This window comes from Acomys russatus, unplaced genomic scaffold (assembly GCF_903995435.1).
Source record: "Acomys russatus unplaced genomic scaffold, mAcoRus1.1, whole genome shotgun sequence".
Taxonomy (NCBI): Eukaryota; Metazoa; Chordata; class Mammalia; order Rodentia; family Muridae; genus Acomys; species Acomys russatus.
Window position 1 is genome coordinate 14,866 of NW_026131555.1, and position 71,761 is coordinate 86,626.

Consider the following 71,761-nt stretch of genomic DNA (forward strand, 5'->3'; position numbering starts at 1 on the left):
CTGTTTTATGTCATTAAATAAAAAAGGAATTCACACAAGCTATCAAAATGTTGCCACAAAAGGAAAGCTTTTCTGTAAGAAATTTCGACTGACATAACTATCAACTATCACCAGATGCACACAAACATGAGAACTATAACAAAGGATCACTGTGTCCTGTTCATAATATTCTAGAGACTGAAAGCCTAAAGCCTACAATGCACTGCCCCGTGTCCACAGGACATTTGGAGGAAGTAAGCTTGCATATGACATTTTCTTCATTCTTTTATCTCTAGGTCTGTTCTTGACAGTTTTTATTTGGAATCCTACCATGTAGCTCAGACTATTCTGAACATGCTCCTCCTGCCTCAGCCGCCCAAGTGCTGGGACAAAAATAACCCAAGCACTGAGTTATCTCAGCCTTTTTTTTTTTTTCCTTCTTCTTCTGGTTGGTTGGTTGGTTGGTTTGATTTTTGAGATAGAGGCTCACATTGTGACCTTGGCTGGCCTGGAATTCACTAGGTTGCCCAGGCTGGCCTCTAGCTCACAGCAGCCCTTCTGCATTAACCTCCTAAATACTATAGGATTACAAGTGTTCACGGTCCTGGCTCCAGGACTTAACTTCAGTAAAAGCAAACAACTGATTGAAGGAAACAGCAAAGAAATACACTACTTAAAAACCCAAGGTGTTGGATATCATGATGAAAGGTAAACCCAAGTGTCCTACAAGACACCATGTGGGTTTTCATTTCAAATGGGCACACCAGAAGACTGAATTAGTGACGGCAGAGTACAGAGGCTGTCTATGAGAAGAAACAGAAACTCACTTTTCTATAAACCAGAGTCTTACATTTTTAAGTGTGTGTGTTTTGTCTGCATGTATGTTTGTGCAACACATACTGCTTGGTGTAAGTGGAGGCAAAAAGATGATGGTGGATCCCTTTGGACTGGAGTTACAGGAAGCTGTGAGCCCCCTCCCAAGTGCTGGGACTTTAACCCTGGGTCTTCTGGAAGAGCAGACGAGGCATCTCTCCAGCCGTAATAACTCCCTGTTCTCTGTTCACTTTTACATCAGAGATTCTAATGGAGTCAAGAAGACTCGATTAGGCTCCGTGGCAAAATTTACCTTTGGTACAGCCAGCTATCATTCAGAAACCAAAAGGCATTGAAGGACCAAAGGGACTCATCAGATTCTAGGGCACATTCCCTCTTTTCCAGACATGGCAGAGGCCTCTGGCGTATACACAAACCCTGTTACCAACATGCCAGGGGCCTGACAGACACCTTCCACTTGTCTCAAGGAAACTAGTTTTAACATCATCTCCTTTTCTCTTTTAAAAAAATAATAAAAAGATTATTTTACATCTCTGAGTGTCATGCCTGCATGTATGTATATATTCATTTGCCTGTGTTTATCTGTATGCATGTGCTTGTGGAGAGCAGAAGAGGGCCCTGAACTCCTTGGGGAACTGGAGTTAAAGGTGCTCTGGAGCCACCCAACATGGGTGCCGGGAATCAAACCGAGTCCCCCGGAAGAGGAACCATCTCTCTAGCCCCTCCTGCTACTTCCTTTCTCTTCTGAAAGATCTGACTTTCTCATCAGTCCCCAAACTCTCCTCATTCAGCCCTGGGCCTGGGCACAGCCACTCCATGGCACAGTAAGAGCCACCAACCCTAGTCTAGGGCCATCCGAAGATGAAAACATGTTAGAACTAGGAGATACATCTAGTAACTCATGCTTTTCAAGCACAAATCATCTCAGCATAAAAGTATGCACAAGAGACTCAGGAAGCAAGGCCATGTCTACAGTACTGTATCAGCACATAAGGTAGCAGCAGGGAGGGTCAAAATCTGAAATAACAAAGCATACATCGTGCGTAAACCAAATAGAACAACAGAGTTTATACATACAAGTGAAATCACTTTACCACTTAGGAAATACACCAGGGGCCCTCAGACACAGGTGAGGTTCTCATCTGACCAGGTATAACATAAACCCTTATGCCACACTGACACCACGTACCCAACACCACGTCCAACTGACACCACTAACCCAACACCACGTCCAACTGACACCACATATCCAACACCACGTCCAACAAATGGACGCTTAGCCACACACAGTCTCAAGCTTCAGCTGGGATTTTCTGTCCAGCTCCGCTCAAGCTCGGCATGAACTGGGACCCGGAAGACAGTGTGATGAGTGTATAAATGTATGAATCAGAGAGATGCCAGTTAAGTTCACTTTTATACAATATGAGGGGTTCCCATTGCAATAAAAATGGTGACTCTAAAGAAGGGGAATATTCTGTTTCTTATAGGTTGTAGTGAGTGTAAGTTCAAAAACCAAAAACAAAAACAAAACCCAACCCAATGAAATCCGCCTTGACATCCATTCACACAAGACCACGGGACCACAGGGCCCGCCAGCAAGTCTCTTCCCCTTATGATAGCAAGTGATGCAACAGATCTCGGCTCTTCTCAGTGTCTGCCATGCACATGGGAAACATATGCAGCAAAATAAAAAGCAAAGGAATTCATTTCTAAGCACCATCAAAATAACTATAAAAGAAAGCCAAACATTTTCTACTAAATTACAAACTTATCCCTAATAACCACCCTAAACGAAGCCACTTGTACAAAAGGTCAATCCAGATACAACACATATGGTCTTTGCTAAGCAATCTATAAAACTGGGTTGAGTACCAGAGTTCGAGAAAAAAGAAAACACAAAAACATGTGGCAACATTAAACACAGGCCTTGAAAACGTCAAAAGAAATAGGACGAGGATTCGGCAGTACTTCTCAGAAAGCTGAGGACTCGGATAAGCATGATATGCTTTGGTTTCATAACCAAAACTGAATAGATTGCCTCCCATTCTCACAGTGGCACAGACATGGCGAGCTAAAACAATACATAAACTGTGTGCTTATTTACAACAAAACTAAGTCAGTAAATGGGCATCCCAGAAAGACAGTCTTGCCCGAGGACAAAACTAAAAAGACGAGCTGCATGCCACAAAGATGTCAACGCTTCACTTGAGGTCTCCATCTCCTTCTCCATCCCTTGGATAGACTTCTTGATACGAAGCAACATGGTGGTCAGCCACTGATCCAAGCGGGATATGAGTCAAACTCCTTCACCTGTGTAAGGAACAAAGAACAGGAATTATACCAAAAAATACTGAAAACACAAGGCGATAGTGACCTAAGCTTTTGAAGATGTTACTATAATAACCCACTGTGATTAGAAATTATTCATTCTAATTTATAACTTCTCTTACTAAGATAGTTTTTCTTTTCCTTTATCCCATAATCTTGTACATTTAATTTTTCTATGTAGGTGAACATATGTATGACAAAACTCAGAAAAACCATTATAAATGAAAAAGTGAATTCTATGTGACAGAGGACAAGTGGGTATGGTAAAGAATTAGTAAGGCATAAGAAAATCACTATTTAGTATGGGGAAAGATACACTCAAATAGGGAATGGGGAGCAGAATCCCCTCGACTGATTTCAGCACATGCAAATGACGTCAGTGGCATTGGGGAAAGCAGTTTTGAGAATAAAAATTAAGACATTCCCTTTCGGCTGTCACTCTAGGGCTGTAGCTGAACTCACTCCAGGCTACTCAGGAAGTCTGCTTGACTCTAAACACAAGATTTTGAAGATTAAAAAATAAAAATAAAAATAAGGTAAGAGAGTAACCTGTGTCATGAACACACCAATGGCCTAGTTTTTGACACTTCAATTGTAATCATGAACCCTGCTTTACGCTTTGGGGTCAGACTGTTTTCAGAACACCAAAACTGCATGCCACAACTCTTGCCAATTCTCTTCTCACAGGAAATCAAGAATCAGGGCTCAGTACAGCTAGGGTTTCTGCACGGTGACTGCTTAATGGAACTAACTTAAAAAAAAAAAACCCAGGCTGATTTATTTTATGTGTATGAATGCATGTGCACAATGTGTATGCCTGGTGCTCTTGGAGGTCAGGAGAGGGCGCTGATCCCCTGAAACTCGAGTTACAGATGGTCCTGAGCTGTGGAGCGCTGGGAACCCAACTGTGGTCCTCTGCAAATGTTCGAAACCACAGAGCCATCTTTCCAAAGCTTAATGGAACTAATCTGTGGGACACGCAAGACATTGTCTTTGAAAAATACAAGCAAGTTGAACCACATTCAAATAAATGTTCAGAATTTATCAATGCAAAGAAAAAGAAATTTTTATACTGTCAACCTTTAAAAATGCAACATGTCTTAAAGGTGTAACTTACTGCTTCAGTGTAAGCTTCACTGTTCTGTTCTTCATGAGCTTCTAGAAGTTTCTAGTAGCATTAAAAATAAAATCAAGAAAACACTTTAGACTAGAAAGTCCTGTTCCTGAAGGAATACTTGAAACACAAATCACCATAGTATCTCATGAACTGATGGTGCTTGTATCTCATAAAACAAGATATACCCAAATACAAGAATTACCCAAGAAAGGCTTGCTCTGTATCACTATTCAGAGGCTGCCTTCCTCAGAACAGTGTTAAAGACACTAACCCTCTTGGCATACGGGTATCTATAATGAAAAAGTAGCCAAGTCCAAGGTACACATGAGATGGCTAGACTTCACTGTCAAGTGGACAGATTTGGAATCACTATTCAATCACAGGCTTAACTGAAGAAGGAAGAACTAAGGAAGGCCCACCACCACCTCTCGGGTCCTGGACTGAATGAGAGGAAGGAACAAGTGGGCACCAGGACTCCTTTCTCTCGCCGTAGACACACATGACCAGTTGCCTCATGCCCCTGGACAGAATGACTGTCCAACGAAACTGTAGCCAAAGCATGCTTCCTCTATTAGGTTGTCTATGGTTGGACAATTTTGTTGCAGCAATTAATCCAGTAACCAAGACACCCTCAGAATATTTACTGATTAAAAATTCACCATCACTAGCCTCATGTGGGTGCTGTCACCCAAAAGAAAAGGCTTTTGTCATCAAAGTTGTTTCAGTACTTACTTTCAATAATTTGCATTCTCTGGAGTCAGTAAATGCTGGAAACATTTCCTCATATTTTTCAAGAGCAAGCTGAGGGAGAGAAAACAACCAGTCACTGAGAAACATAATGAACCAGGAAAGTTGTCCATGTTCTATTTGTTCAAAAAATTTATTTCCATTCCACTTAACTGTTGAAGAAATATAATGTTAAACTCCATATCATAACATAGGAAACCTATTTATTTTGAATATTCAATTTCAATTGAGAATAAAATTTCTAAAATATTATATTTTAGGTTGTGCTGAAGAGAAGAAATGGAATAAAATCTAATTTACCGCCAGGATCTATGCATATCTGGTTAACGGAGAAGACCTCCATTCATACCCCCAAATGTTAAACGCCCATGGGGTAGGATGAACTCTGGAGCAGTGTTTCTTTCTGGCTCTTTGATCTCCAGATGGCCAGTGCCCAGTCTGCGCAGGTTCCATCTTACTTTCTGTCATCATCTTGCTCTGCATCCTTCTTGACTTTCATCCTATTCTAACTCCGCTGCCGAGGCTTGTTGTTTGTGCTTTTTTTTTTTAAGACTGAGAAGCTGGGTATGGTGGTCCACACCTGTATAATCCCCCAACTCGGGAGGCAGAGGCAGGTAGAGCTCTGTGAGTTTGAGGTTATCCTAGTCTACACAGCAAGTATCAGGACAACCAGGGCCACATAGTGACGCTCTGTCTCAAAAGTGTCACAGAAAGAACAGAATGCACTGCTTGCGCTGTGTCTCTTCGTTCCCTACTCTATCTGAAGCAACCAGTGAAGGAAATTTGAACAGGACAGCACTGCAGATGTCGAAAGACTCAAACTCACACATCATGGAAGAACTATTACTTTAGTTTGTATGTGTTGGGGGCAAATAAGTGTGTGTTCATGTGGCTGTGTGCTCAAGTAAGGTTACAGAGTGTGAATAAGGCGGCCAGAGGTCAATATCAATATCTCTCTCAATCATCTTCTACCTCATTTGCGTGCGTGTGTTGCGTGTGTGGTGTGTATGTGTTTACAGACAGGCTTCTCTGTGTAGCCTTGGCTGCTGTAGTTTGCTTTGTAGACTAGGCTGGCTTGAACTCACAGCGATCTGCCTGCCTCTGCCTCCTCCTGAGTGGTGGGATTACAGGCCTGTGCTACCATGCCTGGCTCTGAACCTTGTTTTTTAGATGGGGGCCTCTCCCTGACCTGAAAGCCCATCACTTGGCTAGACTGGCTGGCCAGTGAGCTCCAGGGATTGTTTATCTCTGCTTTGCTCCTCAATGCTGGAGTTAGAGATGTGGGCCACTGCAAGTGGCTTTACAATGGTGCTGGGCATCTGAACTCAGGTCTAACGGTCTGTGAGATGCTTTATCAACTGAGCCACGTCCACAACTCTTAACACCCCATGAAAAGACATCAGTGATGACAAAGCATCTCTTCTCAGTGGTAAAGTCATCGGAAAGGAGCATGTTCTCACCTTGGCATTCAGCTCATCCACTATAAAGTGACAGAGCGCGCCTTGAAGAATTAATCCTTCGCACTGTACTTCAGCAAGGGGTTATCCTAGTGTTTTGTTCCTACCTAGGCAGAGAAGACAGCGAGTGTACTACCGTAGGCAAAGTAAATCTACTCCCTGTTTTAACCCTTGACTTTTTCAGCACCTCCTGCTGATGGACTTAATACCAAGTAGTGTAAGGGGTTTGACTAGAGAAGAAATAGTTATTAGACAGCGTAAACTGTTGGAAATGGAGCCTGAATGCCTGAAGAGGACAGAGAGGAGCCTCCCCAGTTCCTCCGACAAAGTACAGCTAGATTTGCTGTTTTAAGGAAAACCAGTGTCTGTGCAGAGAGGGCCGCAGGAGAGCCAGTCAGGCAGGGCTTTCAGATCCCAGGAAAATCACCCAGGATGAGGGAGGGGCTACTGGGTTTGATTCTCTTTTTTTGGTTTTTCGAGACAGGGTTTCTCTGTGCAGCCTTGGCTGTCCTGGACTCACTTTGTAGACGAGGCTGGCCTCAAACTCACAGAGATCTGTCTGCCTCTGCCTTTCAAGTTATTCTTTTTATTTTATCTCCCAACATGAAAATAAAGCCAGCATCAGAAGTTCCATGAGGAGCCAATTAAAAGAGAAGAGCAAAAGTCACAAGAGGCCTAACAGGGGTGGGCCTTCCATACCATAATGGTAATGCTGGCCCTCTTCTCACCAGCAAGCATGTCCTTCCCAAGTATTAACAAAGGCCAAAGGGGAACCTGAGCCTCTTGACCAATGCCCCTCGCTTTCCAGTTATTAAAGAGGGGCCATTTAACAGATGCAGCCCTGGAGTACAGTGTAAAAGTCACCAATCAGGGCACGGTCGGGAGCTGAGCACAGAAGCAGCAGGCAGCTTCCGATGACAGAAATAACAGACCCATCTAAGATTGCTTAAAGGAGCTCTCTCAGAAAAAAAAAATTCCTCAACAGCTTACAAAAATGCTTGACACAAAAAAAAAAAAAAAAAAAAAAAAAAAAAAAAAAAAAAAAAAAAAAAAAAAAAGAAAAACCAGGGACAGTGATAAAATGTAGTGATGGAACTTTAGTGGCAGTGTTTATGACTCTGGGTTCAAGCCCCAGAATCACACACACAAAAAAAATCAATAATGAACCACTTGGAGCTAGAGAGATGGCTCAGCACTTAGGAGCCCCAGAGCACCCAAAGTCAGCTGCCAGCACTAACATCAGGCAGCTCACAACCATGGGGAACTCCAGTAAACCCCTCTAATCTAGGAATCTGGGACTTTCCCATGGCCTCCCTGACACCTGCACACAATACACATACACACAGGTATACACATAATAAAAATAAATCTTAAAAAAGAAAAAAAGAAATTCACAAAACAAAGATGTGAAAGAAAAAACAAAATGAAGGAATGGTTTGGGGGTCCTGGGGAGATTGCTCAGCCGGCAAAGCACTGGCTGTGCAGGCTCAAGGGCCTGAGTCAGGACTGGGACTAGACTCCACAGACACACACAGAACCATGCATAGACACACGTCACATACACAAAAGAAAGAAAAACACAAATGGAGGACTACTCTGTGTGTATTGAGTGAGCTTAAGGGCAGGGAGGATAGGACACAAGGAAGCAGTGAACTGGATGGCAGAAGAACAGGAGTTTCTCAGATGGAGCAACAGAGAAGCAACAGGGGCTATCCTTCATGCCGTCTGCTGGAAGTGCAGGGCGAAAAAAGTGCTGGAAAGTACTTGAAGATATGACAAACTAACACTCAGCCAATCTGGGGAAAAAACAAACCACAGATTCAGTAAAGCAAAAATAAAACAGTAGATCCAAGCAGCATTGGAGTTAAACTTCATACATCTGAAGACAAGGAATTATCAACCCATGGTCTTACCTTCAGGAAAAATGTTTCCAGAATGGAGGGGGGGAAAATCAAAATATTACCAGATAGACAGAAATTAAGATAATTTGTTAGGAGCCGGGCGTGGAGGTGCACGCCTTTAATCCCAGCACTTGGAAGGCAGAGGTGGGCAGATCTCTGTAAGTTTGAGGCCAGCCTGGTCTACAAAGTGAGTCCGAGATAGCTAGGGCTACACGGAGAATCCTGCCTCAGAAAAAAACAAAAACAAAAAACAAACAAACAAACAAAAACAACCCCAAAAACAAAACAAAAAGGACAAATTGTTAGCAACAGAGCTGCCTTAAAAAATGGCACAAGTAGGCAGTGTACATAGAACAGGGTTGGGAAGGAAGACACAGTCAGGACAAACCTCACAGAGTGTCCTTCTTCCTGCCTCTGAACTATGTTTGATGGCGGCTAATGACAAATCCCAGCAAACAGTCAATTCAATTACAAATCAGGGAGCATCAAATGAGGCAAGATTTTATATTTCAATAGGGCTCATAAGATCATGACTCTAATAGTCTGTGACATGTAAACGTCATGACACCCAGAGGGCACCTGATTAAGAAAATGCCATTGGAAGAAACATATCTTAAAAACATAACAGCTAAGCAAGTAATCCACATGAGGTCAGGGACGAGAAAATGAAAACAAAAACTAGTCACAGTTAGAAAACAAAATATAAAATGGTAGAATTAAGCTCTAATATCCCAATAATTACATTAAACATGTAAGCTATAAGCACAACAATGAAAGGACAGATTTGGGCTGGGAAAATAATTCATGCCTTGTAACCATGAGGTCTGGAGTTCAATTCTCAGGCCTTGAGGGGGGAAAAAGGACAGATTGCAGAGCAGATTTAAAAAATTTATCCCATTATAAGAAACTCAAAAAAACTTACTTGCATTATAATGATAGGGAAGGAGGGGAAATGTATAAACATCAACCGAAAGAAAAATAGAAAGGAAACAGAAGAGGATAAGGTATTACCAAAGACACTGGGTGATATGGAACGGGTACAGGGTTGATGTGCTGAGAACCGTGACTTAGGCACACAGAAGCCAAGGAGGACATAGTGAGAAGAGTGCTGGGTAAGGCCACACCGACAGCTGAAGCCTTCAGTAATACAGCTCACACAATGTGCAGAACTAGACAGAAAACCAGCAAGCCATGGAACCCACTGATTCTATTAGCCAACAACATCTCATCCACACAGACTGCAGGCCACACAGCTAGGGCAGAACCGCAAAGCACAAGCCAAGCCAGGCCACGACCTGCATCCTTCAACAAATTTCTAAAGGAAAGCACACATAGCATGTTCTCCATTTTCAATAGAATCGAAGAGAAAGATTGATTTCAGGAAAATGTGCAAACACTTAGTATTAAATACTTCTGAAAGGCTATGGGTCAGCAAAGTCTCAAGGGAAAGTTATAGGTACAATGAGTTGAATTAGAAAGAAAACACAACAAAGCTATCATGAGACACCTTTAAGAAATCCATGAAGAGATAATCCCATCAGGAGAACACACATACCATATAGGAAACCAGTAAGCATCTATGATTCCATCTCAAATGTCCAGGAAGAAAGACACACAGAGAGGAATACATTTGAAGAAACCAGAGAGGATACACAGAAATACATAAAACATGAAAATGTAAAAACAAAAGAGAAAAACGGTTCAATAATTAAAACCAATCATCAATACTTCCAAAACCAAGAAAGACTGGCTGGAGCAATGGCTTTGTGGTTGAGCACTCTAGCTGATCTTCAGGGGACCTGGGTTTGATGTGCAGTGCTACATGTGGCTCACAGGCATCTACAACCATCAGGCTCTGAGAACTGCCCTGGCTGGCAAGAGCAAGGCTCACTTCCACGCCTCTGGAAGTGGAAGTGGAGAGACAACAGGACACTCTGACCTGGCCTCCCAGGCCGCCTTAACGTCCAAGCAACTCGTGCTGCTGTCAGCTGTGTCCCCAGGCGTGGTAAAGTGGCAGCTATCAGTGTTAGTGGGGTTAGAGTCTCTTTAGTAAATTGCCAAAGTGAATGAACGCTTAGAGGCCCTGAAACTTTCAATGATCAAGTAGGATTTATCCTAGATTGAATGATTGACTTAAAACACACTTTATTATGGAGTAGAGAACAAAGCTGTATGCTATTTTTAATAGATGTGCAAAAGGACCTAACAAAATCCAACATCCTTTGACAGAAAATGCACTGAATTAAAAAAAGGAGCCGAGCGTGGTGGCACTCACCCTTTAATCCCAGCACTTGGGAGGCGAGGCAGGCAGAATCGATGTGAGTTCAATGCCAGCCTGGTCTACAAAGTAAGTCCACGACAGCCAAGACTGTCAGGTTTACACAGAAAAACCCTGTCTCGAAAAACAAAACAAAACAAAAAAACAAAAAACAAAAAAAGAAAGAGACAAGATCTTGCTTAGATTGATATAAAGCGTTAACAGCACCTGGCAGCACACTTAAGGAGAGACCAGAGTGCGTCCTCTGCAATCAGGAACAAGAAAGACAAGCATTTCTATATCAAGTGCAGTAATAGAGATTCCAATCAGAGTAATTGACAAGAAATGGTATAAAAGATATTGGGGAGGAAAAACTAAATATCTTGTATATAGAAAATTCTATGAAATCAATAAAATAATTAGAGGTAATAAATGAGCACAGCACAGTGACAGCATAAAAATAAACAAGCAAACACCAACTGTCTGAACAATCTGAGGAGGATATTTAACTATAAAACATAACTGAACAAAGTTACAAAAGTATCCTGTGTGAATACTGTGATGGTTAATATGATTGTTCAACTTGGGACTAGAGCAATGGCTTGGTATCTTAGAGTTCCTGCTGCCTCTTGCAGAGGACCAGCATTCAATTCTCAGCATCCACATGGCAGCTCACAACCACCTGTAATTCTAGTTCCTGGGAAGCCTATGCCCTTTTCTATGGGAATAAATACCAGGTATGCATGTGGTACACATATATACAGTCAGCCAAAGCATTCATATACATAAAATAGGTAGATAGATAGATAAATAGATAGATGATAGATTAGATAGATAGATAGATGGATAGATAGATAGATAGATAGATAGATAGATAGATAGATAAAAATATGACTTTCTACATGACAGGATCCATAATTATCTAGGCAGCACGCCCTTGGCCTTGCCTGTGATAGATTATCTAGCTTAGCCTAGTCTCTGAGCATGTCTATGAGACTTTCTAAATTAGGTGAACTGACATTGGTAAACCCACCCTATGTGACATAAATAAAGAGGAAGTGAGTTGACTATGAGCCTTCAGTGCTCTCTGCCTCCTGATTGTGGACACCACGTGACCAGCTGTGTCAAATCCTGCTGCCGTGAGTTCCCAACCATAGAATTCTCCTGAAGTATAAGCCGAAAATAAACCTTCCCTCCTCTTCTTTCTTAATTTTTTTTGGGGGGAGGGAGATTGTTTGTTTGATTTTGGTTTTTTTGAGACAGGGTTTCTCTGTGTAGGCCTTGCTGTCCTGAATCTCTGTCTGTAGACCAGGCTGGCCTCAAATTCAGAGATCTGCCTGCCTCTGTCTCCCAAGTGCTGGAACTAAAGGCATGTATCACCAACATCTGGTTAAACCTTTCCTTCTTTAAATTATTTTTGCCAGGCATTTACTCACAGCAACACAAAAAGTAAGTAATTTATGTCTAGACCGAAGACTACATATTCACAATTGACAATATTCTCTGAGGATGCTGAATAGACCATGGGTGCCAATACCACCCTGAATGTTTTTGAATAAGATTAGCAGCATTTCAATCGCAGAGGAGAAAAGCAGACTTCCCTCCCCCAACAGAGACAGGCCTCAGTCCAGACCAATTACAAGGCTAAGCAACGAGGCTAGTGAGATGGGTGGCTCAGAGGGAAAATGTACTTGTCACCAAGCCTGGCAGCATGCTCATTTCCTGGATTCACAGGGTGGAGGGAACTGACTTCTGTAAGTTGTCCTGGCATTTGACAATCTGCCCCAATAAAGAAATTAATGTATTAAAAAGATTTTTGTTTTTTAAGTTTAAGCAGAGGACGGCTGATTCTCCTCATCTGGCATGGCAGACCTAGATCCAAAACACTGCCCGTCTGTATTTGGGCTCACACCATCTGTTCTCATGACAGATCTGGGCCATGTCAACCTCTACCACTGAGAGTGAACCCATAAAAATCATCCCTCTCTTTTTTCTTGTACCCCAATCTGTTGGCTCTATCTCTCTAGAGAACTTTGTGATTTGAATTGTTCTACACACTCAGCTCAAGTCCTGCTAATGGAGAAGCTAGCCACACACTGATCTGCAGTTGTTACTTTGAGGCGCCCAGCAGAAGAACAGTCTGGAGAAAGAAGAGTCAACTGCAAGACTGAGAGTCCGTGATTTCAAATTTCCCTATAAAGACATAGTTGTTAGAACACCGTGATACTGGCATAAAGCTAAACAGATGGATGGAGTACAGAGCCCAGAATTAATTCCTCTGTATCAGTGAGAAAACTTCCAGCAGGAGTCCCAGACCAGTCATTTGCAAGATGCCAATGAGAAAAGTGATGTCCCTGTGTCAGAGGGAGGGGTATCTCTGCCTAACATGCACTCAATGGCTTAACTCAGAATGGATAAGACTTAACCCTAAGTTTTGGCTATTCCGGCTGACTCTGACTCGGGCACCTCGCTGTGAAGCCACTGCACCTGAGGAGCGCCAACAGGCAGGCCCCGACCATTAGACTTCCCTAGCAGACAGTGGTAACTGTCACTCACAGCCCCGAGGTGGGAGAGTATACAGATCCTGCCCCACAAGAAAAGAATCGCACCAATGCTGAACAGGAAAACCCACCAGTCCCTGGCTCCCACAGACTTCAGGACGCGAAATCCCACCAATTCTCACCTTAAAAAAATCTCCACCCCCTAAAAAATCCTGTATAAGCCCCACCTGCTTTTCAGTTCTCATTCTCCCTGAGCAGAGGCACCTGCCCCTAGAATGGGCCCTCCCAATAAATCTCTTGTTATGAGATTTGACTCTCATTGGAAGAAGCAAAGAAGCAAAGAAAGAAAAAAGGGAAGAAGCAAAGAAGTGGAGCAGGGCTGAGGCCTGTATAAGTCCCACCTGCTTTTCAGTTCTGCATTCTCCCGGAGCAGAGGCAGCCACCCCTAGGGAAGAAGCAGCTGGGGAGAGCCTCCCCTGGGAGTTGCAATGCCCCTCAGAGATGTGGCTCCTGGGCTCCCAGCTCCCAGGACACCTTTCCATGCAAGCAGGGCCGCCAACACTAAGGGCAAAAATCTCAAGAGTCTTAGAAAAAAATCACAGGTTAAAAAGATTCATGATGTTCAATTTGGCTATACATAGACATGATACCAAAAGCACAGAGAGCAAAAAGGGTAAGACAAAGGAGAGCTCATAAAGATTAAACATGTAGAGGCTGGCACAATGGCTCACTTGGTAAAGTCCTCGTTGCTAAGCCTTAAGACCAGAGTTTGGCCAGGTGGTGGTGGTGCACGCCAATAATGCCCAGCTCACTGTGAGTTGAAGCCCGTCTGGTCTACCGAGCTAGTTCCAGGAGATCCAGGCTTAAACACAGAGAAACCCTATCTCAAAAAAACAAAAACAGAACACCTGAGTCTGGTCCTGAGACCCACATAGTAAGGGGAGAGAACCAACTCCTTCCAGCTGTTCTCTGTTTACAACAGGTGGCACTCACATACTTACACACAATAAATAAATGCAAGATTTTATCTTAAAAACTGAAAAAACGACGTCAAGGGACACAACAGAATGAAAAGGAAATCCATAAAATGGAGGGGGGGCGATGCTTGAAAGTAAATTTATTCCTAACCATAAAGGACTTGTATCCTAAGGTCTAAGAATAAAGAACACCTAAATCTCAAATAAAAGAAGTACTCAGAAATTTTGCAGAGATGCAAAGTGGCGGTGAGCACATTCAAATGAATATCACTCATCATGAGAGGAAGAACTTATGACCCTGCACCTTCATTAGGATCACAGAAAGATGCTGCGAGGTCTGGAGAGGCTGAGCCCTGGTCCGGAGCTGGGAATATTCAATGATCCTGCTCTCTGTGAGGGTCTGGTAGCTCCTCAGCAAGGTGGGCGTGGCTATACCAATGTGGGCGTGGCTATGCCAATGTGGGCGTGGCTATACCAAGAAGCCCAACAATCCTGATTCCACGTACATGCATGTGGCCAAGACAACTGAGAACACACTCCCACACGCGTCAAGTAAAATGCTCACAGCAGTTTACCCTCAGTAGCCCCCAAAGTGGAAGCTCCCCAATGCCTATCAACAGATGAACATATAAGCCGGAGTATTATTCAGTCATGAAGTCAATGAAACACTGACATATGTTACAATATGAAGAACCAAGTCAGTCAAATTGCGGTATCCCATATATGTGAAAGCATCATGAACGGCAAGTCAGGAAAGAGGATGCTGGCTGTGTTTCCAAGCCTCTCTTTGGGAGTGAGGGGCAGGCTCTGGCAGTATGTAGTGGTGATGGTACAACTTTTGCCAAGGTGACAACAGTGTCCTCACCTGCTCGTAGATCTCGATGGCTTTCTGGTACTGCTCCAGCTGTGCAGCGTAGGCTTGCCACCTTCAGCAGACACTTGTTAGCAGAGCTGAAAGTAGGACAGTGCAGAGTAGAGTGACAGTACTGAGGGGACACGGCCTGAGAACACTTGCTTCTGGCAGAGATGTTCAGACGACATAGGCTTGTCCTTTATCACTACTGATATGAGAGCAGCACTTACCTGTTAGATTCCTCTCCTTTGTAATAATCAGCAGATTGTTCATAATGTGCAATAGCCTGAAAGAACACACCTTACTTTACAAACAATTCATTCAAAGGATTGCATTAAAAAACTACGTGCGGGGCTGGTAGGGTGGCTGCAGGGGCTGGTAGGGGGCTGGTAGGGGGCTGGTAGGGTGGCTGGTAGGGGCTGGTAGGGTGGCTGCGGGGGCTGGTAGGGGGCTGGTAGGGGGCTGGTAGGTGGCTGGTAGAGGGCTGGTAGGGGGCTGGTAGGGGGCTGGTAGGGGGCTGGTAGGGTGGCTGCTTTACCCTGGCTTACATGCTCATCTGTTGACAGGCAATTTGGGAGCTTCCACTTGGGGCATACTGAGGGTAAACTGCTGTGGACCAACTGCCACTTGACAAGTGTGGTAGCGTGCTCTCAGCAGTAGGTAAGGCACCTGCCACCAAGCCTGACATCCCAGTTTGATTCCTGGGACTCTCACAGTGGAAGGAAGAAGGATTTCCACAAGGTGTCCCTGACCTTCACAAGTGTGTCATGGCACACATGTGCACATACAAATAAATGAATGAATGTAAACCATAATTTAAAACTACATGTACACAATTTCCCCCTGTTGGTTAAGCTCATTCCAGTGACAAATCTTTCAGAATTTGGCCTCCTACAGTAAATACAGTAAAGCCTATAGCCTTAAAGCCCCCTGCAAGACAGAATGCTTGGATCCATCAGAATCCATCTGTGGTGGATTGAATGAGAAATGTCCCTCTTAGGCTCACGTATTCAACAACTTGGTCCTGGTTGGTGGTGCTGTAGGCGAGGTTATGGGGAAGTACAGGTGTGCTGGAGGAAGCACATCACTGGGGTGCTCCGTGAGTTTATGGCCTCACCCCACTTCTAGTTGCTTCTCCTCTGTGTGAGGTTGAGGATGTGGTCTCTTGGCTTATTGCTTCTGCCACAGTGCCTGTCGTTTGCGCTCATGTCTTCCTGACATGGTGGACTCTATCCTGTAGACCTCTAAGCCAAAATAAGTTCTTTGTTTCAAAAATTGCTTTTGGCCATGCTGTTTTATTTAGACAAACAAAAAGAAACCAATAGCTTCCCCCACTCACAGCAAACAGACCGGCTTCCACTGCAGGACCAGTTCTCTGATGGACTATGAACAACCTGATGTCTTATTCAGTACTCTTCTCTTTTCCATTTCCCCAAAGCTAAAAGGCATGGCGAGTCTGGGGTGACTGATACCTCAACTGAAGACAACAGAATTCTGTCAACTTGCTTCCTAACCGACCTCTTACCCCAACATACTCACCACTTAGCGAACTCTGAAGCAGTTAGTCTACAACTTAACTGCAGCAGCTTCGACTGCGCCTACAAGTGTCACCTGACAAAGTGTTCCTTCCATTTAAAATGTGGGATGCCCATACCACACTCAAACGGAGAAAGCAGAAAGCTAGAAGCACCCATGAGGGTGTGACAGGATTAGGGAAATCAGAACGCAGGACACTTCAGAAGGCTCTATAGCTCTCTTAGGGACCCAAACAACGCAAAGCAGCTCCCAGAGCAGGAGGCCACATACCGCTCTGCTCTAAGAAGCCTGATGAGGGCATGTTCTGGGAACAATTGGCGGCTTTGTAGGCAGGTGTGGGGGAAACAGAGCCCGCACACAGGTAAGGCCTGTAAACCAACGGAGTCTACCACCCAAGTGGCAGCAGGTAGTCTGAGGAGGCTTTAAGGCAGGGATGAGGCAAGCATTTTCAGTAGTGCCTCAAACCATAGTTTGGGGTGTAGGAGCTGATCGAGCTCTCCTGGCAAGCACTCAGAGATCCCGGAACAACAAGGGTACCAACAATGTAGGAATGAGTGCTGTGTGTCCAGGAGACTGACAGCAAACTTCAGGTTTGCATGATTTAAACACTTTAAAATTTTGTTTCTTTGGGGAGGAGGGCTACAAGCACGAAGAAGTAAGTGAACACTTGGTGGAGTTGGTTTTCTCCTCTGCTTTGTCTTGGTTCTGGGGATCTGACTAGTTCTTCATGCTGTATAAGTGCTTTACCCCTGAGCCGTCCCACTGCCCGATTTCATGATTTTTATGTGCCACGGTGATTTTTCTTCTGATGGTTAAACAGTGAAACACTGCCGTTGGCTTGCCAACATACAGAAGCAAGCAGTCCTTTGCCTTAATTTACAAAGTTTTCCCAATAAGCTCAAAAGACACAACTAGTGGCATATAAAAATCAGACTAAAGGTGCTAGGCATAGAAATAAGAAAACAAATAGAACATAACAGGCCTGGGAAATATAGTTGACTATCCTTTTAAAGCCCATGGCCTATGCCTATCTATAATGCAGTGATCACACCAAAGCCAATGCTACTGAGGTCTTTGGGTTGCGGAGAAACCCATGAACACACAACTTAAGCAATTCTGCAATAAGACATCTCTACAGTGTGTTTCATCCACACTGCCTGCCTACCTGATATGCCCCACAAATAGATTTCCTTTTAACAGGAAAAGATAAAAACAACTTCACTGGTTAACCATGTGAGGGACAATTAGAGGTAATGAGTACAAGCACCAAGACAGAAGACCAACAGGTGCACTATGAGCGCTTTTAACAAATATGAAACTCCATACAGAAAGCAGCAGGACAAGACAATCCTTTGGAATCCTTCTCAGCACGGTCACACACATGGTTCCGTCTCTCACAGAAAGGGGAGGACCAGGACTGCTGTCAATCATAGCATCCCTGAACCCAGGATAATGGCTACCAAATGACAGGTGCTCAGTAAACTGAAGCAAATGAACAAAAGTACGGCATAAACAAATGCCCCTAATACACCACTGGCAATATTCCAAGTAATACAAAGGACCAAAGAACAAGATTTTCAGCAAATTTATCATTGGAAGAGAAAACAAAAAGCTCTTGGGACTGGGGTGTAGCCAATTCTTTGAACTGCTTAACACTATTTCCATTATAATAAATGGATCAGGGCATGAAAGCATAGTGTGTCTTCTTTAAAACTCTTGGCCCACAGACCCTATTCCTAGGGAGAGGGAGGTGCCCTCTTCCTAGTTCTTCACTGAGAGCAATGAACAAGGCCGAGCCGAGCCAGATGGAGCCGCTACCTCAGACAGGAGTGGGAGAGGTGTTAACAATTTGTTCTAGCTTAATATTTATTGGGAGCATATCCATTATAAGCTGGGGTTTTTTTTGTTTGTTTTATTTTTATATTTGTGGCTTTGTTTTTGACAAGGTCACTGGAATTGGCCTGAAACTTGCTATGTAGACCAGTATGGCTGTGAACTTACAAAGATTTCATTGCTTCTGCCTCCTGAATGCTGAGACAAAAGTCACATCTAGCAGTAAGGTTTTAATTATGTATTTTTTGAGAGTATAATTACATCATTCTCCCCATCCCTTCTTTTCCTCCAGACCCTCTCTGCTCTCTTTCAAATCCATGGTCTATTTTTTTGATTAATTGTTGTTACACATATATTCCTAAATACATAAATACAAGCTGCTCACGGTCTAGCAAGGCCGATGTTTTGGTATTGATAACTAATTGATGTGATTGTCCCCGGGGAGACTATTGCTCCTGCTCTCGGCATCCTTTTGCTGCCAGCAGTTCTCCGTCTAGGGCTGAGGCCTCCTGGGCTTTTCCTCGCTCCATGCTCGCATACCTATTGCTGCCGCCCCTGTTCAGCTCATGTTTGAGCACTCCTGGTGGCAAGGGTTTATGGACGTATCCTCCAGGGAGACACAACCTCACAGCAACCTCCCTGTTCCCCTGACTCTCACATTTTTCCACTTTCTCTTTTGAAAAGACCTTAGTGCTAAAGTTGCATCATAAGTTTTTTTTGTTTTTGTTTTTTTGACAATGCTAATCAAACCAAATGCCTGACTTGATGTTTCTCCAAGTTTGAGCAGAGAGACTCAGGAAAGGAGAGCAGTTAGTTAGCAATGGATCTTCATTCCAGTGGCATTTTAACTTACCAGGCACTTGCAGGCCCTGGTGCTGAACGGGAGCCCACTGTGTCTCATCATTTCAACCCTGAGAGTTCATTCTGCAGATGGAATACTGCTAATGAACCTTACGATAGGCTCACTTCCCTTAGAACAGGTGGCCTCGAGCCCAAGACAAAGCTACTGGTATGTGCCCATCCTACGCTGTAAGCAACACTGTTACATCAGGTTTTTCAGCAGACAAAACCAGAAACAACCCATGTCTCCCCTGGGCCGTGTAGGACCACCTATGTGTGTAGGACCTGTTTACATGTAGGTGAGTATTTTACCTCAGGGAGCTACGCGACCTCATGTGGATGCATGATGGCACGTCTCTCGCAGCCTAATGGCTGAAATATGTGAATTAATCAAGAGAATGAATAGGCATCTGTCATATGACAGTAAATAATATCTGGGACAAACCAGTACTTTGGGTTAATTGATTTCTCAAACGTAAATTTCACACTTCACTGACCATTACCCTGTGAATCCAATCGGGGAAGAGAAGACAAGGATGGCTCATAAGATGTAAGAGCCTCAAAGTCAGGGAGTGTGACAAGCTAGCTCTCTCTCTCCGTGTGTGTGTGTGTGTGTGTGTGTGTGTGTAAAATATATATAACTTTTTATTTTGAGACAGTGCTTTGTTAGGCAGCCATACTGGCATCCTACATGCAGACAAAACACCCATACATATAAAAACGAATCTTTAAAAAAAAAAAAAACAAACCAAAAACTCAAAGCAGTGGATACAGACTGACTCACTAGCATCAAGGCTCACTGTGGCTGCTCTACTCCTTGAGAGTCTGAGACGAGGGGATGAGGAAGCAAATGTGGGAGACCAACTGGGGGCTCTGGCACTAATCACATGAAACTGGGGACAAGGAACTGAGAAAGGCTGAGACACAGGAGTAGTGAGAACAGTACCCAAAGAAACTCTTCACCAGCTGGGTGGCACTAGAGAAAGCACAGGGACACCTGCTGACCAGAGTGGGGTGTGGGAGATCGGGGTGGCAAGTGAAAAGAGAATCCAGTCTAAGACCCGCTGGCTCAGAGATAATGAAGAAAAGCTGGCAAGCAGGCCAGATGAGAGCAGCGACATTGAGTGAGCGATGCTGACTGAGGGCGCAGGGTTTGCCTTCAGCTTCTCCAGAGCCTTAGAGAACTTCACAAGCAGGTGGGAAGTCTTCTCACCACTCTGACACCCACAGGTGAGCTAAGTAAATCTCAGGCGCTCCAGCAAAAAGCCACTTTACTCAGCTAACCAAGTGGAGGCAGTTTCCTCCAGGGCTCCTGTAATGATTCTGGACCCCTCAAGTCAGCTGAGAAAGGGGAGGAGAGGATTCCTAAGAGGCCACATGTCCACCTTCTGCACCAAGCTCATGGGCATGGTCAGTGCTCACCTTCTCAATGTCCACAAGCTCAGTCTCATAGATCTCAGCAATGGTGATGTGATGCTTGGCTGCGATTGTAAACCTTCCCTAGGGGAGAAAACAGAGTTGTACGCCTGTTTTACCTATGCAAACACCATCTGTTAGGGAACAGGAAGAAATACAACTGTCAAGCAGCTCCAGGCCTCCACCCCACAGCCACTCAAGCAATGCAAGGTCTTACCATGTCTGTGTAAATGTCGATGGCTGCGTTTAAGCAGTTGATAGCCTCTGAAGCGTGGGCATTTAAGAAAAACAACGAGAAGTCCATTCAGTGAAAGAGGGTTCAGCTGAGCCTGATCCCTGGCTGCTACTGGTGGTAAGGAGGTACAGTTTGGGGTGGAGGGCGGGCAGGCTGGTTAGGAGGAGCGGACACAATCATGCAGGGTCCAGATTCATTAGTGTGGCATCATTCCCAGCAGCTGCACCAGTATTTAAAGCAGTGTGGCTGCAGTAACGCTGGTTCCGCAACTCTCGGCGGGTCCGCCCTGAGGCAGAGTGTACTAACAAATGAAACAAGACCACAGGGATTGCCACCAACATTGATAAATCACACTTGCACTATGCAAGGTAAATGCAGTCTTCATTAATATTATGCATATCTATATTAATTTTGGAAAATATCACTTCTTCACGAGATAAAGACCATTTCAGCAGTCTCTACTCTTCAGGCGGCCAACATCTAAAGCACTTTAAAATGCTCGCTCACCTCCTAAGCCAAATGTAGAAATGTGTATGCGGCTCAAAGTGTAACTTTTGGTAGACTAACATTAAGAAAATGGGATTGGTATTCCATGTAACAAAGGGAAACTTTACAACGCCAATGCCAAACGATGTCTGCTTCCTATAACCGAGAGCCAGGAAGTTTCCTTCCACACAACGGAATGGCTGGCAGTGCCAAGCTTGCTTTCAGTTTGAAAGAGGGAGCAAGGAGGCAAAGCCTAATGGAGGAAACAGAAATATGACCAGAACAGCAAACATGGGAAGTGAGTTCTCCCTAAGTGCCTTCACCTTACAGATTACAGGAAGACAGGCAGAGCACGTCTGTCTCACCACTCAGGAACACGCAGCCTTCCTGCGGCAGCACTTTCTTTTCCAGTGTTTTAGATGTGTTTCCACAGGCACAAACGTTTTTTATCAGAAATTGTGGCCTTACCATTCAGCTCCTTAATTTAATTAGCAAGTGAGCATTTAACAGGTCAACAAACAATCTATTAAGGTACAGAATGTCACTCCGTATAGCCCAGGCTGGACTGCAACTCCCAAGGGCTGGGACCACAGGTGTACATCACCACAACCAGCCCCAAGCCAGCACCTGGGATGCCTGTGTGGTCCTCTCCGCACGAAGGCACCGTGATCTACCGCGCTGCCTGTTCAACTCATACCTGCTACACTCAGATTAATCTTTATACAAAAAAAGCTTGAAGTTTAAATTTGTGTGTTAAACAAAATAGACTACAAAAGATAAGAAGACTCAAAGACTCCTATGTGTATGGAATTTTATTACCCTTAATACTTCTCCAAAAAGAAGTAACATTTGCAAAATTTAACTAATTTAAAGTTCAATATTCTTTCTTCAAAAAGAGAATGCTTTGAAAACAGTGAAAAGTAGTACAGTGTGGTTAAAACACCTTTTACCTGCCTGGCAAAGTGAAACACCCCCAGGAGGACAGGAACAGCAAGACTTCCTTCTTAGTTCAAGAATATATTCCATGAAGCTGAGATAAGGCGCCCGTAATCTCACACTTGGGAAGCAGAGATGGGAGAGGGCAGAGCTGCGAGTCTGAGGCCAGCTTTAGCTATATGGTAAAAACTAAAAACAAAAAATCCCCCCCAAAAAACTGTCTCAAATATCTTTTAACCCCTCCAAGTTGATGTGCTGATGATTAAAGAGTTGACATTATTAAATACACCAAAATTTCTTTTTTAAAATCCCACAATGCAAGAATTCTTAGCACAGGCCTTGGCGTGGCACACCGGCCAGTCACAGAGCTGCCTGGTGGCCTTACCTTGAGGGTCCGCCTTCTTGTAAGCATTCCCAGCATCCACAAAGCTGGTAGCCGAGTCGTGTTTGCTCTGAAGCTGCATGTGGAGTTTGGCGGCTTGACAAAATGCATTTCCTGCAGCTGAAGAAGATACCACAGTTAAGGGTGAGGAACAGTTGCCCAAAGAAGAGTCCCACACAGAAGAGGTCCAGGTCTCTAAAGAGAAGGCCTGCAGCCAGAGACAAGTACAGCTGGGTGTTGTTCGCTCTTCCCTGACTGTCCTAGAGGGCCTGCCAAGCATCCCGGACACTGAGCCTCCTTTCTCTGGCCCCCACTCAACGACAGGTAGCAAGCAGTTAGGCTCTTGAGCTCTATCACACACCATAAGATCAGCCAACAAGGGGTGCCCCAGCCTCAAGGCAAAGCACTGAAGCCAAGGGAATTCATCTATTAATTTCTCAATCCCAGTACCCATAGTGTCACTGTGGAATCTGCTCCATGAGGAAAAACATGACTTAGAATAGCAAAGAGCCTTAGGGTTTAAAATACTTGCAGGGAAGTGGAGGTTTGCTAAGATAGGATCCTACATCCCCCGAAGCTGAGCTTACAGTCCTCTCCTGCCTCAGCCTCCCAAGACTCAGGACCACAGGCGTGCAATGCCGTGCCCAGGCCCATGTTCTGAATGCTAAGTCGCCAGATGGTGGAGTTATTTTGGTTAGTTCTAGACGCTTCAAGAGGTGTGCCTAGATGAGGCCTGGGGACTAAGGCTTGTCAGGGCCACCTTCCTTTCCTTGCTCTTGTTTCCTGTCCACATAAGGTGAAGAAGCCCCTCTACCACCATCACCCCCTCCACCCCCCATCCCCCACCTCTCCCACCCCTTCACCTCCCCCACCCTTCCACTGCCATGACATTCTGCCTATGCACATGGGGTCAAACAAGCCCTGACTGAGCCCTGAAGCCTCTGGCTAATGAGCCTCTCCCCCTTCACACCGTCCTGGGTGCTCTGCTCACAGTGAGGGGCAGTCCTAACAAGCACACAGCAGTGTGCTCTGCTAAACAGCCACTTGTTTTACATTTACTCTTAAGAAACAAAACATCCAATTCCGTGAAAGCTTTAGCTGTTGCCCTCATCTCAAATACCCTCTCTCTCCACAGGTATTAGCCTAATTCCTACATGGACTTATGATAATCACTCAAGGAAAGGAAGCCATGCAAACCCTGTCGCCTGCTGCAGTTCCATTCTTGTCCTGGGCCTCTGTTTTTGACACAAGAGCACACATAAAATTTAGAAAGCATTTACTACCAAGCACAACATGCGTGCTCCTGTGGTCTAATGCAGGTGTCCTCTACCCTTCATATTTTGGAATCCAATACCCATTGGAATAAGATCGCCCACTGGGGCCTTTGAAGAAGTGGTCAATCCATGAGTGCTCCACACTTACGAGTGGAATTAGTACCCTTGTACAAGGTATTGAAAAGCCGCCTTGCTCCCTCTGTCATGTGGGATGAAGCAAGAAAACGCCATCGTGGAAGCCAAGAAGGGTCCTCACCAGATACAGAATCTGCTGGCACCTCAGATCTTTGACCCTTCGGCTTCTGAAGTTGTAAGCGATGTACTTCTGTATTTATAAATTACTCAGATAAAGGTATTTTGTTCTAGCAGCATAAAAAGACTAAAGGAAACGCCAACCAACGAGAACTGGCCTCAGGGTTAGAGCTGAATCAGAATGATCCCAGCTGGCAATCGGGAGCCACATCCGAGGTACAAGACTCTGAGAAGCGCCAAGGCCCAGCTGGCTGCAGACTTGACAGGCTCTGCTTGAAGCATGCAGTGGCCGGGACCTGCCCATGAAGCGCCTGGGAGGGCCTGGCTCTGGAAGCACAGGTGCTGGCCATGTTCACGACCGCAGTCAACCCCCTCTCCTCAGCACACCCTGTGCTCCAACACAGCCCTTGCTTCTTTACAGCTCCACCACCATTTCACTTTCGATTGCATTCACCTTCCCCGAACCAATCAGGACCTCTCCTTTTCCTGCTGGGGGTACAGGACCTCTCCTTTTCCTGCTGGGGGCACAGCACAACAGCTGGCTCCTTAGGGCTACCTCCATCTTCAAGATGACAGTTGGCGCTGGTTTTACGTTTTCATGCCACCACTTTATCCCTTGGAACACACATTCCCGTCACGGCTAACAGCAGTGTCTTTAAAGGAGGATGGCCTCGGGGAAGTTTCCCAAGTTGTCAGGCTGAGTCTGAATAGTGGCTGAAAAGCATCAGCTTAATCATTATAAAAGAACTTTTAAAATTATAAAATGACAAAAACGGTGTCACCACTGCTTTAGCTTCAGAGCCTTGTATTTATTCAATTAACAAATAATATATTGAATATCTACCACATCAGAGATACAATGTGGACCCTGGAGATGCAATCAGAATGCAAACACGTAAACACTCTGGCCGTCCAAGGTAGATGCTAGTGAGGGCCACCATATGACGATACATGCAAATATAAATACCTAAAACACCACGTAGCTTCCATGTTTTTGCTAGGTGCTAAGGTGGCAGTGGGGAAGATAGTGTTTCCAGGAAGGAAATTATGTCTATGTGGGGTAGTCAAAAGAGAAGTGGCTGAGAAGATAACATTTGAGGATGAACTAGAAGAAAGCAGCAAGCAAGGGCAAAAGTGAGTAGACGGAGGTCAGAGCGCATGCCAAGGCTCTGGGGCAGAGCCAGGGGTGTGAACAGAGGAGGTCAGTCAGAGAAAGGAAGAAGACAGTCCTGGAAGGTCAGTGTACAGACACAATTTATGACCTGCCTTATTGAGCCTCTTTCAGACTGACTGGGAGCTAGGCACGGGGACACGTGCCTACTATCACAGCACCTGGGGGACTGGGGCAGGATGATGCTCCAAGTACAAGATCTACCTGGGCTGACGAGTTCCAGGACAACCTGGGCAACGGTCAGCAGATATTGTTTCAAGACAAAACTGAGAAAGAGCAGAACATGAGGGCATTGGGGCTACCTGGAGACCACCACTCTGCAACAGACAGAGGCGGGTTACATGGAAGGCCTCCACAGGCGCATAGAGGACAGGGGCCTTCCAAGTGAATTTCCAGGGATCTGACCTTCGGAAAAAGCAGGTAACACTCCCAGGTAAGATCAGTTTTCACCTGTGATTATAGGACTTGAATAGAAAAGATGGGCTGCTGGGAGGAATTCTGCTTGTACTCCAGTAAAATACAATGTGGGCATAAGTGCTTTTAAAACCCTTCCATCTTCCTTTTAACTAAAGCGCTACTGCAAACTAAGCTGATAAATGAACTTCAGAGGCAGATGCAGCCTTTCAGATCCACCCAGCTCAAAAGCATCTTCTCCTTTGAAACAACAAAATGCCTGCCTTCAAGGCAATAGGAAACACAGCTAGTGAGAGGCAGGAGCCACTCTGCATCTTACAACAGTTGTCTGCCAAGTGGGAGATGCACATTCTCTCTGGCCCAAGGCTGCCTCTCAGTTCACTTACATAAGGACACTGTCACCATCTGAGCTATAGAGTCTCTTCACCCAGGGAAGAAGATGTCTTTTTCTCTCCAATTAGTATTAGCAAGGGCAATCCCCTCAGACAGGGGGAAGCAGGATCTGACTGACCTGCTCCCGGTGAGGGCTTACCTTAAAGAATGTGCTCACAACAGAGCAGAGCTCTCCCACTGTCACTCAGTTCTCAGTGGATTCAGAGCAGAGAATACTCTGACGTTCTTAACTCATCTAAGGCATTTTTATCTATCTACCTTGTTAGTTCTCAAGTTCGCAATGTCTTTTCCTATAATTTATGGCACTGTTTTTACTGGAATACAATTCTAAGAAGCAAAAGATCACTACCTACCTCCTAGTCTATGGCATTCTTGCTTTCAAGCCCCACAAGCCTACTGCACTGGATGGCTTACAGAAATGGAGGCGGATATTGTCCCAGTGCCCAACCTTGAAACCAGGTTAGTGCCTGAGATGAGGATCCTTTCAGCACCAGTGCCTGTCTCACTCTTTATTTTATTTTATTTTATTTTTGTCTCACTCTTTAAAGGGAATACACAGCCCTGTCTTTCTACAAAAGTTTTTAAAGCATTTGCCTGGTAAATAAACAGAAAGTTGTACGTACCACTCCAGTTCTTGGCCATCTTGAACATATTTGCAGCTCTGGTATACATTTCACAGGCCTCTTCTATTCTCGTGTTTCCTCTAAGAAAAATGTAAACACGAGGTTACGCTTCTGTTCTTGTTAATAACCATCCACACTCGCCCACACTGAATATCAGTGAGAATATTTTATTTATTATGTAATTATTATTATATTATTATAACCCTGAAATACTTATTGAGATCTTCTGTGCATGAGATAAACTATAGACTCGTAGCAACTGTTCAAAACGACAGCTACTCGGTGGTGGTTTGAATAGGTATAGCCCACAGACTCATGTGTTTGAATGCTTGGCTCATGGGAATGGCGCTATTAGGAGGTGAGCCACTGCAGGGGTAGGACTTTGAGGTCTCCTATGTTCAAGCTCCACCCAGTGTGGCACACAGTCTCCTCCTGCTGCCTGCAGATGAAGATGTAGAACTCTCAGCTCCTCCAGCACCATGTCTGCCTGCACGCTGCCATGCTTCCCGCCATGATAAAGAACTAAGCCTCTGAAACTGTAAGCCAGCCCCAGTGAAATGTTTGCATTTATAAGTGCTGGCCTGGTCATAGGGATGCTGGTTATAAGGGATGCTGGTCTGGCAAAGGAAACCCAAACTAAGAGAGACTCTTCTTGATCCCAAATTCTAGCTGAGGAAGCTGAGAAATGCAGTGCTGGAGTTCCTGCCCTGGCCACACAGTAGATAAAAATGGCACCTAGACAAAGATCTGGTAAATCCAGAGTCTACAGCTCTAACTACAGTGTTCTATTTATAATTAATGCACATTTTTTTTATTGTTTTCAATTTACATCCTGATCGTAGGACCCTCCCTCCTCTCCTCCAGCCCCACCCTCCTTCCCACTTGCACATATCTCCTCCCCTCCATTCCCTCAGAAAAGGGGAGTCACTCCCTACCAATCCACCCCAGCATATCATGATTGAATGCATCTTCTTCCTCTGTGGCCTGGCGAGGGCAGCTCCACCAGGGGGAAGTGATCAAAAACCAGGCAGCAGAGTCCATGTCAGAGACAGCCCCCACACCCCTTACTAGGGGTCCCACATGAAGCCTGAGCTGCCCATCAGCTACATCTGTGCAGGGGGCCTAGGTCCAGTCTACGTCTAGTCCTTGATTGGTGCTTCAGTCTCCACACACCCCTCTGGGCCCTGGTTAGTTGGCTCTGTTTGCCTTTTTGTGGAGCTCCTGTCTGTCCAGGCCCTTCTATTCTCCCCTCCACTTTCCACAAGACTCCCTACACTTTGCCCAATATTTGGCTATGACTCTCAGCATCTGTTTCGATCTGGGGCTGGGAGGAACCTCTCAGAGGACAGCTATGCTAGTTTCTAATCTGCAAGCATAGCACTGTTCACAGTGGCAGGGGTAGGCTCTCTCCCAGGGGTGGACCTCAGGTCAGGCCAGGCACTGGCTGGATATTCACTCAGTCTCTGCTCTGTCTTTATCCTTGCACATCTTGCAGACAGGGCAAATTTAAAAAGCAAATGCAAGTATTAGGCTCAGTAGTTAAGAACACTTGTTTTTGAAGGAGACCTGGGTTCAGTTCCTATCATTTATATGGAGGCTCACAACCATCTGTGACTCTCGTCACAGAAGGATCTGATATCTTCTTCTGACCCCCATGAGCAGCAGGCATGCATGTAGCAAAACACTCATACACATAAAACAAATATATCTAAACTTTTTTCTTAATGTAGTTTTCTATCAGGCTGGGTAAACAGATTTCTCTATATTATAATCTCAAAGATTATAGCCTGAAGGATGAACATATTTTATCTTGCCATTCTTTAAGAGTTTAGTACAACACCTAAAAGCCAGATGTAGTGGCTCAGGTAGTTCTGGAACATTCTTCACTAGGTAGCTAATTCTACTGATGGGTGGTTTGTTTTTGTTTTTTTCAAGACAGGGTTTGTCTGTGTACACTCTGTGCTCACTTTGTAGACCAGGCTGGCCTCGAACTCACAGAGATCACCTGCCTTTGCCTCCCAGGGTGTGTGACTGCACGTGGCTGAATAGTTTAATGTTTATTTTTAATTATAAAATTATTTTATGTGTATGAGTGTTTTGTTCACATGTATGTTTGTGCTGCACTTATATGCAAGAGCCCAGAGGGCACAGAAGGGGCACCAGAGCTCCTTGAACTGGAATACAGATGGTTCTGAGCCACCGCGTAGATTTGAGCCGGGTCCTTTGAAAGAGCAGCCAGTGCTCTTAACCACTGCATGATCTCTCCAGCCTCTAAAGCAGAGCTTTATGCTGTCAGCAATTTCCTCATACATAAAGCCAAATTCACCTTTGTTTATCTTTCAGTTTCTAAATTCAACTCGGCTTCTATTTAACACACGTCCTACCACTGTCTACCCTACCTGTCTACACTATAAACATGAAACCAGAGGAAAACCAAGGCCAGGAGACCCTGATTGTGTAGCACATACAATAGGGACCTCAGAGTGGAGTGTGGAAATGCAACTTGACAGCGAAGGAAGACAAAGGAAGGCAAGCACATGTCTGGGGAGCCTGGGTAAGTTATGATCAGTGAACTAGTACAGCTGAAGCAAGGGCTTGTGGGGTACAGCCACTCCCCCTTGCTCCTCTGCCAAGCAAGTACACATGTGGGCCCGCCCTACAGACTTCCACCATGTGCGGACTGTCACGGCTCACAGCAGATGCCAGTATCTTGACTTTGTAAGTTCTACTGTCCAGAATTGAGACATACACTCCTGTTCCTCCTGCTAAATTACTCAGCCTTAGGGTTGTTGTGATGTCACAGACCACACCTAAGACATCTGAAGCCAAGAGTGCCAGGGAAAAGCAGGAAGGGGTGTCACAGGCAAAGGGTGTGCTGTTTCATTTGCGGGTGGTTATTGTTAAGGTTTCACAGCTCTAACATGCAAGGAGTTTTAAAAATCAGTGAACACTTTAGACAGGTAAATTATCTGTTAGGTTAAATGTGTATCAGTAAAACTGCTACTCCTGGCTGCCAAATGAAGTGAGCTGGGCCATGTCACACAAGGAATAACAGGATGTCATCAAGCTGTTCCAAAAAGGAAGAGCCAAAGCAAGCAACCCTTTCAACCTCAGCCTTCAGGCCCCTACTTTAAAGGATTTGTTTTCCTTTATGTATATGAGTATTTTTGTCTCCATTTTATGAATGTGCACTACTTGTGTGTCTGGTATCAGATCCCCTGAAACTGGAATTATAGATGTGTGCGAGCTGCCATGTAAGTGCTAGGAACTGAACCCAGGATCTCCGGAAGAACAGCCAGTGGTCTTAACCTCTGAGTCATCTCTCCAACTCATCTAAATTTCATTTTTCAAAACAATAAACTAATAGGCCTCTCTAGTAGAAAACTCTTTACATGAGAAGATTCTCACTTCTAGTCACAACTCCACAGATTTAACATGATCTAGCCTTTTCTTGTGTCTTGTTTTTCTGTCAAGTACCAGGAATCTTGAACTGTAATTACAGTGCAGTGCAGTCATTCTCACTAACTTTCTAAATAAAACCAGCTTAATTAAAATGTACCTTATCCTACTTTCAAAGAGAGATGTCAACAACAAAACTGCTGTACTGTGCTAAGTTCACACCAGACCGTGCCACATCAGGTCATTTTTTAAATCATTGTAATAACCAGAGAGGACACTGCTTTTATCTCACAGAAGAGACACTGGCTTCTGGAGGCTAGTGGTCCACAGGCTTGCCCTGGTCACTCAGTGCAGGCCAGTGGTGCAGCTGACTCCTGACTTCAGATTTCGAGGTCTCTGTGAGAAGGCTGAATCAGGAGGCACTTACCAGTCCCGAACAGAGTTACCCCCGAGCACTCTCAACGCTATAGAAAAGGGACTGGAGTGATGGCTCAGGGTTAAGAACACATACTGCTCTTGCAGAAGGCCTGAGTGTGGTTCCCAGCACCCGAACTGGGTGGCTCACAACAGTCTGTAACTCTAGATGCAGATCCTATGGCCTCTGACTCATATGCACATACCATACACAGACAGAGGCACACATAAAAATCAATCTTAAAAACAAACAGAAGGAGGAAGAAGAGGAGAAAGAGGAGGAGGAAGAACAGGAGGCAGGCATTGTAGCGTATGGCTGTAGCCCCAAAACTTGGAAGGTAGAGGTCATCCTCAGTGAGTTTCAGGCCAGACCGTGATACATGAGAACCTATCTCAAAACAAACAAGTGAACACATAGACAGTAAACCATATAAGGAAAATTCATCATCAAAAAACAAAACAAAACAACAACAAAAACCAGAATATAGGCTAGGGATCTAGCTCAGCTGGTAGCGAGTTTGCCTCTCATGCACAAAGCCCTGGGTTCGGTACACACACAACCCACATAAACTGTACATGGAGGCCCATGCCTGTAACACCAGCACTTGGGAATCGTAGGTAGGAGGACCAAGTTCAAGGTTATTATCCACAACACAGTGAGTCTGAGGCTAGCCTGGGGTACATGAGCCTTTGTCCCCCAGTGGGGTGGGCACTTCAGGAAGTCATATAAAAACAAAAGGTAGCTGCTGATGGGGTAAAGATTATTATCTGGCAGTCCAAGTTCAATTTCCAAACCCATATAGAGATGGAACAACAGAATCCACAAACAAACATAGCTGTACAGCTGTTGGAAAATGTCTTTGAAAGTACTTCAATTGCTTACTTTATGTTCATGAACATTAAATATTACAGGTTTTAAAGATCAATACTCAGAATTTACATTAAAATAATTAAGCTGATGGCTCCCTGAGCTCCACAGGGAGCAGAATATTCTGGGAAACACAAAAGAGTTTGGAAAGAGTCTCTGCTTTGAGGTAACATGGTGTCAGCACACGGCACTTAAGTGGCATGAAGAAAGCTAAACTGACCTAAAGCCAGCATTCTTTGGTATCAGGGTTTTCTGACCTTGAACAAGGAAACACCTTCTCCACCCAGAAAGGAAACTGCAGCAGGCATAAGACCTGTTTCTACCTGGACGCCTGTCTGACGCCCCTTCATTTTGGAGGCAGGAGCTTCTTAGCCACTTACTGAGCAAACAGCTTCTGAGGTTAGTCAGTATGTGCAGACAACACTAAGGTCAGAGTGCTCACAAAACCTCACACTTTGGGGATGAAGACGCCTGTAACAGCAGCTCCAGACCCACTCTGTTCCACTGTGGTAAAAGCCCCAAGGAACAGCAAACACTGTCAAAAGCCAATCAATCCCCAAATCTTCAGGAGTCCCAGTCTTTCCCCAGCCCAAACCATCACTGTTTGGAGCACAGAGCACACTGGCAACCATAATACATACTATTTTAACACTGTGGGTGGGAGGAGGGAGGTATCAGACTCGTGGGAATTAATGGCACACACATCATGAGATGTACCCGAAAAGAAAAGGTGACAACTGCAGAGGCAGAAATAAAGCTGCTTCTAAAATCACAAGATATTAGAGTAGAAATATCTCAAATGATTACAGTTACAGCACTGTATCGGTGTGCAGGCACAAGCAGAGAGAATTCATGTCTGTAATCCAGATACCCTGAGGACTATCCAGTCATACCAAACTACAAAGACAAAAGCTTCCATGCTAATTGCTGGGACCACGGTGAGGGGAGTGTGTGTGTGTGTGTGTGTGTGTGTGTGTGTGTGTGTGTGTGTGTGTGTGTGTAGTCTGTCACGTGTGTGTGTGTGTGTAGTCTGTCACGTGTGTGTGGGGGGGGAGTCTGTTATGTGGGGGGGGGGGAGTTTGTCACGTGTGTGGGGGGGAGTCTGTCACGTGGGGGGGGTAGTCTGTCACGTATGTGTGTGGGGGGGAGTCTGTCGCAAGGACAGTGCTTCTCCTTCACCAGCAGCTTAGCCTGAGCTGCAGGAGAGGTCAGCACAGGTGCTGGCACACAGGCTACAATGACAACACTGGCTGCTGAGTGTGTGGATGAAAGAATCTGTCTACATCACTGTTTTGCTGCTGGTGGTGCAGGTTTTAGTGTTGTTTGGTTTGTTTTTTGTTGTTTTGGGGGGGTTGCTACTGATGTTTGTTTTGACACAGGTCTTGCTATCTCTAACCTAAGCAAGCCTCAGATTCAAGATTGCTCTGCTTCTTTTCCAGTCCTGGGAATCCAGACATGGAAGTAGTGAACCCAGCTCCACATGGCAATTTTTAATAAGTTTTCTATGTGTCTCTCAAGGTAGCAAACAAAAATAGAAGATATCAAGAAAAGAGAGACAAATCCACCCTCTGCTTAAAAGTATCTCTGCCATAAATATGTAAAAGAAGAAAAAGGATAAAATAACAGTAAGGAGATCTGAAAAGGTCACAAGGAATCATACTATTAACTATCTACCTTTTAAAAAACTTTAAGGCACATAGTCTATATAAATATACATATATTGTTTACATGAAAATTTCTGGGTTGAAAATGCTCCCTCCAAGAGCCAAAGACCACTTAACCAAAACCCTAGCACCAGGCATGAAAAGCTCTCTTTTGAGCTGCTGGTTGATCAGGGTCTCAAACATTATAGGCTACTGATATTACCATTGATTGTCCCAGGGGGCAAAAGGAAAGCCTCTACTGTTGAAGACACCATAAAGACACCAGAGCTGGAACTGACCTGAATGCCTCCTCCAAAGGAAGGAGGCAGCCAACAGACCTACTCAGCTCTGATGCCTAGGACCATATGATGAGCCAGCATGGCGGCATAACGCTAAGGGTGCCGTAGGAGCACTCATACCTTGGCACTAACCAACATCTCTCTAATTAGACTTAAGACCGGCTCAACAAGAAGGATGTCTGCCAACTCCCCAGGGCTGATGATGCCAGGGATCTTGAAGGAGAACCTACAACTTCCATTTTAGTAAACAGCATCAAACATAACTCCTACATTGCACATTGCCCTTATACCCACAGATAAGCCTAGTGTTCACCCCTCTTCAAGGAAACCTCTCTTTGCAACAAGATGGGGACCAGTACAGAAAACCACAGCCAATCAGAACACAGAGCTGTGGAGCCCAGTCTCAATGTTTACATCTACAAAACAATTCCTATGAGGCTGGAGGAAGGCTGAGGAAGGCTGGAGGAAGGCTGAGGAAGACTGAGGAAGGGGGCAGAGATTTTAAGAACCAGACAGCAGGGAGTCTGTGTGAGATTACTATCTCCTAGGAATGTCAGAAGCTATACACATAAACTCTCAGCAACATGGCAGCCTAAACACGAGCTGAACGGAAGGTAACAACAGCCATACCACAGCAGATGGGGGTGGAGTCCACACAGCCTTAGCCCTTCACAAAGAGCTACAGGCAACTAAGGAATGGTCGGTCAGTGTGGGAAAAATAGCCTTCCCTGGGGAAGAGCTACCAATCGGTTTCCAATTTTAAATGGTCAGTCCTACATGCATACATACATACAAGTAACATTATACAGACTAAGCAGGTTATATTTAGGAATGAGTGTGTGAGTGTGTGTGTGAGTGTGTGTGACAGAGAGAGAGAGAGAGAGAGAGAGAGAACAATTAATGAAAGGTTGTGGAATCTTTGGCAGCTTAGCAGGTTGAACCTTAATGAAGGCAGTGGGTCACCTGAGTGGCCTTGAGATTCACAGCTGGACCCTGCTTCCTGTATGGACTCTGCTTCCTGCTCCAGAGCTGAGGAGACCCAGGCACTTGAAACCACCTACGATCACACTCCACCATGGGACTTCTCTCAAACTTCGAGTCAAATAAATCCTTCCTTAAGTTGCTTTTGCCAGATAGCCTGTCACAGCAGTAAGTACGTAACACACACATCAGTACCCAAAGTGGGGCTACTGCAATGATAAGCCTGATCGTGTGGCTGATTTGCAGGAGAAATACAGAGGGGATTGGAGACACGGACTGACAGAGCCCTAGAGCGCTGTGAAGAGCTTACTGTGCTACTGCAGTGGGGGTAGAGGAGGCCAGAAGGCTGACATAAATGCCAACAGTGAAGGCATGACTCACCAGGTTTCAGGGAGAAACAAGGACTCCACCAGGAACAGGGCTATTTGTGGCATATTCTGGCAAAGAATCTGGCTGTGTTCTGCCCCTGTCCAGAAAACTCGAGTGAGGGTGAATTAAAAAGTAATGGACTATGTACTTTGTAGAATTCCAAGACACAATAGCATCCAGGCTATAGAATGGTTACTGCTTGATGCTCTCAACCAGATTTAGGTGGGAAGTAGAGCAGAAAGAAATAAAAATATACTTTCTAATAGAAAGGAATATGAGCAGTTTAAAAGCCATAGGCAAAATTAATTAATTAATTTTTAAAAAGCTGTAGGCAGCTGGGTGGTGGTGGCAGTAGCAGTGGTAGCGCACAACTTTCATCCCAGCACTTAGGGAGGCAAAGGCGGGTAGATCTGTTAGTTCCAGGCCAGCCTGATCTACAGACCAAGTTCCAAAAAGGCCAGGGCTACACACAAACAAACAAAAGAATAAAAGCTGTGGATAACACGGGCTTAGGGAAAGTAGCTGCAAGTGTGTAAGAGACCAGTGCCAAGAAAGAGAAACCAGACACTGACTAGAATAAGAAAAGTGCCTGGGGGTGGGGGGTAGGTATGTCCACACATACCAAGAAATCCCAAATGTGTTTTTAAAACCCGTGTTTTAAAATTATCTTTTATTCTGTATAAAACTTTACTGAGATTTATAGACCTTTTAGGTCTAGCGCATCTTGCTGCACATTCCCACCCACCCACCCACCCACAGGTGCTTTACAATAAAACTTTAATAAAATAATTTTATTACATGTGTATTGTGTGTATGAGAGTGTAGGTGAGTGTGTAGTGGTCGGAGGACAACTTTCAGGCATTGGCTCTCCCCTTTCACCTCGCTGAAGTGGGATCTCTCTTATGTTTGCTGCTAGGCTGCATGCTCCAGGCTTGCTGGCCTGAGAGCTTCCGACTGGTTCTCTTCTTTCATGTCTGCGTCCCACACCCAACTCATAGGAGTGCTGGGATTACAGATGCATGCCACCACAGCCTCAAGGCCATTGTGGGCTACACGGTACCTTGTCTTAGAAAGAAAGACGAGGTGGGTAGAAGAGGAGAGGGGAGGGGAAGAGAGGAGAGGGAAGAGGAGGTGAGAGGCTTTGACAGAGAACCTGCAGGGCATCTTGTGCTAAGAGACCCACATACAGAAGTGTTCTCCTATGCATAGACCATGGCAGAAATGGTCCAAGGGGGCAGGCTAATTCTCACACTGACAGAATCTGGCACCTGTCGACATGACAATGGTTTTGGAGGCATGAAAAATGCAAGTAACGGGGTCACAGGAGCTTGCACTAAGGTCTCAGAATATGCTGCAACAAGGCAGCTTATGGCTAGATTCCTGGCAAGAAGGCTCTGAGAAGCTATGAAGGTGAAACCTGAGTTATAATGAGGATATCAGAAAGATGGGCTATTCACCAATAAAACCAGAGACGACTACTGTGGGGTGACTCTTAATGTTTGGGAAGCAGCCTCAAGCAGCTCGGTGTGACTTCAGTGTTTTCACCTGCCTCTGTTTCCCTGAGTGCTGGGATTAAAAGCCTGCACCACCACACTCAGCTGTTATTACTATTTTTAAAGGTCACTTAATAAATTCTGATTTTTGTCCCTAGCTTCTGGTGCTGCAGAGAACCTGACTGAAACAGAAGTACAGAATAGGCTTGTAGTTTCCAAGGCATGGGAAGGTTATGGGGCAGGAGAGGGCAGAGAGGATGAAGAAGAGGGTGTGGGTGAACAGTCAGCACAGCAGGATAAATACTGTTGACATTTCAAAATAGCCACATGAGAGGATGCTGAGCAGGCCCCAGAGAGATTAGAGAATTAGTTTTCAGAATGATCGTTAGAATAACTACTCTGGTCTGTACTACACAGTTAACATATATTGAAATGTTTATTAGAAATGTAGCAGGAGGGAGACACTCTTCAGAATGCAAATGTGACGTCTTAACGCCAAAGGCAGGGGTAGAGGGGAGGCAGCAATCAAAAGTGATGACAGGGTTCAGCGTTCAGCAGGAAGAACTAAAGTCTGGGCGGGGTCTTGCTCAGACCACCTGTAGATAAGGCCACACACAGCCCTATCACAGAGCAGTCAGGCCAAGAGATAAAGAGAAGCAGCCGGGTTGGGCACTAGCATGTGCCAACAAATTAACTCCCCAAAGCTCTCTCCCTGCATTTAGATTCAACTTCCTGAGACCTTTCTGCGTATTTAAGTGGAGCTCGGACAACATGGATTCTCAAACAGATCACTCCATGCTTAACAACTGGCTAATAAAAGTATTAGTTGGGTTTAATTTCCTGATTAAAGGTAATGGGACAGGAATGCGTGACAGGGAAGGCTAACTGGGCTTCTGGCAATGTTCTGAAGTTCCCCCTTGATAGGCAGAGTAGGCACCAACAAGAGCCAACAACAGATCAGACTCAAGATAGGAAAATATCTAACAAAGTGAAGAACAGCATACAAACCAGTTACACACAACCTGACCTGACTGGTGGTGTTTTAAGTGCATTTTTGCCAGGTGTGATGGCACATGCCTTTAACCCCAGCACTCAGGAGGCAGAAGCATAAGTGTGAATTTAATGCCAGTCTCATCTATATAGTGAATTACAGCTGAGCCTTTATACAAATGCAATTGTTGAACTGATTTTCAATCTTTATAAAATATAAAATAGCAGCTGTAATCCCAAAGGATAATGTTGCCTAAATACAAACTTACAAACATACCTTGTATATAGTAAACCTCCACTGAAATGAAGCTGGGGAGAACAAAGCCAGTGTGGACAGCTCCTGCAGGAGTCAGGAGCGGATCTGTAGGCCAAAGAGCCAAGATTCAGAGACCACATTCCTCAGCAGGAAGCCCTACCTGACCCAGGAATTCCAAGGCCAGACATAAAACCTGAAAGGTCAGGTCAGGTCAGGACACTGAAACCTAGTGCCTTGGACAGAGCCAGTCTCTAGAAGGCTGCCTTTGGGGAAGGGAGGAAACTCCTTACCAGGTGGCAGAGCAAGGAAAGAAGGCTAGCAGTGCAGATCTGTTCTAGTTTTCCCAAGGGAAAGGGACCCTAAGGACTGCTCCACAGTGCCACTCCTTCCAGATACTGTACCCAGCTCTACAGGAGCAAGGCTCCACATCCCTCCTGTCCTCCCACAGAAGCCTGTGCAGCCACCACTCCTGCTGCTGGCTGTGGGAGCCAAGGACGCCTTGAGTGAATGTGTAATGAGCAGATGAAGTCCTGGGTGGATGCGTACTGTTGACGTGGGCTTGGCCGTGTCAAGGATCCAACATCTCTGATCCAGGGAACTGGCAAAGAAAGCCTTCCTACAGCCTGAGACGGTCACCCACAGAGACCTCCTTCCTACAGCCTAAGACGGTCACCCACAGAGACCTCCTACCAAGACTAGCAAACCCCCTGCCATGTGCTGTAAGTAACAATTACACTGAGGTTCTGGACGGCTGTCTAGTTGGTACTCCCCATCAGAGCAAGGACAGCTCACCTGACCGCACCTTTCCTGGAGGCCTGTCTGTCCTTTCTTCATTCCTTTGCTGCTCCTTAGCAGGGCCAAGGGCAAGCCCTGCTGAACTCAGGGGCAGGCCAGTCAGGAGACTGGTTCCATGTACTCAGAGTCCTCCAAAGAGGGAGGAGAAAACAAGCACTTTACCCAGTACCTCAGAAAAATTCCCAGGACACAAAGATCACCTGAATCTAAACACTGAACTGGCCAACCATCTCTCTACTAAGGTCCACTGAGAAATCCTGATAAACTATCCAATTCTATAAGTAAAAGAAATCTCTTGGCTCCTACATCAAAAGGCAAAGGTGCTTACAAACCTAAGAAATCAAGTTAGGAGTGGATTTTTGTTCTAGCGTATACACAGCTGACACAAGTGGGCATTTTCCAAGAACTCAAAAAGGGAAGAAAATCACACTGCTATCAAACAGCTAGTCAAGTTATCCATCAACTGACACGAACCAAACTTCAGGAAGACTAAGAGGGGACCAGAGAATGTCATGGGGCAGGCAGCATTGGATACATTTATTACAGATCTAAGACTAAAGGACATAATGAGAAAGGTTAAACAAACTAAAATGCACGGGGATATTTTTCTCTAAATACAAATAGCAAAAACGCCACACCAAACCAACGAAAGTGGACAATGGAGGAAGGAGAAGGTGCACACGATGTTTTCCAGAACAAATGAAATAACAGAGGCCTGAGTAAGGCACAGAGAGCGACTATTTTTAAAAGCTTTGTGTCGTGAATGTAACAGCTGAATTATGAACATTTCCAGATAAAAAAAGAGATCACAAAAAGTACCAGATAAAATATAAAATATAGTAAATATATCAAAGTGCTCCAACAGTTTACAACCAGTCACATCAGTATCACTTTCAGGTTTGCTCACAGAACAGAGCCACAGAAGTCGGAGCTAATATGAGACTCTTCTGAAAGGCTTAGGATATTGAGCCAGAAATGCACCAGTGAGCTGGAAAGCTGCCTCGGCTGCTCTTACAGAGGGCCCAGGTTCAATTCCCAGCACCTGTAAGGTGGCTCATGATTGCCTGTAATTCCAGTTCCAGAACATCCTCTTCTGGCCTCCTTTGCACCAGGCACACATGTGGTGCAGACATACATGCAGGCTAAACACTTATATGTGTAAAATAAACAAATAAGATTTTTTTTTTTTAAGTTTTAAAAAATGCACCAGAAGTTTGAAGCCAGCTTGGTCTACATAAATGAGTTCTAGGCCAGTGAGAGCTATTCAGTAAGACTTGTCTTAAAAATAAAACAACAAAACCAGCACACATCAGCTAACTCTGATTAGCTGTGTCCCAACCTCAAATAGCCCTGACATCTTGCCACGGCTTCTGCAGGTGGGCTGTGATGTTGATCCTTTCTGAAGGGCTCTCTCTACCCTGGGATGCCCCCTTCTTAATTTCTCAAGAGATAAAGATTCAGCAGAAGCACTGGGTAGCCCTGCATTTCCAGGAGGGAGTGTATGTCCTTTCTATTTAAGGTCCCCAGAGTCGGCCATGAAGCCACCACAGGCTCCTGGGGAAGCGGAACGGGATTACACTGGGCACATGGCCACTGGATAAACGCGTAATCTTCCTTATATAATACACAGTTCCAGTGCAGGAAATGCACACAGTGGAAAACACGGACCTGTATCCTAGTACTCTGGCAGGGACACGGTAGAATTTGGACTCAAAAAGCATCACAGAAGACAAAATAAGTTCACTCTATAATACTAAAGCTAAAGTTGTATTATCTGTGAGTATCTTTTATGAAGCAAGTCACCTTCTTAAAGCGGAGACTACAGGAGAGCCACAGAAACGCAGGGAGAGAAGACATTAACACACTTCTCTCAGTCCCAGGCAGATCAAATAGATAGACACAAGTCCAGTCCTTATTACATAGTCAGCAGCTAGACAGTACGGCTCTCTATCAAACCGAGGAGCAAGCTCCCACCTTCATCTGTGCTCACAAGGACCATTCATGAACACTAATAATAGCAGAGAAAAGCTGGCTTTCTAATCATAAGGCAATAAGACAGACACTTAACAGATACACACAGAACGGCTCTTCCCTCTCGAAGGCACCCAAACAACTCCTAGGTCAAAGAGCAAATGAACAAGACAGAAGCAGGCCCTACACACGCAATTAAAGTGGTTTAAAGATTCACACCTGAACCAGATTCAGGTAAGTAAAATAGAGACAGCAAACTAATACTCCTTGCAAAAAAAGGAGCCAGAGGGAAAAATAAATGATAAGGAAAATCAGAAAGTAATAAAGGTAAAACCAGAAATAAGGCAGAAGACAAGCCAGCAGTGGAGAATGAAGGATCAAAAAACAAAACAAAACAACCCAAGGGAAAAAGGAGGTGGAGCATAATACAAAATTAAGTAGCAAGAAGCAAAGAAAAAACACCAAAACAGAATGTTTTTGGAAAACATAAAAGGCATCGGCAAACTCTGCAAATCAATTTTTTTTTGCAAATCAATTTTTAAACTTTAGATGAAATGAATGATTTTATGAGAAAATATAATTTACTAAAATTGACTTTAATACAAATAGTATATCTAAACATTGCAAATTCAAAAACAAAACAAAACAAAAGAGATGTTGGTGTGTTTGTGTAGAAAAGTTGGAAGTGTCAACAGACACACTCATAATCCCAGCACTGTGCAGGAGAGGGGATAGGGCTGCTGGTGGGGGTGTGTGTGTGTGCATGTGTGTGTGTGTGTGCGCGCGCGTCTTGGTCCAGATTCAGTGCGATGTACACCCATTTCTCAAGAGAATCAGGCAGAAATGTCAGGGGAAGGATATTTGCCATTCTCCTCTGGCCTCTGCGTGTGTGCACACATAGCACACACACTGAAAACAAACAAAGAAAAATGAAAATACACATTCGGAAACCCAATAGTCTCACTAAAAGTGTAGCTACACGCTTCATAAAAAAAAAAAAAAAAATAGTAAGAAAGAAACACCTAAATTCTTTTCAGAGGCACCTGCAGCATCAACATTTGAACCTGATAAAGGCTATACACAAAGAATCCTAAGTTAAGCAATTCCTAATAAAAATGTGTAAAAACAGAACCCAACAGAGCTTGTTAAAAAAAGGAAAGAAAAAAACTGAACAGAGTCTGTTACTTTAACTCTGGGTGGTTCAGGAAGATTGATCACAAATTTGAGACCAGCCTGGGCTACAATAAGACACTACCTCAAATCTAAGAATGCAAGGATAGTTCAACAGAAACCCACCCACTAATCAACAAATTAATAATTTGAAGGAGAAAAATACTTTTTATCTCTACAGCTATTGATAAAGCTTTCCAAACAGTGGCCCATGATAAAAGTACCCAGCAAAGCAGGAATTCCCTACCATGAGAAGCATGCCTTAATTCAAACAGTATTAAGTACATTTCAAGGTTTTAATTGTTTTGATAAGTTCTACTTGAAAACAAAAAAGTTAACATGTAAGAGTTTATCTAATAAAGCAACAGTTTTCTTTAACCCCACTAGCTTCCAAAACAACTGACACAGAGACTATGATTTATTTTACAAGCTTAAAGCACTGGGGTTGGGCAGATTTCAACCCTCTAAGTTATTTAGCTGTCTCTCAGGTACACAACCTGTTACTTGCCAATAAGCTGTCCTTTCTGGGCTGGATCTGCTCCACCAGGCTGCGTCCTCCCAGTCCGCCTTCTGTCCTTCCCTCTCTCTCCCCCTGCCTTGTGGCCTCCAGACGCCAGCCCTGGGAACCTCAAACTCTGTCTCCCTCTCTTCTGCCAAATCCCAACAAGCCTCAGCAATCAACTCTAAATTAGGTAGAGCAAGATTTACACAAGGACGGGTGCACATGAGAACGTGCTCTTCTGGGCAGTAACCACAGTTTGGGGGCTGGTAATTAGCATTAGAGCACATAGCACCAAACCAACCCCCAACATTAACATTCTGAAATTCTAAATCCAAGTTTCAACTTCCTATGAACCGTGTGAGTTGCTGAACATTTTTTGAATGTAGTGCTAATTTTATCATCAAATCAAATAAACACAGTTATGAAGGTATAACCGGGTGTAAGGTCTCCTTTAAGTAGGATGACGCTGTGGTCTGATGACATGGACACTCTTGCTTTACCCCCATTTTCTTGATATTTCAAAAAAGGCCACTTTGGGGACATCTTACTTAGGGTGACATTGTTGTGATACTTGGGAAGGGAAAGGTTTATTTGGCTCACATGTCCCCAGTCACAGTCCACTGAAAGAAGCCAAGGCAGGAACCTGGAGGCAGAAACTAAAGCAAAAGCCACGGAAGACTGCAGGTTACTGGCTTGCTCCTTGTGGCCTTCTCAGCCTGCTTTCTTATCTAACTTAGGCCCTCCCACTCCACCTCAAGGGTGAAATCAAGAAAATGCCTACAGACTTGCCTACAGGGCAATCTAGGGAGACATTTTAGCAACTGCAATTTATCTTCCCAGATAATGCTTGCTTGTGTCACGCTGACATAAACAATCAGCCAAGATGGGGCAATATTATTTACAGCTACTCAGGAGTGGTTCTCAGAAATAACTATTTGAGGAAATAAAAATACAAAATCCTAGAATCCCAGATTTAAATGCCATGTATTATTATTTCTCTTATATATACACACAATTATCTATATGTTAGTTGTTTCATTATAAGAAACATACACATATACTCCCATGCTCCCTACACTGTAACCTATGTCACTGTAAATAACCGAGTCCACATTTACTGTCTTGTTTTTGAGATGGGCTGGTACAAAATGCAGGACCTTCTCGCTTCAGCCTCTTGACTGCTGGCTTTAAAGGCATGAGCGAGCACATTTCTCAACATAGCCCTACATGTCCTGGGACTTACCATGTACACCAGGCTGGCCTCAAACTCACAGAAATCTACCTGCCTCTGCTTCTCTAGTGCTGGGATTAAAGGTGTGTGCCACCACATCCAGCTGATTAATGACTTTTAAAAAGTTGAATCCACATTTAAGTATTAATCGTAACCGAGAAAGACGTAAATGTTCTCAAAGCTATCGCCTAACTGTGCTAAATATGGAAACAGAATCTTCACGGAAATAAAAACAAGTAAACCATATGGACGTAGGCCTACAATATCTGAATTTTCACAGATATTAAGTAGACTCATTATTAGTTGCAATAACCCAAAAGGATTCTTCATTAGATTTACACCAAATCCACCAAATATATATAGCTCTTTAAATTAGCCCTGATGTTGAGGAACACTGCAAAGGAACCATCAGGGGGCTGGAAATATAGCTCAGTGACAGGAAAAATGCTTGCCTAGCATGTCCAAGGCCTGGGGTTGCATCCCGGCACTGCAAGCGAACAAACAAACAAATGGAGCTAAGAAACATTTTCCCATCATCCCCTAAGTATGTTTTTCTTCAATGTCCACTGTGCAAGACACCCTCAATCCATGCCCCCCTAGCAACAAATGAAGACAGCAAGCAGGTCTTTGCAATGTGAAAGTAGCCGACTGGCAGTCTGGTCAGCTTAAGATCGCTTTAACAGTTCACTGAGATTCTAAATTAGACTTTGAAATTAACTACAAATTTCTGCAGTTCCTCTCTGGCAACTCACTAAGTGAAAATTTGTTCCCCACCCCCCCCCCAGTGGTGGTTTTACACTGTGCTCTTCAGAAAAAGTGAGAATTAGCCGGGCAGTAGTGGCACATGCCTTTAATCCCAGCACTCGGGAGGCAGAGGCAGGCGGATCGCTTAGAGTTCGAGGACAGCCTGGTCTACAAAGCGAGTCCAGGAGAGCCAAGGCTACACAGAGAAACCCTGTCTCAAAAAATAAAAAATAAATAAAAAATAAAAAAAGAAAGAAAAAGTGAGAATTAATCTGGGTCCACAGCTACAGAGAAAAAGAAACATCACTCGTTAACTGGGACAGAAAACCAAACAGAAGTAACATTGGCTGCAAACATGTCCGCATCCTTCCTCAACTGTTTCCCTGTAGGGAAGATGCAGGGGGCTTTGCTGGGGAAAAATGCACTGATGTGCCGCCACACACACATATACAACCTCCAGCTACCAAGCTGAAGGAACATCCAATGGACCCATTCTTGTGAATATTCATGCATAGTGCCATCTAAAGCAACAACAGAAAAGTAGACTTATGGAATAATACTGAGAACATAGTGTTGCCACAAAAGCAGTGTATAGCATCCAGGAGATAAAGTCAAGCTAGGCTTTAATCTGCAGTTAGGAGATTAACAGCCGGTGACGTGAAACATCTGCAATAAGCCAAATGCCTTTTTAAATGTCTGCCACATCCTCAAAACTGCCAACTGTCCATCTCTTAAACAGGAACTCTGATGACACTTGCCGTTACTAATTCTGTTAACTCCAGAGTCTCACATGGGTATAGATGACACTATCATAATGAGGGACAAAAACCGAAGGGAGGTGGGGCAGGGCGACATGTAGGGTGATGACAGAGCACGGAATGTCACACCGGTAGTACCTGAAACATCTAAAACTGATACAAAACCTTAGTCTTCCCATTGTAACTCAAAGAGAAACAGGTCTGGTTTGGAGTTTCAAATACTTACGTACTTACAGCTACTATATAGCACTGTGATGCTCTACATGGTCTTCCCCCTCTGAGCTTTCCAGGATCCAATGTCACTGGAAACCTCCCAGTCCACATAGTACGAAGGACACTTGACCTGGCTAAAAGTCTTGAGGTATTTACTCATTATGACTAGGGACCCACACTGAAATCCTGCAAAGCTCAATCCGTCTGTCCCTACACTTCCATGGTAAGGAGTTGACAGCTTTGATGAATGTGTGGAAAATCATCTCACAGCCATTTCCAGCATCCATAGGTCTAAGTATTTTACAAGCATAAACTCAGTGATCACTAATCATGAGACACACTGTTACAGCAGAAGAAACCAAAGCATCAAAAGTAACCCGTTTCAGCTACCTGAGTAGGATGCAGTGACTCTATGCAAACTGAGTGTCAACGATGGAAAACAAAGGTCTTCCTACATGGCCTGTCACTGACAGGGCAGCAACAGCCAAAAAGATGTTTCTTCCTAGATAAGTGCCTCAAGATTTGACCTAGTTTCCTCAAAGCATTGTGCCTCTTGACCAAAAGCAATGTCCACAGCTGGCTCAGGGAAGCACTTTCTGACCATGCATTAACATCGTCGTCTCCCAAGGTGAGGTACTGTGCCACTAAATTTCACACGAATTTGATGAATCTTGTGTGATTCACAGACAAGAATTAGTCCCTGGCACCTGAATGCCCCTTGTCCCTTTTAAAGAGGAAACGGTACCCGTAACTTCCAGCCATGGTTTCAAGCTGCATATACAAGAGAAATTTAGGACCTAGCAGTGACAAATGCCCTTAGAGGTCTCCAAGGATAAGTCTTTTCTTCTATACCTTGGCAGACCATGCTACCATGCACTGTATCAAAGTGACCCTGAGCATTTCCTGGAGATGAAAACATAATAGTTAATAGAATTAGTAATCAAACGAATGAAGTTAAAAAAAAAAAAAAAAAAAAAAAAAAAAAAAAGCCAAGGCTCATTGGGTGTGTATTCAGAAACAGTTGTCCAGACTGAATTTTTACAGAAGTAAAATTAACTGATGCAGCAGTTAAGTTACCACTAGTCCTTCCTGATAATTAAAATCTGTTCTTGGTACAGACCTTTCACTTTCAAGTGGGAAAAAAAAGAAAATGAGGCACACACGTAATTTCTGCTGCTGTCATAAACAGCTGAATCATTCGCATAATCAACAGCCGAGGAGAATTCTTCCACGAGCTCTCACGCAGGTTAAGATTTTTGAAAGCTCAGAAGGTAAAGTCTTCCAGCACGGAAGAATCATAGGAAATCACAGGACTTCCAAAAGATACTGACTTTAAACAGAAGCAATGGGACAGTTCAGCAAATGGGAGGCAACCTATACAAATTGCTCTCGCAAAGGAAAAACACACCACCTAAGAAATATTTCAAGGCCATTGGGCCGAGGTCAGCGGGCAAGTGCCCGGGATAGGGGGAGCCCACCTCGCGCTCCCCATAAACCGCCAGCAGATGCCAAGCTCCCAGGCTGAATTTCAGGACCTCATCGTCCTAGCTTACCCTTTTTTTTTTTTTTTTTTTTTAAGACCCTGACCAGGGGAAATCAAAGAATCGGATCCTCCAGGAGGGGTGGCGCTCCTCCGGGGCGGGGCGGGGGGGAGCAGCTCCGCGCGGGACCATGACACCAGCACCGGACCACGGGCGACGCGAGGGGCGTGGGGGACACATAAGGCGCGTAGGCGTTCTGGGTGCCTGAGGATTGAGAGCTAGGGGTTTTCTGGGAGCTGGTGAGGGGTGCCCAAAGTCTGGGGGTCCCCGAAAGGTTCTGGGACTTGCAGCGTGTGCAGACTGGAAACCCTCCCAGGCACAGCCCAAAGGATGTGACGAACCCCTGGGGGCTGCGGGACCCTAGACGCAGCGTGGGTCACCTGGATGTGCTCCGAAGGCCACTGGGAACCCAGGAACCCTGGAACCCTAAGCAGTTGCGCGGGGTACTCTGCGGTGGCAGCCAGCTGGGCAGGGGATCGGGCACCAAAACCTCTAAGGGCAAGACCTCTGGCACTCACCCGAACAACCCTCGGAGGAAGGAGTGGGAAGCCTTCACACGCTTCTCGGCCTCCGCCATAAGCTGGACCGCTTCTCGCTCTTTCCCAGCGTTGTCCATGTCGCCGCCAAAGCCTCCTCTGCCAACTAGCAACGCTACCCGGGCGACTTTAGCACTCCCTCTAGCAGGTGCTGACACGCAGGCGCGGCGCGCGTGGCCTGTCGGGATCTGCAGTCCTCTACTCCACCTTAGTGGTTGCTGTGTCAGAGGCCACAACTACAATTCCCAGATGGCTGCTGGGCAGGGCCGGGCAGAAACCTGGAGGTCGTCGCCGCAGCCCCTATCCCGGCCTCTGCCAGTCCCCCCAGCCCGGGAGGAGGGAGAAGGGGCGTGGCCCTTAGGAGGGGTCTTTTGCCAAGGTGGACTCCAAGGTTTTGAGGAAAGCAGAATTAAAATATGACCCATGGCTTTTAGAGGAGATAACCTAAAATACGCAGCATCAGGATCATTGGCCATGACTGAGACGTGGCGATGGATAGACGGATACCAGGATATGTTAAATTAAAAAAAAAAAAAAAAAAAAAAAGAAAGGAAAGATACAGAGGGAGGAAAGAAGGGAGGGAGGGAGAGAGAGATGCAGCAGCATTTAAACCTTGTGGTTTCTCACCTCTCAACTCCCCCAGAAAAAGAGCAACAGCTGGCCGAAAGAGCTATTTTTATTTTCTGAGAGCAAGACGTTTAAAATGTATCATCTTCTCCAATATAAATTCAGAGCTGTTTTTAAGAGTCCCCAAACTGCAACTGTCTGTTTAGTCCTCTTGCTTACAAATGAATTGCATGTCATTCATATAGGCATAATCCACTCTTTTTATTGACCAAATTCTATTAAATGGCTATGAGCCAGGGAACTCTCTTATCCTTTACATAATGTTGGCCACAGTAGGTGGATCTTCACAAAATTCCTGTCTGCCAGGAAGACTTCTAATCTACTTAATATCCATAGAGAGATGCAATCTAGTGCCAATGACTTCTAGGCCTGTCCCAGAGGGAGTTCTTTCTTTCTTTCTTTCTCTTTCTTTCTTTTTTTTAAATACAATGTCTAGACCATTTATGCTTGGCAGTGCTAACTCAGAGGTGGCGCAGCAAATAGAATCATTGCCAAACGAGAGTTTCTGATGATTTAAAACTGCTCATGAGTGCACTGTGGGAACTTGCAAGCAGAGCAGATAGAAGACAATGAAGTCTGTCCTCAGAGAACAAAACAAGAGGCTTCAGACTCCTGGAAACAAGTTACTAAAGCTGATGTCACAGTGTAACCAGATACAACCCCGGCAATACAGGACATAGGGGATTACCAGCTCCTGGTGTACAGTTTTATTTACAAGCCCTGTGCACGTGATTCTCATTTGGACAAAACTGATTTGTATGTTTGGAGCAGGAGGGTAGATGGAGCCAGGAAATTGGAGGTGGCAGTAGATGTTGGATTGAAGAGAGAAAAACAGCAAAAAGTGGACAACCTTGGCATTTGTAGAGGAGGCGGTTGGGCATTTGGTGGAGTGAGCCAACTCACAACTCATGTGTAGCAGCAGCATGTGGATCAGAGCAATTCCCAAACCTGGCTCGAAAGAACAGCTTTGCAGGATAGTCAAGAAATATCGATTCCTCTGCCATTAGTCTCTGGTGTCCAGATCTCCACTCTACCCTATTGTAGGGCTCAGCATTCTAAATTCTGTAGTTTTAGCTGAAAGGGACCCAGAATAGATTCTCCCAAAGCACACTGCAAAGACCAGACATTTCACACGTCAGCTTTGATGGATACTTGTGGCAGGGTTTTTGATCCCACTGTGAACCCTGAGACTGTGAACTGTAAGAAGTGTATCTTGTTTGGTATGGTTCAGCCCTAACACACACCTTAATCCAAGAGCTTTCTAACAGGTGATTATGGTGTGGCTCAGCCAGCCCTAGCATACACACATTTTAATCCAAGAGCTTTCTGTACGCAGGATATAATAAATTTAACACTAGGTCAAAGGGTGGAGCAAGTAACCAGATGACAGATTAAGTAGAAAGGAAAGACTTTGAGAGAAGAGTAAGTAAGAAGACCAAGCTCTTTGGCTTTTATCTTTTGGCTATTTCCTCCTGGGCTATTGGGTGAGTAGCAGGCCTTTTCCTCCTGTACCCTCAGCTGAGCTACCAAGCGTTTGGCTATCGGTTTTGACTTTTTCCTCTGGGACATGAACTTAGTAGGAACGTCAGCTGGGTGCTTTCTCCACCTCTCTGAGCTAGCAGGTTTTCACCCCAGCATCTGGCTCCTAAGTCTTCATTGGTAAAATGGAACGATTTGGGATTTCCTTTTCTTTTTTAAACAACAGATACTGACTCAAGCTGTGGCACCTACATCTCAGTGGCTCGGGGCACATCCTATTCAATGAACATTAAGGATACATGGACACTCAGGCTGAGTCAATACAGAGAAGAATAAACTAGAAGGTTAAAGGCCCACCATCCATATTAAATGGTCCACAGAGGCAGGACTGAACCCACTGCAAATCCTCATTATTAACAGAGTAGGGGGTCAGAGAATGACCAATGTGAGTAGAGGATGTGGTTGTCTGCATGTTGCCAGAGTTCCAGGTAGACTGGGGCCACCTTTTAGAATCAAGCCTCAAAAGTAATAAATGGTATTACACTCTTTTACACTGAAGCAAATAGTAAAGCTAGCCTACAAGCATCTGAGTTAGATGTTATTTCTTGATGGGAGGGACTCAATCTTATTTATTTGTTTTTTTTTTTTCAAGCTAAGGTCTCTCAGTGTAGTCTTGGGTGTCCTAGAAATTGCTACATAGGCCAGGCTGGCCTCAAACTTCTGCCTTCCAGGTGCTAGGATTAAAGATGTATGCTATCATGCCCAGTTTGGTACTCAACTTTTTTCTTTTTTTCAGAGAGTTTCAACCACCACAGGCAAGTTAGAGGAAGTCACCCTACAGCCTGATCCACCCTGGTAGTGCTGACCATGTTGTGTGTCTGGATACCCGAGGTGGACAAACAGATCTGCCTCTAGTATCCTTTTCTACCCTAAGGGGTCAGCTGGGGACTTCAGCTCTCTCTTCCACAACATCCGTCTTAGTTTCTCTTCTGCTTTGATAAAATACTCTGGCAAAAGCAACTTAAGGCAGAAAAGAATCCTGACTTACAATTCAAGGTTGCAATGTATCACAGCGGGAAAGTTAAGGTGGAGGAGCTCCAACAGCTGGTCCCAGTATCTACAATCAGAAAAGAGACACTAAGTGCTATGCTGCTATGAATGCTTCTTCTTCTCCCTCTTCCTCTGTTTCTCATATTGTTCAGTATCCTGTCTGGGGAATGGTGCCATCTACAGTGGGTGAGCCTCCCATTTTAATCGGCACAATGAATATAAGCCCCCTGAGGCCACAACACTCCTAAAACGCTGTGCTTTGCTTTAGCAGGCAGCGACAAAAGGAGTGCATTAGAAGGCCTTTTGTCTATATCACTAAAGCAATGCAGTTGTAACTAGAAATTAATTAGCAATGTCTCTTATTAATTTTCAAAAGCCATTGAAAGCGACATAAGTTTGTGGGAATGGTGAATTTGTGTGGCGGGGATGGGGGGAGTGTGTGTGCGTGTGTGTGTGTGTGTGTGTGTGTGTGTGTGTGTGTGTGTGTGTGTGTGTGTTGGGGAGATGTAACATTTCATACTAAGTCACACATGCTATAAATATCCATCAAGATAACTTTAAAGATATAATTTAACAGTTTCCTTAATAAATAACTCTATCAAGCTGGGTGTGACGGCATGCATCTTTAATCCCAGTACTCGGGAGGCAGAGACAAGCAAATCTCCATGAATTCCAGGGTAGCCTGATCTACATAGTGATACTTTGTCTCAAAAGAAAGAAAAGAAAATGTTCTATAAAACCAAGAGCCACAAACTAAGAAAGATAAAATTAAATATTAGTAATTGTCTTTAGTTGGTATAAAAATTGATCCAAGTTTTGAAATTAATTTGGTGAGGTTTTTTGTTGTTTTTTTTTTTGTTTTGTTTTTTAAGACAAGGTGTTGTGTAGTTCAGACTGACTTACTATGTAGCCCAGGGTGACCATGAACTTCTGCTCCTCTTGCCTCTCTCTATTTCCCCCATGCTGGTGGTGCACACCACCATACACTGTACAACTTTTATGCTATGTTAAGGATCAAGCCTGGGGCTTCACGAATGCTTGGAAACACCCTAGCAACTGAGCTATGCCCCCAGCCCTACTTACTGTTTTTAATGTGGCAAGTGAGTAAACAGCAAAGATGACAAGTTAATGGGGTGGGGAGGAGGCTCTGCAATTAAGAGAGCACTTACTACCCTTGCAGAAAACCTGGGTGCAGTTCCCAATACCCACATGCCAGCTGTAACTCCAGTTCCAGAGGGTGTGGTGCCCTCTTGTGACATCTTTCAATACTGCATACATGTAATATACTTTAATACATGAAGGCAAAACATTTAAAGAGATAAAATAAAAAATGAATTCATTTAAAAGTGTTATATGCTAAGATCTTTCTCATCCTTGCTTAAAATAAGATGTCTGACGATGATGGTTCTGAACTACAGTTATAATTGCTGAGTTGAAAGGCTTTACTTTCTCTAAGCCCTTTGACTTTCTGAAATGGTATACAATTTAATGTTACAAAAATAAATTTGGGGGTGGGGGGTGGTGGCTCATGCCTTTAATCCCAGCATTCGGGAGGCAGAGGCTGGTGGATCACTGTGAGTTTGAGGCCATCCTGGTCTACAAAGTGAGTTCAGGACAGCCAAGGCTACACAGAGAGACCCTGTCTTGAAAAACAAAAACAAAAATTTGGAAAAAAGACTGCTCTCTCTCTCTCTCTCTCTCTCTCTCTCTCTCTCTCTCTCTCTCTCTCTCTCTCTCTCTGTGTGTGTGTGTGTGTGTGTGTGTGTGTGTGTGTGTGTGTATACGTGTGTATGTGCATTCAGAGGCCAAAGGTTGACACCGGCTGGGTTTTCTCCATCTTGTTTTTTGAGACAAGGTCTCTTACTGAACTAGAACTCACTAGACTATAGGCTGGCCAGCCAGTGATCACGTGAGATCTACCTGTCCTGTCCCTCCCCTGCTCTCTCTTCCTAGCACCAAGGTAACAGATATACGTCTTTGTGCCTGCCTTTGCTATGGGTGCTGCAGGTCCAAACTAATGCCCACGCTCGTACCACAGAGGCCCCCCGCAGCCCCCTTTCACTTTTACCATATGAATTCCCATCTAAACTTAAAAACACATAGACATCATCAAGGCGCAAGTTTGCAGTTTCTATTTTTTTGTGTTAAGGCTTGAAAGCATCAGCTAAGAGGGAGCATTTTCAATGCAATGCACACAGGAGACATGACTGTAATTGTTAACTGCCGACAGTTGAGCACTTTAGAGTTACATAACTCTTTCCCACGAAGCGTAGTTGAGCTATCTGAAATTCGGCTCTTATGGAATTATTCACATCTGTCTTGAAAATGAAGGAAACAGTTCTGATCTGGAACGTCCTGCTCCCAGTTGCTAGCAGCTGTTCACGATCAGTGGGGAAGAGCTGAGTTCTCTTCCACTTGCTTTGCACTGCAGTGACTGGCTTTGAAGATGCAGCCAATCCTTATTACTCCTGGATTCCATGGCCGTAAAGCCACGTACTTGTTAACACTTGTGATGTATTGCAGCCATTGTGAGCACATCCAGAATGGTTAAAAAAAAAAACGTGAATAGACTGACATGCATGTTCCAGCTAGGGTTGACTGCAGCAGCCTGGGACTTCTGGGTCCAGCTCTGTCAATAAGCCTCCCTTTTACAGCCATAACTTTTCATTTTACTCATTTTTATGTTGTGAGATTTCATAGATCTCCAACCTGAAAAGACAGGTTGCTGACCTTCAGCTTTCATAACTACATGAGCCAATCTTGCATGATAAATCTCTCCATATTTGTACATAAATATGCATATACATGTATTTATGTTCCTACTTTTTCTATGTCTCCCAGTTCATCTACTCTCGCCTAGTCTTTCTCCGGGGCTGCATGGATTCCATCAATGAGGTACCTGTGGCTTCTGCTTGAATTCAGCCAACCAATCTTAAGATAGAGGTCATAGGGTGAGTGACAATACAGCATTTATTTCCCAGTTCTTTTACAAAGTGGCCATTTGACACTCCTCGACTCTTCCTGGATTGTTCCATTCTCCTCATTGTTCTTGTTTAGGAGTGCTGACATGTGTGGTGCTACCCACAAAAGACTTCTTTGTCCCCTGGTTCCTCTGCATTTTCACCATTGTGTAGACATTATGTTTAGGTCAATCTTCTTGCATTTTCTTTCTTCCTTCCTTCCTTCCTTCTTTCCTTCTTTTCTTTCTTTCTTTCTTTCTTTCTTTCTTTCTTTCCTAAGTCAAGGCTTGTCTGTGTAACAAAGGCTGCCCTGGAACTCACTCTGTAGACCAGGTTGGCCTTGAACTCAGAGATCTGTGTGCCTCTGCCTCTGCTCACTGTGAAGACCCACACTGACATGTTCCAAATTCATTATATCAGGTCAGTATGACCCTGAGCCCCAAATCAGAAGAGGACAACATGGAAAGGGAGAAGAAGCCTAGGGCAGTCCTGTCTATAACTATAGATACAGACTATGAACCGAGTGAGCATTAGTAAGCATACCAGGCAGAAAATCCAGATGGAGTGAGGGCATCAATAAAAATGCCAAAGTTTAAAATGTTTGAAAGAACATGGAGAAGAGTAGCATTATTAAAGTGTTTAAGTAGCGTTCTGACCTTGACCTCCTAAGGAAGACACCAAAAATGCAAACCAGAAAAGAGAAAATCAATACACTCATTCCATTAAGGTTAAGAACCTTCCTCCTCCATCGTACCATAAATAAAGCGAAAAGGCAAGCCACAAGGCAGAAAAAGATATTTGCAACCTGTATACCCAAATCAAAGTAAAGAAAAGAATTATGAAGGGTGAGGAGGTCTTCCAAATCAATGGACACAAACAGCCAAATAGCGAGAGGGCCAGAGGCCTTGAATTTTCAGATTTAGAGAATTTCAGAGCATGCTTGGCCTTCTTTAGAGTGGACGCTTTTCTGGTTGATGAGCTTGTCAAGTGCTCATGGAAAAGCAGGAAGGTGGCCACATGCTTTTCCTTTTCTTTCAGTGGGGACTACTGTGCACCGGACAACACATGACTGCAAGCTGTGCTCCTTAGAGTGCTACAGAACCTTAGAATTTACTTTTTCTACCTGTATTTTTATTTTTAAGTTTTGTTTTTTGAGACAAAGTCTCACAGTGAAGCCAAGCTAGCCTTTTACCCTGACTCCTGCCTCAGCCTTCTGAATGCTGTGATTACAGACATGTGCCACCTCACCTGGTAAAAAAAAAGTTTTAGTTAATCATATATTTTTTTTTGAGACAGGGTTTCTTTGTGTAGCCTTGGTCATCCTGGACTCACTTTGTAGACCAGGCTGGCCTCGAACTCACAGCGATCCGCTTGCTTCTGCCTCCCGAGTGCTGGGATTAAAGGCATGCGCCACCACGCCCAGCTCTGTTAATCATAATTTTAATTGTACATATTTAATGCACATAGTGTGAGAATTCAATGTGTGTGTGTGTGTGTGTTTGTAATGATCAACTCAGGGAAATTAATTTCCATCTCCTTATCATTGTGTTAAATTCCTCTCAGAGTTATTTATAAAATGACAATAAGCTATTGTGACTACAGATCCCACTGTGCTAACAATTTACTATTTCTAACTCCTGGTCTTCTATCCCATTTCTCACTTTACCCTCATTACTATTCCACATTCAGCTGTGTGTGTGTGTGTGTGTGTGTGTGTGTGTGTGAGACGCATGCATCTGCACTTGTGTATGGGGTGCGTTTGCCTGTATCTGCATGTGTGGAAGCCAGAGGTCAGCATATCTTCTTTCGTTCTTCATCTTTCACTGATTCTGGACACTGCTGTTTTACTAATACTAATGGGGCAGAGTGCCTGCATCTGCCTGTCTCCTCCACCTGACAAACATTAGAATTGCGTGTATGTGCCAGCATGACCAGCTTTACTTGGGCAATGAGGATCCAACTCAGAATCTGATGCTTGTACAGCAAACACTGTAGCCACTAAGCCATCTCTCCAGCCCCAATTGTTTAAATTTTAATGAAGGGTCAATGCGTGAGGATGAACACAAGGCATTTGCTCTTCTACAGTTGGCTTTGGTGTGCTGTCCTCTATGGTTTTCATGAAGATGGGTATTATTTTATTAACATTTTTGTTATTTTTAATTATGTGCAGGTGTGTGTGTGTGTGTGTGTGTGTCTGCATGTGGGTATATGTGCAAGAATGCAGGTTCTCCAGGAGGCCAGAGGCATCAGATCCCGCGGAGTTGGAGGTACAGGTTGCTGTGAACCGCCTGGTGCGGGTTCTGGGAGCCGAAGTTGGGTGCTCTGGAGGAACAACAAGTGCTCTTAACTGCGAAGCCATTGCTCCGAGCCTGAACACCAGGCCTGTGTAAAGACAGGTCCTTATTCCACTTTTCACGCTGGCCTTGTACTTATGACACTCCTACTCTCAGAGCCCAATAGCACTAGAGTTATAGGCATGCCCCACTACACCTGGCGGCAGGATATTGTGCTTTTTAATGGGTAAATAATATCAATATTTATGTATGTGTGTGTATGTATGTATGTATGTATGTATGTATGTATGTATGTATGTATGATATTCTCTGCATGTACCTGTGTTCCTGTGTGTTCACATGGAGGTCAGAGGAAAACCTCAAGAGCTGGCCCTCATCCTTCACCTTGTTTGAAACACAGTCCCTTGTTTTTCCCACTGCCTGGGCCAAGCTGGCTGGTCCATGAGTCTCTGTGATTCTCCTGTTTCTGCATCCCATCTTCGAGCAGGGATGCAGTGGGATCACAGGTGTTCGTGCTACTGTCTGGTATTTACATGGGTTCTGGCGATCAGAACTCAGGTCCTTAGACTTGAGTGGCAAGTGCTTTCCCCGTTGGGCCACCTCTCTTTTCATGTACTAGGTTCTCTCTACTCACACCCAGGCTCACATGTTGAATGTTTGCCCCCCCCCCCACTCTCCACCCCCCAACTAGAAGCACGACTTTGGAAGGTTTTGGAAACTTCCAGTCAGGCCTTGATGGAGGAAGTAGGTCACTGGAGGCATGCCTTTGAAGGTAACACTTGGTTCCCAGACTCACCTCTCTGCTTCCTGTCTATTAAAAGGTGAAGAAGCCCCTCTGATATTCACCCTCATCCTCCCTGCTACAGTGCTCTGTCCAGACTCACCAAGTCACGTCACCGTGGATCAAATTCTCTGAAGTTCTGAACCAAAACAAATTTTTCCTCTTTATGTTATCCATGGATGGTATCTTAGGTCCCTGCAACAAAGTCTAATTAGCACATCAGTTCATTCGCAGCTGGGCTCCTGTGCTAACGCTGCACATCTGGGCTCCAGCAGATGATGCTATGCTACACATGAGCATGGGCGTGTCCCTGTGTGCTGATTTAATGCTGTACTACACATGAGCATGGGCGTGTCCCCATGTGCTGATTTAATGCTGTACTACACATGAGCATGGGCGTGTCCCCGTGTGCTGATTTAATGCTGTACTACACATGAGCATGGGCGTGTCCCCGTGTGCTGATTTTATGCTGTACTACACATGAGCATGGGCGTGTCCCCATGTGCTGATTTAATGCTGTACTACACATGAGCATGGGCGTGTCCCCGTGTGCTGATTTTATGCTGTACTACACATGAGCATGGGCGTGTCCCCGTGTGCTGATTTAATGCTGTACTACACATGAGCATGGGCGTGTCCCCATGTGCTGATTTCATTTTCTTAGATGGGATAGCGGAGAGGGGGTCATTCCCTAGGTCTATTTTCCTGAACCCTCCATACTGTGTTCCACAAGGGCGTTACCTTCCCATCAGGGGAATGCTGAGTTTTCTTTGCGGCACCTGTGCTCCATTCATTATTTGATTCATTTACCTGTATTTTGGTGCCTGTTATCAAACTTCCCTCCACTGCTCTACCCTCTGTCCCTTCCCAGTCCCCTGTGGCCTTGCTCTGCCCCTTTTGTGAGTGTACGGTCTTTGTGTCCTCCTGCAAGGTTTATTTCACTTAACAAAATTTCTTCTGAAATTTTAAATTTTTATATTTATTTACATATTTTTGCTTTTTGTAATTTCTTTCTTTCTTTCTTTTTTCTTTTTTCTTTTTTTTTTTGAGACAGGGTTTCTCCGTGTGGCTATGGCTGTCCTGGAATTAGATCAGCCTGGCCTCCAGTCCAGCTTAGAGAGATTTGCTTGCCTCTGCCTCCCAAGTTCTGAGGTTGATTAAAGGTGTGCATCACTACACTTTGACTGGTTTGTATTTTTATTTTTATTGCTTTCAGAAAATTATGAGAAGCCAGGCGTGGTAGTGCACACCTGTAATCCCAGCACCTAGGGAGGCAGAGGCAGGTGGATCGCTGTGAGTTTGAGAACAGCCCAGTCTACAAAGAGAGTCCCAGACAGGGAAGGCTACACAGAGAAGCCCCGTCTTGAAAAGCCAAGAAAAAAATTATGAGAGGCCAGGGGACAACATATGGGGATAGCTCTTTTCTTCCATCTTGTGGGTCTTAGGGCTTAAACTCAGATCTTCAGTTTGACAGCAGATGCCCTGCTCTCTGAGTTTAATGTAGGGGTTTCTTTCTTTTGTTCCCTTTTTTGTGTACTAGAGATTGAGCCTAGGGCTTCACATACGCTAGGCAAGTGCTCTAACACTGAACTGTACCCTCAGCCTGGCTTTCTGAACTTTAAATATTCCCAACACAGAGAAATGAAATTTGCAGTTGCATTAGTCAGGATTCTTTAGACTCTAGAGTCTAGAGTAATAGAATTAATAGAATGACTCTTTTTTTTCTCTTTATATAGAGGTGATTTATTAGAGTGACTTAAGGCTGTGGTCCAGCTAAGCCAACAATGGCTGGCTGTGAACAGAAAGTCCAAGAATCTAGAAGTTGGCCAGCGCACAAGGGCTGGATGTCTCCGCTGGCCCTCAATAGACACCAGAATCCTGTAGAGGCAGGCTCTAGTGCCAGTGAGGGAGTGGACTGCTGGTGAGGAAAGAGAAGCAAAGAACAAAAGCTTCCTCCTTTCAGGTCCATACATAGGTTTCCAACAGAAGGTGTGACCCAGATTAAAAGCATGTCTTCTGAGCCGGGTGCCGGGACACCCACCCTCTAGTCCCAGAACTCGGAGAGGCAGAGGCAGGCAGACCTCTGCGAGTTCAAGGCCAGCGTGGTCTACAAAGCGAGTTCAGGACAGCCAAGGCTACATGGAAAAACCCTGTCTCAAACAAACCAACAAACAAAAAGTATGTCTTTCTTCCTCAAGGTCTGGATGAGAAGTGGATCCTTCTATTTCAAATTAAGTAAAAATTTCTCACCGGTATGCCCTTCATTTTAGGATTTTAGTTAACTCCACATGTAGTCAACTTGACAGGCAAGAATAGCCATCACAGAGGTCATGTCAATTGCTCTGCTTTGATCGGTACACATTATACACATTACCAAAAATTCATATAAGACCCCAAACATATATAATTATGTCAATTAAAATTTTCAAAAGTAAAAGGTAAAAAAAAAAGGGGGGGGAAAGGGGGAAAACGCTGTTTTTTTTAGATTGAGAAGTCTGCTTAGGAGCTAATAAATTATTTTTAATATGGAAAACACATGAAGAAAAAAAAAGGTTTAAGTTTGGGTGAGGAGGACAGGCTGCCACCAGCTCCTCCCCCCAGTGTCCTTATCCTGAGGAAGCACTGAGGAACTGAGATAATGCCCTTTCTTGGCCTTGTGACTTCTCAGGTTTCTTAGTCTGGAGGAAAAAAATGTACAGGGCCTTTTGAGGCAATGCCAACTTGAGCCATCTGTAGCACCACTGTGTCCCTCTGTTATTTTGTGTGCCTCCTGCAGGCCTGCTTCTCAGCACCACAGGACATTTCCAGCCAAGGTCAGCCATATCCATCTATGTTAGTTCCAAAGGTGAGGGTCCGGGGCTGTTTTGGGGATTATTGCTGGCAGCCTGAGTGGTGCTGTCCTGTAGGCAAGCCTAGGATACTTGAGGAGGTAGCAGACTGCTGACTGTTTCTTTCAGGGCCATCTTGGAAAGGTGCCTGGCAACTGGGTGAGTCCTAAATTGATTTTCTCTCTGTCTGTGTTATATCCAGGTCAGCATACTGCCCAGAGCAGGACTATTTAGGGTGCAGAAATACCTTCTAAAAAAAAAAAGTCTAGAAAAGAAACCAAATGGTACCAGCCTTCTTGCTTTTAAAGAGTCATTTTCTCTACTCACCCTGTGGGAAAGGACTATCCAGACATCAGATATAGGTATAGACGTTTATGAGGAGAGTGGCACATTGTGACTCTTCTCACAGCCCTGACACTGTATCTATCAGTGAAAAACAGAGGTCCCTTGGTAGCCATGGAGATTGCTTCTGAGGGCCCCTGCGGCAAAATCTGTGGATGCACCAGCCTTTGTGCATATATAAAACAGCATAGTGTTTGCCTAAGACCTGGGCGTGCTCCTCTATCCTTTTCTTTGCCCCTGAATCTCTTCAAATACCTAATAAGACACAAAGCTTGATGCAAATATTCCTTAGTATCTGACTTTTCAGGGACATGCTTATTCTACACCTAGTTGTTATTCAGGAGTTGTCTATTAAAAGATGGCTGAATCCATAGATGCAGAACTCACAGGTAACGGAAATCTATTGCTCTGCTAGGGGTAAGCTCACAGGAAATGGCGTGGAGCCCTGGAGCAGCTCCACTCTTATCGCTTCTCAGGGAAACGCCCCCTTCCTACTGACATAGCCAACACAGCTGATGTCAGTATGAGCCCTGGACCCTTAAAGCCACACATGCCAAGTATCTGTGCAATTCATTTACTTTTCCCAAGCATCTACAATACTTTGGATACTCAATGTAACCCAGCAAAAGCTTGTGTGTTAAAGGCTTTATTGCTTTGACGGCTTCAACCTCAGTGGATTATTCCATGGGAGAGCTAATAATTAGATGGCATAATTACGAGGTGATGGAAGCTAGGAGGTGGAGTCTAACTGGAGGAACTAGGTTGGGGGAGGGGTATCTCCTTGAGGAGAATATTTTGTCTTGGCACCTGATGCTGCCAGGAGATTCACAGTATCTTTTCATAGTAATGAAAAGCCAGCACAGCATCCTATGGGATTATTTATGTTTATGATCATATACTAGAATTGCATATAAGAAAAGAGAAGCTAAGAAGGTGAGGCAACTGGCCAAGCAGCTCTTTTTCTTACTTGTATGCCATTTCCAGCACTCTCCTGCACCTTCCAGGGTCCCTCAGCAAGGACTAACAAGCCTGAATATCGAGGCTGGGCTGATTGGTCAGGATATGGTCTATCTTGTTTGGCATCATGTTTGGCAGCATCCTTGGCATTTGCCAGCTGACCTCGTTCTGGAGCAAGGGCACTCCAGGTTTCCGGTGAGGGTTGGAATGCCATGAGCAATGATCCATATGGGCGGGGTACAATAGAAGCGACAGGAAGGACAGAAGAGGAGAAGGGATAACTGAAATTACAGCTAGGAAACACCTTTGCCTGCAGACTGCTCAAGCCAAGCAGCAGAGCATACTGCCTGTGGTGATAAAACATTATTTTTCTGTCTATTTCCTACTTGTTTTCTTCTGGGAGCTGGGATGACAAATCCACAGCCATGCAAAATCAGGAAGTAGTGGTGCAGCTCATTCAAGGCCCTCGGGGGGGCGGGGGGGAGCTAAACATCACTCAGCCACAAGCAGGTCTCAGATGAATCCCACCTACCTGCAGGGCGCGACTGATCCTTTAGGGGCCAGGTTACCAAATTCACTTCATCAGACAGGAGGCTAAATTTGCTGAGCACGTGGGAAAGGTCCTTCTTAAAAAGTGAGAGAAATAGCTGCCACAGAAGCTGTCTGTCTCGTGGTGTGGTGGCAAATGATAAGGTGGGTTGTACACAGGTAGGACAAGACGGCTATGGCGCAGGGGTCATTGTTTCAGTCTTTTCCGGTGGCTTTGGCCAAGGATAGTCCTTTTTCCCTCTGTGTCATAGGCACAGGTCATGTGAAAGAGCAAAGCGGTGACAGGAAGCGTCATCAGGCTGACTGCCTATTCCCTAGGAAGCATTCTCGGTGGTGTCACACGCCTTTCATCTCTCCACCTATCCATTTGCCTACCTATCCAGCCCCCAGTCCATCCATCTATATGCATTTACTTATCATGCATCCATACACACACACACACACACACACACACACACCACACACATACACACCACACACATACACACACCACACACACACACATACACACCACACACACACACACATACACACCACACACACACACATACACACACACACACATACACACCACACACATACACACATACACACCACACACACACACATACACACACACATACACACACACACACACACACACATACACACACACACACACACACACACACACACACACACACACACACACACACCCATCCATTCAAACCACATTAGGAGGTGCAGTTGACCGATAATTCCATGTGTTTATGGAGAACAATTTGAAATTTTAATACTTGTGCTCCCTTGCAGAATCACCCATCACCCAGTGAACATGTCTATCATCTAAGATTCTTCTTCCTTCCTTAACAATTTTCCCCTTGGTCCTCTCCTTCCTCCACGCACAGGCAGACCCCACATTTTCTGCTACTCCATTCTGCCATCCATTTAACACGACCAAGAAAAAAATCTTTTCCTCTTGTCTCACACATGTACCCATGTTTCCGATCTCCATCTCCTCCCAGATATTTAAAGTTTCTATTTCCATGCGAATGGTCAGGACCTCCCAATTCTTTCTGTTTCATAAACAACATAAGGCATAAATGTTTCCTATTCATGCATTTACCCAGTTAGGTCTCTCCTCATCCCAGGATTTTTTTTTCTCATATTCAGCAGACAAGACCAAGGTCCCTGCAATCGCCTCATTACATGGGCCCAGCCAAAGCCCATTCTTCTCTTTTGCCATGAACCAGAAATATTCCCCTAAGAACTCCGTAGTCTATGGAATTCTCAACTTCCCACCTTCTCTATAGCCCATAAAATTATGAGAAATTTCACTTCCATTTTCATGACACAAATAGAACCTTATTTTACCCTTCTCTTTGAACATGACCAATCTTCTTAAACAATCTCCACAGCTGCTTAGATATGCCCAGTCTGTGTGTTTATTTCTGGATAGAACCAGACCATCATATACCAGTTATTTCATTGCTATAATCAAGAACCCAATTTTCCAATTCTGTGAAGACAAGTCCCTTCTTTGCCTTCATTTCAAAAACATGACCAGGCCTCTTACTTCCTCTTTTTATCCTCATTTTTCATTGTATTATATTTCTGACTTCTTATTTTCCCCTTAATTCAGTTGAATGTTTCTGACATTCGCTATATTTCTCTTATTTATATTTATGTTTGCACAAGGATCTCTATTTTATCTTTATTCCACAACTATACTGTCCATGGCCCCCTTCCCACATATCCTGGACATGTTGGCACTCTACATCCCTTTTGTTCTTGGACATTAAAGCACTGCCCATTTGTTATGTACTCCATTGATATAATCAGGTCAGCTATTTCTCCTTTATTCCATGTTTAAATAACTACTTGTCCCTCATACTATGGATCTTTCTGGTATTGTCTGGGGGAAAACTGGATCAGTAAACAAGATGCCCAAACTGATACAAGTCAGGAAACAAGTTTTATTGTGCAATGTTGACACATACAGGCTCAGCAGAGGACTGTTTAAAAAGCTGAGCCCCAACACTATGAATGTTACATTTATATGATTCCTGATTGTTTCGTGGTTCTTCTTGCTGTATGTAGTTTATTATATATGTGTGTGTAATAATATAAATATATATGTAAAAAAAAGATAATGGCCATTAGCAGGAAAAAAAAAGCTAAGCCCCAGAGCTGGAGAAGTGGCTCATTAATTATTATTATTATTATTATTATTATTATTATTATTATTATTATTATTATTATTATTATTTATTTATTTTTTTAACTCTAAATCCTGATCACAGCTTCCTGTCTCTCTTTTCCTCCCACTCCCTCCCTCCCCACATCTCCTCCTCCTTTTCTCCTCTGAGACTGTTGTGGGAAGGCCTCCCATGGATATCAACCTGCTTTGGCATATCAAGTTGCAGTAGGACTAGGCACATCTTCTTCTATTAAGGCTATACAAGGCAGCCCAGTTAGGGGAAAGGGATCCAAAGGCAGGCAGCAGAGTCAGAGACTGCCCTTGGTCCTGCTGTTAGGGGTCCCACATGAAGGCCAAGATGCATTTCTACTACACATGTGTAGGGGCCCCAGGACCATGCCAAGAGTGCTTTTTGGTTGGTGGTTGAGTCTCTGTGAGCCCCTAGTTCAGGTAAACGGAATGTTTCATATGCCTTCCGTCACTCTGCTGGCCTCCCCACATAGCAGTCCAGAGTGACATGTATTTTGGTTGGCTATTTTAGCTTAATTAATAGAGTGTGATGAGTTGCCCATAAGCGTAATCCAGCTTGCGTCGAAAGTAGTGGAGTTTACTGCATCTCATTTGTAGTACAGAGGGGAAGATAGTAGTAGGCATCTACCTTATAGTGACCTCAGCTGATCATCTAGGAGTGTTCCAAAGCTGCCATGTCTGGAGCTCTACAGATTCTAGTAACTGCATGGAGCCCATTATGATTTATGTGCTGTTTCCTAGCAGGATTGTAAACCGTCATGGTGGAGGGTAGCTTGGACTAGGGGTAGGGGCTCAACAGACAGTGGGTCCAGCATATGACTCACAGCCAGGGAAGGATCACACAGATAGTTTTGAGAAATTACCAATGTTGGCATGGGAGCAAAGTCTTTGCCTCTATACACTTCCATATTAGAAGGATGTCAAGGGTGGTGGCACATACCTTTAATCCCAGTACTCAGGTGGCAGAGTCAAGTGGATCTCTGTGAGTTCCAGGCTAGCCGCAACTACATAATGAAACTCTGTTTAAAAAAATATCCATATTATAGGGAGATGAAAAATCAAGGCTCAGGGATACTAAGTAGTCCAGAATTTCCAAAATACAGCTGGATAATATGATATGTATATTGTCTGCCATATCACTCTGCTTCTCACTGACTAGTTTTGAATATGTGTTTACTTTGAAATATGAGACTTCAGAAAAGACTGAAAAAAACAAAACAAAAACAACAACCAAAACCAACACAATACTTGTCCTAGGTCCCTAACCTCCTCAAACATTGATATAATCCTAGTACAATTGTAAAACTAGGAAGTTACCATTTCACAATGCAATCACTGCACTTCACAGCATTCAGATTTTGGTGTGTGTGTGTGTGTGTGTGTGTGTGTGTGTGTGTGTGTGTGTGTGGTGTGTGTGTTGGTTCAGGTAGGTGTGTATGAAGGCCAGTGGTTGCTGTTGAGATGTCTTCTGACATCACTCTCTGTTGAGGCACACCACCACTGAGCCATAGCCAGACATGTCTAGGTCTTACTGCCTAGCATAACAGCAGCCATTTTGTTTTTAAAGCTCCAATTTGATCATAAGATAAAATTAAGTTTGGGTTCTTAGGCCTGCCTGCCTGATAACTTGAATATCCTTTTACTTACAGTTCAATATTATTGGATGTTCTGCTTTAATTAACCATATATGTTCTACTTAAAACCACAATACCCTGCTATATTCTGTGCTCCTAGAACGATGAAGAACTGGAAAGTCACCACTACAGGACCAATTAAATTAAAGGCCAGTTAAAAATGGTTTGACAGATAGTCAAAAGGATGTGATGCTGCCCTTCCTTTCGTCCTACATTTGGTTACCTGGCTATTATTTGGTTATGGTTTTGTTTTTCTTATTAAAAGCCTGCCTTAGACATAGACCAGCAGCACAGTATGGCTCCCAAGTCTGCTTTGTGTCCCTGATCAGTCAGTCTTTGTTCAGCATTCAATAAACTTCCATCTACCCGAGTCTGGCATGTGTGGGTGTATGTGTGTGTGGTCAGTGCAGGCTGTTCTCTAACCCCAACACTCTCCACCTTGTTTGTTGAGATTGGGGTCTCTCAATGAATCTGGGACTTAGCATTTTGGCTACACTGATTGTAGGGATTCTACACGCGTGCGCGTGCGTGCGCGCACACACACACACATACACACACACTCATGTAGGGATTTCTCCACTGCCTCTGCTGCTCTCCCATAACTCTGTGATAAAATGCTTTCTCCAAGCTGAAAGGAGTCCACCCCCACCCCCACCCAAGTCCCTGCATTCCCCCTCAAACCCTCTCCTTGCCCCTGTATCCCCAACTCCCCTCCCCTACCCCAGTCCTTTGGCTCAGAGTGCCTAACACTATCACCGCTCCTGAGAGCTATGTAGTCCTTAAGCAGCGGGCCACTAAAATTTAAAGTTGCTAGCTGCCAGTCCTCCTTCCTGCCTCAGGACTGTGGAGACAGGGACAGAAAATGGCTCCTCAGTGGGGAGATGTCCATGGTGTTTATTCCTGCCTCAGCAGACTCTTTCCTGCCTCCTCCATGGGAACTGTCTATGATGACTATTCCTGCTCCAGCAGACAGCTCCAGGAAAACTGGACACTTTTCCAGCCTCAGAAAGCCTGCTGCCTCTGCCGTGGGTGCTGTCCATGATGAGTGATGACCTTTCCTGCTTCAGCCTACTGCCTTCACAATGGACTCTTTGTAAATTTTGGACACACTGTAAAGTTTATTACCCCTCAAGGCAGAAAATTGGACTTAACCTCTGCCTGAGAAGGCTCCTCAGTTCCTCAGGCTTAGGGGCAAGCCTCCCCTGGGAGCTGCATCATCTCTGTTGAGGAGGCCTCCTCTCTGAGCTGTGAGGTTCCTGGGCTCGGGTGCCTCAGGATGCCCTTGGGACACTGTCCCATTTCAGGGCTGAGATACTTTCCCAGCTCTCTGAGTTGTGGACTCCCTTTCATCCGAGTTCCAGAAGGCAGGCCGCGCCACCCACACAATATACACAACAACACTGATTGACTGCTGAGGCCCTGGGATCCACTCATCTTTGCTCTCCAGCGCAAGAGTTACAGATGCTCACAGCCAAATCTGACTTTTATGTGGGTGCTGAGGATCTGAACTCAGGCCCTCATGCTGGCACTGAGCCATCTCTCTAGTCTCAGATTTCTTTGGTTTTCTTACTCTCATCCTTTCCCAGAAGCAAAAAGTCAGGGTGCTATAATGAGCTTCTACATACAGGCGGCACCCTGCAGGGAGCTTGGGGATACCTCACAAAGGTCTGCTGGGTCACAACAGGATTACAAGGGATAGCATGTGAACCTGCTGGCACTGGGGAGCAGCAGGGAGACATCTGTGGCAGGTGGGAGTCAGGTGAGTCAAGGGAATCTGATGGAGGAAATGTGGAAGATGTTGGTGACTTGATAAGATGGTTGGAACGTCCTACCTTAGGTTCCATATGGTGGACTCCTCTGTCTCAGCTCAAATATGCCTTACGCTGTAAACTTTCATCCTTTCCCATACATAGTGCCCCCTGTCCACCATGGCAGCTTTTATTGCATAGCTCCAAAGTCTGTTCTTGGGGTTTCTTTCATACTACCTGTGCAGGCAAGGATAGGGGCCCCCACAGCTTGCCAGGTGTGCAGAAACATCTCCTAACCTGGACTGCTAAAGACCAGAAGGGCTGTTGTAAGTGGGAGGGACACTGCTGCAGTGTTGTGTGTGTGTGGCCTTTGGGAAGCTTTCCATGGGTAGTGGCAGAATGAACTTGGGTGTCTTCATCTCTTCTTAAGTGCAGGCAAAGCTGTCTGTGCTGGTGAAGCTGCTGTGGAAGAGCGCGAGGACCATTGCTGCCCTCCTGCTCCGGTAACACCACCAGTCCCTTCTGGAGCCATGGAGATGAAGGCCGGAGGCTTGAGGGTCCCCTTGCTCCTGTTGCTGGTGACCATCGTGGTAATGGCCAAGATAAGCCACATCCAGAGGTGGGGGGGCTTCAAGGAGAAAGGCACGAGCAAGGATAACATGAACTCCACACTCCATTTCTTCATCCAGTCCTACAACAATGCAAGCAATGACACCTACTTGTTCCAAGTTCAGAAGCTAATTCAAAGTCAGATGCAGGTTTGTGCCTTGGTTGCCCAGTTTTGCTTCCTAGGCATATGGGGATTCTGATTGGGATCCCGGGGTAACCCAGTACTGGAAACTCCTTGGGGAGCTTCACATGTGGTGGGTGTACATGATGTCTCCGAGTTAAGCAGCAACCTTGGTCGGTACAGGTACATGACCTAGGCTGGCCCATAGCCTGGAGCCAACCCTCACTCCCTTCTTGCCCTAAAGCCAGCATGCAGTGCTTCTCCATTGCTCATGGGAGGAATTACATTTCATTTTGCCTGCCAGAGGGATGGAATGGTACTATCTGACAAAAACCTCAACACACTTTGTGGATTCCTTATTTCCAGCAGCATTTTGGTTTTTAGTGTCCAGGACTGTCAATTAGGGCTGAATTCTCTGTTTGAGACCCTTAGAGTCCTAGTTCTTTGGTGATAGCAGTGGGAATGTAGCAGGGAATTGGCAAGCAGCTTCAGTCAGATGAGTTCCACCACTTCTGAGGCAGTCTCTTGTTTTTAGTCCTGCTGGCCTGTACCTCTCCACCCTCAGCCTCCTGCTGTAGCCTCCTGAATGTGTGAGTGCATGGAGCACACAGGTGTGTCCTCACACCTTCTGTTTTCTTGTACACACAACGTTCTTGTGACTTGTGTCAGTTGAAAGATGGTAGAGGCAAGCGTTTGCTGGAAGACTATCGATCCAGTGATCCCTCAAGGTCAGAGAGTAAAATGTGTAAATCAATCAGGAACAATACGGCATACTAGTTAGATAAAATAATTCACTAGGAGAAGACTAGTAGAGAGAATGGGAGGCAGACGGAGCAGGAGTTAACAGAAAGAGAGAAGAGGCTTGGGAGTGGGGTGCGCAATATTAAGGTGATACACAGGCCAGTGGGTTCCTCAATCTTGGTACATTCCAGGGGCTTGCTGGCTATTATGCACTATGACCACAAGGTGGTGCTGTTCTCTGTTGTCTTTTTCACTTAGATTGATTTCTTTACACTATAGCTGACATGCTAAGATTTAACATGTGAAATCAACCTTTTATCCTTAAAGCTTAGCCTGCCAACAGTAGTTTTTTAAATGTTGAGCAAACTTGATGTTATTTAACATGGTAAGTGAACAGCATGGCCCTGAGGCTCAGAAGGGGGGACTCATGGACACAGGTTTCCGAACATCCTAACGTCCAGATATGACTTTGAAAGCCTCAGTACCTCAAAGAGCGGCTAGTAGACAGGAATGGCAGTCTGGTGGGCCTGCCTTTCACTTTTAGCTGTTCCCAGCTACACGATCGTAGTTAGGCTATCTAGGCTTCTTTAGGGCTGCTACTTCACCCACAAAGTGGGTCAGAACAGCGACAATTTAGCACAAATCTGACACCTAGTAGCTTTTGTCAAAATATTTGCTGTTATTATGACTGTGTGCTGAGAGAACAACGGAGGCAAATAATAAGAAAATCTAATGTGCATGCTTTAGTCTTTTCCTACACACAACTCCCCGATGGCTAGTCAGTGTGACAGTGGCGTAAGTAGAATGGTCCCTGACGACAGCAGAAGGACATCTTCATTCTAGGGAATTCTAGGCTAATGCAGCCATGGGGAATTTCCCTGGGGCCTTGCCTTAGATTTCTCTATGGGAACCTTTCCAACAGCATTAAGCTGAATTTTCTCCCCTAGAGAGCTTTATTATCTCATTAGGTTGGACCACTGCCCTCTGGTTAATAAATAGGGGACTTCCAAGAACTTCTCCCCACTACACACAGAGGTCTCTAATTTACACATTCATCTGGGGAGCCAGACCTGAGACTGTAACTACCAACTCTCCTTAGCATTTCACTTGGTGTGTGGGCTTCTCTTCCATAATTGCTTCCCCAGCCTTCTTCTCAGTCCACAAAGCCTGAGTTAGAGAAGACTAAGGCACCCACGGGCGCTGGCCTAGGTCGTGTTCTCTGTGGCTTACCCGACCAGCACATCATCATCTTGCTCACTGTCCCTTGCCCCAGGAGGAAACAGATTCGAGGCACAGGGGGCATCATTCCAGCTGGGGAGAGCTACTGGGAGATAAAGCAAGATCTTCAGCACATGGCATTCTGCCGTCCTTGCCTCTCTCCATGTCACAGCTGTTCCACACACTTGGCAGAAACATGTAGTAACTTAAAAATTCTTAAGAGACCGTTGTGCAGCTTTTCCTGGGGGTGGGGGTGGGTGGGGGACCTGAACAGCAAACCTCTACTTACTACAGAGAGGGCACCACCAGCAGACCAAAGCAAAGATCCCAACCAAGAGTAGCTTACTTTACCAGTGAGTTTATGAGGAATACTTAAAGAACACGGGTGACTCCATAGCAGCCTTATCACCAAGAAGCCCACCCCTTGTAAGGGTGGCAGCTCAGAGTGATGATGGCATCTCAGAAATTCCTGCAAGGTGTCTCAGTGAGCCCCAAAGCCTCCTTAATGACCTTGGGCAGGAGAGGAAGCCTTAAAATCTTATTCCATTTGGTTCCTGAATTGTGTGAGCCAGCCTCCACTCTCCAGAGGGAATGTTTTGACTGGGAGGAAATAGCTACACAACAGGCTGGTTTTTAAGAATTTTTTTTTTTTTAATGCATTAGTAGAAAAGCTTTTGATTTGCCCAGACTCCACAAGCAGATTGAATGTTTATGTGGACCTTGCAAACGGAGGCTGCTAAATTATTTCCTCAAGGTTTCAGAGCTAATATTTGGGGAATGAATGCCTAGAATCCTTCATATGTGTACGTATGTAAACCACATGCACACAGTCCCTGCAAAGACCAGTAGATGGCAGTGGATCCCCATACCTGCATTTACAAGTGTTCCTGAACTACCATGTAGGTTCTTGGAACCTGGGCGAATCTCTCTAATCCACATTTACATGTGTTGCTAAATTGTCCACTTTCCGATTTGCTGGGAAGGAAAATAAAGATGGAGAGGTAAAGATAGCTGCACAGACGTGGAGGATCCCTGTGGCCTGTGGTTACCAGGCAACCCAGCTCATCAGGAAGATGGATGGGAGACAATTAGAAGGCACCACTTTGCTGTGGCTGCCACAGGAAAGTCAAGGGCACAGGGCTGTGGCTGACCAGGGACCTCAGGTGCCTTTGAGACTCACTCAGTGGGAAGGAAGGAAGGAGCTGAGTTTTTGTGGATGAGTTCTGGGAACAGGGGTCATGGCTTAGTTCCTCCTGGAGAGGGTCAGCCACTGGACACTCGGAGTGGAAATTAGAACCGCAATTGGTTACCTCTCCACAGCTAACCACAGGAGTGGAGTATTTGGTCACTGTGAAGATTGGCAGGACTAAATGTAAGAAAGACGAGGTGAAGAAAGCTTCGTGTCCGCTGCAAAACAGCAAGCTGAAAAAGGTGTGTGATGGGGGTCCTCTGAAAGAGCCTCGAGGCCACGGGTGGGGAATGGACACCTCAAAGTGTGAGGGTCAGGGCCAGCAAATGCCCAGCCCTAGGGCTATCTGGCACTTCTCCAGGAAGGATGGAGGCTGTTGGTTTGGGCAATCTGGCCACCCAGTCAGGCTCTGTTTCTCCCCCAAAGAGCCGCAGGGTGCAAGTGTTACTTGTTTCTCCTCAGGACTCTTGTTCTGAACTTGCTCTCATTCTCTGGGTCACGGAAGACTGTCCTGTCTCCTCTGTGTCTTCTTAGTTCTGCTGTCCCTTTCGATGTTGCCTGGTCCCTCTTTGGCCAATGGTAGATACAAGGGCCTCTTCCTGTCCCAGGGTGTGTAGGTACAGGGGTGGGAAGAGAGGGAAGGTCAGCCCTCCTTCCTGGATTCCTAGGCCCTGCCTAGACACAGGGATCCAGAGGCATCTTCCATGGGTCTCAGTAGGGCAGTTTCCTTCTTGGTCCCCAGGGCTTGGGGAGCAGGAGTCTTTTTTTTTTTTTTAAATTTTCCACCTTTAAAAACTACCTTTCCTGAAGCTGATTATCTTGTGTTTTCTTCTTCCACAGAGCTTGATTTGCACATCACTGATATACACTGTGCCCTGGGTGAACTACTACCAAGTCTGGAACAATTCCTGCCGGGATATCTGAGTGACCACGTAAAGAGTTCGGCTAACACCCAGATGCCTGTGTTGTGTACTGTTTTTTGTAAAGTTCTAAGAGAACATGCGCCCTACTCTGGAGTGTTTCTACACACACACACACACACACACACACACACACACACACACACACACACCTCTCCTGCCTCATACATTTATATGAACTCACACCACACAAACACATATACAAACATTTCCACACATGAACCGCGGTGCCTTCCCAAATTTGCAGCTCACACACACTGCACAGAAATGCAGTGGTCACCAGGGTCTGCTGTTCTTTGAATAGGATGCTGATATTCCTTTGAGGAGACACTTGCTACCTCAGCCCCATGCTTCTGCTATCTCTGGCTCCAGCATGGAGAAATTTATACCATACCAGTACACACAACACTGTGATTCACACATTCATGGTGAGTAAACAGTGTAGATTCAGTACAATTGTACCAAGCCTGTGGCTTACAATGGCAAAAGGGCAGCAGCAGCAGCAGCAGCAGCAACAGCAGCAGCAGCAGCAGCAGGTTGTCCTAGTTAGGGTTTCTATCGCTGCGAAGAGACACCATGACCACAGCAAC

General features: G+C 44.9%; 2 protein-coding genes and 1 long non-coding RNA gene across 3 annotated transcripts; 1 reads left to right on the plus strand and 2 right to left on the minus strand.

Moving 5' to 3' along the window:
• Nucleotides 1-3,904: 3,904 nt before the first annotated feature.
• LOC127186291 (uncharacterized) lies at nucleotides 3,905-6,535 on the minus strand. The gene is made up of 3 exons (XR_007830379.1): nucleotides 6,466-6,535; nucleotides 4,991-5,059; nucleotides 3,905-4,309 (listed from the first exon to the last, which is right to left on the minus strand). It is a non-coding gene; the product is annotated as an uncharacterized LOC127186291 (long non-coding RNA).
• Nucleotides 6,536-13,047: 6,512 nt separating this feature from the next.
• Nucleotides 13,048-47,074, minus strand: LOC127186288 (beta-soluble NSF attachment protein-like). Its single transcript, XM_051142720.1, has 9 exons — nucleotides 46,898-47,074; nucleotides 26,743-26,822; nucleotides 22,619-22,735; nucleotides 20,794-20,840; nucleotides 20,583-20,660; nucleotides 15,182-15,237; nucleotides 14,932-15,049; nucleotides 13,523-13,566; nucleotides 13,048-13,204 (listed from the first exon to the last, which is right to left on the minus strand). The coding sequence occupies exons 1-9, from the start codon at nucleotides 46,993-46,995 to the stop codon at nucleotides 13,048-13,050; spliced, it is 795 nt and encodes a 264-aa protein (XP_050998677.1). The 5' UTR covers nucleotides 46,996-47,074.
• A 19,829-nt stretch (nucleotides 47,075-66,903) lies between these two features.
• On the plus strand, nucleotides 66,904-71,175 carry LOC127186289 (cystatin-like 1). Its single transcript, XM_051142722.1, has 3 exons — nucleotides 66,904-67,131; nucleotides 70,383-70,493; nucleotides 71,092-71,175. The coding sequence occupies exons 1-3, from the start codon at nucleotides 66,904-66,906 to the stop codon at nucleotides 71,173-71,175; spliced, it is 423 nt and encodes a 140-aa protein (XP_050998679.1).
• Nucleotides 71,176-71,761: the final 586 nt, after the last annotated feature.

What these genes read in the sequence shown, in the direction of transcription:
- LOC127186288 (XM_051142720.1), bottom strand. Translation starts at nt 46,995, where the DNA reads ATGGACAACGCTGGGAAAGAGCGAGAAGCGGTCCAGCTTATGGCGGAG. An exon ending in GATGGCCAAGAACTGGAGTG is followed by an intron (nt 22,736 to 26,742) that starts GTACGTACAACT and finishes TATCTTCTTCAG; the next exon opens with CTGCAGGAAATGCATTTTGT. An exon ending in CAAGAAGGCGGACCCTCAAG is followed by an intron (nt 20,841 to 22,618) that starts GTAAGGCCACCA and finishes CCCACGCTTCAG; the next exon opens with AGGCTATCAACTGCTTAAAC.
- LOC127186289 (XM_051142722.1), top strand. Translation starts at nt 66,904, where the DNA reads ATGGAGATGAAGGCCGGAGGCTTGAGGGTCCCCTTGCTCCTGTTGCTG. An exon ending in TAATTCAAAGTCAGATGCAG is followed by an intron (nt 67,132 to 70,382) that starts GTTTGTGCCTTG and finishes ACCTCTCCACAG; the next exon opens with CTAACCACAGGAGTGGAGTA. An exon ending in AAAACAGCAAGCTGAAAAAG is followed by an intron (nt 70,494 to 71,091) that starts GTGTGTGATGGG and finishes CTTCTTCCACAG; the next exon opens with AGCTTGATTTGCACATCACT.